Source organism: Astyanax mexicanus, chromosome 5 (assembly GCF_023375975.1).
Source record: "Astyanax mexicanus isolate ESR-SI-001 chromosome 5, AstMex3_surface, whole genome shotgun sequence".
NCBI lineage: Eukaryota > Metazoa > Chordata > Actinopteri > Characiformes > Acestrorhamphidae > Astyanax > Astyanax mexicanus.
The window spans coordinates 28011633-28082990 of record NC_064412.1 but is presented as its reverse complement, the minus strand read 5'-3'; the positions used below and the strand labels follow the sequence as shown (position 1 = coordinate 28082990).

General features: G+C 37.5%; 5 protein-coding genes across 9 annotated transcripts; 4 read left to right on the top strand and 1 right to left on the bottom strand.

The window, feature by feature from the left end:
* The first annotated feature begins 8811 nt into the window (after window positions 1–8811).
* Window positions 8812–29055, top strand: p4hb (prolyl 4-hydroxylase, beta polypeptide). Its single transcript, XM_007234422.4, has 11 exons — window positions 8812–9097; window positions 11747–11953; window positions 14029–14162; window positions 15218–15355; window positions 18692–18796; window positions 19276–19401; window positions 19576–19776; window positions 20137–20257; window positions 21300–21481; window positions 24587–24691; window positions 27461–29055. Exons 1-11 carry the CDS (start codon window positions 8959–8961, stop codon window positions 27530–27532), a joined length of 1530 nt encoding a protein of 509 aa, XP_007234484.1. The 5' UTR covers window positions 8812–8958; the 3' UTR covers window positions 27533–29055.
* Window positions 29056–32528: 3473 nt separating this feature from the next.
* ppp1r27b (protein phosphatase 1, regulatory subunit 27b) lies at window positions 32529–35273 on the top strand. Its single transcript, XM_015601609.3, has 3 exons — window positions 32529–33637; window positions 34128–34278; window positions 34598–35273. Exons 1-3 carry the CDS (start codon window positions 33406–33408, stop codon window positions 34716–34718), a joined length of 504 nt encoding a protein of 167 aa, XP_015457095.1. The 5' UTR covers window positions 32529–33405; the 3' UTR covers window positions 34719–35273.
* Window positions 35274–38697: 3424 nt separating this feature from the next.
* On the top strand, window positions 38698–44717 carry LOC103046605 (mapk-regulated corepressor-interacting protein 1). 2 transcript variants are annotated; one of them, XM_007234407.4, is made up of 4 exons: window positions 38698–38787; window positions 40809–40975; window positions 41378–41482; window positions 41971–44717. In XM_007234407.4, the coding sequence occupies exons 2-4, from the start codon at window positions 40822–40824 to the stop codon at window positions 42033–42035; spliced, it is 324 nt and encodes a 107-aa protein (XP_007234469.2). In that variant the 5' UTR covers window positions 38698–38787; window positions 40809–40821; the 3' UTR covers window positions 42036–44717. The 2 variants fall into 2 exon arrangements, with proteins under 2 accessions (XP_007234469.2, XP_049335298.1); XM_049479341.1 differs by lacking the exon at window positions 38698–38787 and adding an exon at window positions 38851–38868.
* On the bottom strand, window positions 44715–48257 carry anapc11 (APC11 anaphase promoting complex subunit 11 homolog (yeast)). 4 transcript variants are annotated; one of them, XM_022675225.2, is made up of 4 exons: window positions 48108–48257; window positions 46082–46199; window positions 44923–45064; window positions 44715–44758 (listed from the first exon to the last, which is right to left on the bottom strand). In XM_022675225.2, exons 2-4 carry the CDS (start codon window positions 46188–46190, stop codon window positions 44743–44745), a joined length of 267 nt encoding a protein of 88 aa, XP_022530946.1. In that variant the 5' UTR covers window positions 46191–46199; window positions 48108–48257; the 3' UTR covers window positions 44715–44742. The 4 variants fall into 4 exon arrangements, with proteins under 4 accessions (XP_022530946.1, XP_022530944.1, XP_022530945.1 ...); XM_022675223.2 differs by lacking the exon at window positions 48108–48257 and adding an exon at window positions 46809–46917; XM_022675224.2 differs by lacking the exon at window positions 48108–48257 and adding an exon at window positions 46799–46896.
* Window positions 48258–48310: 53 nt separating this feature from the next.
* ccdc40 (coiled-coil domain containing 40) lies at window positions 48311–71054 on the top strand. Its single transcript, XM_007234421.4, has 21 exons — window positions 48311–48463; window positions 49770–49851; window positions 50386–50461; window positions 51295–51362; window positions 51677–51784; window positions 53103–53186; window positions 53949–54168; window positions 55640–55797; window positions 56073–56195; window positions 56316–56437; window positions 58397–58640; window positions 58870–59052; window positions 59324–59569; window positions 60746–60959; window positions 62377–62546; window positions 62660–62751; window positions 63429–63549; window positions 65078–65266; window positions 67345–67503; window positions 68557–68694; window positions 70853–71054. Exons 2-21 carry the CDS (start codon window positions 49771–49773, stop codon window positions 70967–70969), a joined length of 2913 nt encoding a protein of 970 aa, XP_007234483.4. The 5' UTR covers window positions 48311–48463; window position 49770; the 3' UTR covers window positions 70970–71054.
* The last annotated feature ends 304 nt before the right edge of the window (window positions 71055–71358 follow it).

Below are 71358 nucleotides of genomic sequence, written 5' to 3'. Positions count from 1 at the left end.
ATGGGTGAAAAGACATCATATTTACAATATCTAATTTAGGTTGAAAGTGAAAGGTGAAAAGATATTGGTTTGAAGACATAAGACATATTGTTGAAAAGTTTTTTTTTAAATGTCCACGCTGTTCGTTAAAACTTCGATCCATTTAGGTGCAAAGTGAAAAGATGTCTTTTTCAAGTGGTTGAAAACACGTTGGTTTGAAGATGTATTTCCATCGTCTAATTTAGGTTGAATATGAAATGTGAAAAGATGTTGTTTTTTTTAAAAGGTCTTGGATTGAAGACTTATTTGCAACTTCTTATTTAGGTTGAAAGTGAAAAGTGAAACACACTGTTCTTTAAAACTTCAATCTATTAAGGTTGAAAGTAAAAAGACGTCTTTTTCTAGTAGTTAAAAAAACGTTGTTTTGAAGACGCATTTCTGATGTCTCATTTAGGTTGAATATTAAGGGTAAAAAGATGTTGGTTTGAAGACGTATTTACAATGTCTAACTTAAATTGAGAGTGAAAGGTGAAAAGATGTCTTTTTCAAGTGGTTGAAAAGACATTGGTTTGAAGAAGGCATTTCCAAGGTCTCATTTAGATTTAAAGTGAAATGTAAAAAGACGTAAGTGTCTAATTTAGGTTGAAAAGATTAATATAGACACACATTATGTTTTGGTTAAATTAACAGTAAAGAAAAATATTCCAGGTAGAAAAGTCAACTGTTTATTTCATATTAAGAGATCTTTAAAATGTATTTTAACGCCACACTAACATCACTACATTATTAGAACATTTCTCACATAAAATTCCCAAGTAGAGTATTTATCAAAACACACAATTGACTTTTAACCTATATTACCATAATGTTGAAACCTTTAAAGAAAAACGTTCTACGAACATTCAGAAAACTTGACAGATTGAATGTTCTAAGAACATTAACTGTAACATTTATAAAACATTAAACTAACCAAAAATTGTTAGCTGGAATGCTCAAACAAACAAACAAAAAACAAAAACGAATCTATGGTGGTCAAGAGCTAACCTCAACTGTCTTAACCAGTTGAGGTTAGCACCTCAGGCTGAATTGTTCAGCTGAAGAAAGCTTATAAATATTTTCACACCGCACACTAAACATACTTTATATTTGTCCTCCTGTTTCACACTTGCAGAACATACAGGAAGTACACACACTCATAACGCCCATCACACACCACAGCTGTGCTGTTCCACATGCATTAAACTTTATATTACTGATTGTATATACTGCATTAATACACATCTATTTTACCTCCTCCTAATTTCTTTCGAATATCTCTCTAGTGACAAATTTACAGGGTTCGTGTTGTGTGACGGCCATATTTGTTCAAATAAAGCCACTGGTGTCCAATGAAACGTATGTGTTCATCCATGTGTGAACCCTGTTGCTGTTCTGTATGCCGCTCTGTAAAAATAAAAAAATAAAAAACACTGAATTAATAGACCAATAGATCTGCTCTAAAACTATGTGGCAAAACCTCTGTTTTACATTAGCTTTCATTTCAACTTTGGAGCTTTTTGCCTTCTCCTGTAAAAACGCCATTTTTAAGATACCTGGTTTTCATTAGACATGAGATAACTCTTGAATATGGTTCCTTATGTATAATTTTCTCCTCTGTATCAGGGGTGCAGGTTTATTCTGGCAAGTGTAAGGGGACAAAACAGGCATTCATGTATAAAGCCAGAATATTCTTATAATACACAATGTCTTGTATGTAAAGCTTGTATTAAAGCTGAAATTCCAAAATTTAGACTGCAGTCAATACTGGCCAGGACTCTCCTATAAAGAAATGTTTCTTTTATTCACACTATATGTAAAAGGTCTGTCATTTTACAACAGTTTCTTGTGACGTAGTGACTGAGAAATGCAGCCTAGACCTTGGAAACTGCTCCTAATATACTTTTTCAGAATTTCTGAAGAATTTAGCATCACAGCACCATCTCACCCAAGCTAAATAGCGTTGTGTAGAACGTATGGGTTGAATAATCATGCCTTTAAATAGTAACAATGAACCACTACTTAGTCCGCCCATTCTTAGACTGCAAAACTAAGACCACATGTCCACATGTATCTCGGTTAAACACGATATATATTTATACGTTTGCTTGTTTGTCACATTTTAATGTTTCAGATCATCAAACTATTTTAAATATTAGTCAAAGACAACACAATTAAATACAAAATGCAGTTTTTAAATTAAGGTTTTTATTATTAAGAGAGAAAAAAAAAACTTCTTGACCCTGTGTGATGAAGTGTTTGCCCACTAAACTAAATAATCAGTTGTTTCACCCTTAGCAGCAAAAACTGCCATCAGGCATTTATGGTAACTTGCATTGAGTCTTTCACAGCACTGTAGAGGAATTTTGGTCCACTCTTCTTTACAGAATTGTTGTAATTCCACCACATTGGAGGGTTTTCGAGCATAAGCGGCCTGTTTAAGATCATGCCACAGCCTCTCAATCAGACTTTGACCAGGCCACTCCAAAACTTCCATTTTGTTTTTTTTTGTTTGTTTTTTAAGCCATTAAGAGGTGGACTTGTTTGTGTGTTTTGGATCATTGTCCTGCTGCAGAACCCAAGTACGCCTGAGCTTAAGGTCAGAAACAGATGGCTGGGCGGCAAGCACTTTTTCACAAAGGACTATTTTTTTTTTTTTTTTTTTTTTACAAATATTTTCATCCAGACTTGCACAAGCATGTTAGCCTTGTATGGGGTGATATTGCTTTATTAAAAAAGAGAAATCAACATAGATAGTCAAAAAGAAGGAAACAATAAAGAGGTTTAAGCCCAAACAAGCAAACAAAAAATCCCTAAATAGTGTACAATTCAAGTTACAAAATGGCAGTTTCTAAATCTAAATAAAGCACGATATATTTGTAATAGAATCATATTTACATTTATACATACGCCAAATGTGAAGTCTAGTAATAGCTGCGTCTAGATTTTACAGTTTTATGTCATATGTTATTCACTATATTAGAAATAAGGAGTAATGCAAGATTCAGCCAGAAGTGTGCATATGTTCTCATCAGCATTTTCTCATATGACAAAACTTCAATATTCTCCATATTAGAATACATTTTCACTGACCTGCATTTTCGTTTAGGCTGAATGCAAATATGCAAACAAAACCCTTAGTTTAAAAAAAAATCTGGATACATGTGGCAAATTTATTTGTCCCTGTTTGCACTAGCTATCAAATATATTTATTCTGAGTTCACATTTTACATCTTTACCAACTGTAATCTGATGTACTATACCTGCCTCTCTGTCTTCAGGTTTCCTGATACTCAAATCAGGATTGATTCATGCTGCTTACATTAATGCAAATCATTTTCATTCACTTTCTACATAAACCTTTTTTGTGGCTGGAGCACAATGTAACTTTTCCAGAGAAACCAGATAAGTGTATTTTAGCAATAAAACGAGTAAAGAGTAAATACTTTATTATTTGTTATCATATCATCTTAATATTATGACTCCTATATCACCTTGACATTCAGAATAACCCTGAACTTTAAACACTAGACACTACACAAGTAAAGCTAAAGTGATATATCTTGACTCAAGCTTCTGATTTACTGTAAGTATGTCTCTGTATAATGGTGTTAAATTCTGGCAGTTATGGGACCTACACTGCTGTTAGTGGTGCTCAGGATGCATTAGCTTTCTCTTCACTGCTCTGCTTTCATTCACATTGGTGAAAGCTATGATGCACCATATAAAATAAATAAACCTCAGCATTGATATTTCCTCGTCACACACGGCAGCAGGAATTCAAAGTCACAAAGTACAGCTCAGACTATGTTAAGCCCCTCCCTTGTATGTCATAATTCTATAGGGTAGAGGGGGTGTTGCTAAAACTGAAACCTTAAATGGATTCAATGAAATGATTGCAAGTTTACATTGAAATTGCAACCTTTCCCTCATTCCCACTTATGTAAAATATCTGTGTACATCAAGCATGGGACCACATTTTCTGTACTGGGTAGTGTACCGTTTGGGACACTGTCTAGTAAGGGTGGCATATAACGCCCCTTTAGTAGAGCAGAAGGGCAGATGGTCACTCATAAAGCCACACTTACAAACACACTTTTTTCACTCATTTAGGTTTTTTTCTCCACTTAAAGAGCAGCACTCTAAATGGCACTTTGGTGATGCATTTTCAAACATGGGGTTACCAAAGAGGGTTGTTGCCCCCCTCTGTTTCCACCAGTGTTTCTTTTATACTTTGACCATTTTTCTCTGTTGAGATGTTTGACTGTGTTCATGATGATTAGACAGATACTGGTTTCTCTGGTTCATGAGGAAATAAACCCTTCTTCCTCATTGGCTGTGTCTCTCTCTCATACGATGATGTGGCAAACTGTACACACTTTAACAGATCACTGTTAAAACAATCAGTTAAAGCAGGAAGAGCCATTGTACACGTTTCTAAATGTGTGGGCACTTTAAGTGGCATCATGCTCAATTGCACCGACCATTAATGGTGTATATCAAATGTATCTAAAAGAAAATCAAGTAAAGAGACCAATAGTTTACATTATTCTGAGAGTTAATAAAACAGAGCTAATAAAAATAAATAAATACATAAATAAATAAAGAATTCTATTGGCACCATGCATAATGACAGGCACATGCTAGATGGGTATAACTCTGTGGAACAGTGTTTTCTGGAATGATGGTGCTCCGTCTAACACTTAGGAGTAGGAGGAGATAGGGAGTTGGGGCTGAGGTGGTGTAGTGGTGTTCTTCCAACATAGTGCCTTTAGTAACTCTTGTTGATGAAGACCATTAAATTATCATAGCAATGTTCTAGTAGTGTGCCGTCTATGGACAGTAGAGACAGTAATTCCAACAAAAGCAGGATAAACTCTTGTTAATACACTTGATTTCAGAAGTGTTGGAATACTTTTGTTCTTAGTGTATGGGCAAATTTAATAACCTTAGCCCCTTTCAGCCAGAGCTTAAGTGCTGTGGGATGAACAGGCCAATATACAGCTCTGAAAAAAATATGAGACCACTTAAAAATGATGAGTTTGTATGATTTTACCAAATTGAAAACCTCTGGAATGTAATCAAGAGGAAGGGAAATAGATGATCACAACCATCAAACCAAGCTGAACTGTTATGAAATATTATGAATATGAATGTGTTTTCTTTGCATTATTTGAGGTCTGAAAGCTCTGCAATTTTTGTTATTTCAGCCATTTCTCATTTCCTGCTAATAAATGCTCTAAATGACAATTTATCTATTTGGAATTTGGAATGTTGTCTGTGGTTTATAGAATAAAACAACAATGTTCATTTTACTCAAACATTTACCTATAAATAGCAAAATCAGATAACTGATTCAGAAAGTCTCTTACTTTTTGCCAGAGCTGTGGGTCTATTCATTGGTTTCTGTAACATTACAAAAAAAAGTAGATGTCAGTTTGATGTTTTTCTACGGACAGACAATGTTTGGAGTGATTTGAAGTGCGCAAAAAAATAAAGCCTGCTTGTTTTACAATGTTTTAAAGCTATTCAAAAATTATTTCTGTGAAGAAATGTAAAAAAACAAACAAATAAGTTACCCTTATTTGCGTAAAGTATTTATACAGTATGACAGTCCTACAGAGGTCCCATCCTACTGCTACTGTGATGGAAATTGGTGATGTATGCACCATTTCTGCTTTTCAGATTTGGAAGAGTCATCATGATGTACTTTGTAATCTATGTTTCTACCAGTATTAGTAATTGTAATTGTAAGTTAAAAAAGCAAAATACAATTGCCTTAAACAAATGCATGTACTGGTTAAACTACCTGTTAGCTTGGTGTACTGGTGTTTGTGTGTACCCTCCTAGCTCTCTTTCTTTTTCCAAGATACTGCAGGTTTGAAGCAGAGTAACAGTTTGAAAAGATGTAATGGAATTTTATAGAAAAGTTGATTTGATGTGTTATTGGTACATTTAAAAGTACATAAGGCCTCATTTCAAATTCTCCTTCTTTCAAATGTATTTAGCCTTTGGTTTGTTTGCATACACACACTATCATTCTCTACTAACATGTAATTTTACACCTTTTAAATGTGTTGCTGTGAAGCAGTAGATGTGTGAACAGAGTGTGTGTGTGTGTGTGTGTGAGTGAGAGAGTGTGTGGGTGGGTGCCAGGGCTATTGTCTTGTCAGCAAACTACAATGTTGAGTTTAGCTAAAAAGGCAGCTTAGAAACCCGTTCTGCACTTCCACTCAACAGATAAAAGGCCACCCGGTCAAATTCTTTACAGTCTTTACAGATTTTTTTAAACCATCAAATCAGAAAAATGCAATAAAAATAGAGTTTCTTACATTTAGTTTGACTTTTATTGCATTGTCTATACTGTCTCAAAATGTAAGTTTAAAAGGTAAGGTTTAAGATATTAGGTCATGGTTCGGGTATAGAAAATGTCAGTAAATATATTAGATATTTATCAAATGTAAGCTATTAGTAAGTTAGGTATGAACAAAGCATTTATGGAAGAGTTTGTTAAACTGAATATTCCACTCTTGACAATGATAGTCCTACTTATTGATTTGATACATGTATGAACCTAAACATTACTGTTTTTGCTTATTTTAAACACAGTTTTTAAGCTAGTAAACACAATTTATCAAACTGGGAACAATAAAACATGTTTGTTAAAATTTGAATGTGCTACTACCTTACACATAAATTGTGTTCAGGATGTAACTGCTGCACCATTTAAGGTGGAATAGAAAAAGTAGCTCGCATTTTCACATTACTAAAAATACAGCAATCAATAAACTAGAGACACAAGTTTTATGCTGGACTCAATTCAGCAGGCCTAAATATAAGGTGTCGAGCTGCAATTCTCAGCAAACTGTCACAAACACACACACACAGAGGGAGAGAGATGCCCCTCTCACCACCCCCATAGCATAGACTGACTCAGCCTGTGAGGTTGATGGCTCGTCTTTGCTTTGTTGGTTGTTAGTTTTCCTGTACTCTGTTGTGTGACTCATTGTTACTCATTAGAAAGCTCGTCCTGCTCATCTGACCAATAAACGCCGTGCACATCAGCCTGATTATAAACCTTTCCACTGAAGACTTTCATTTAAAGGATGATGAGGTGTTTTATTCTGTTGTCTGTCAGCAAGTCGTTTTTTCTACATTTAATTTCAACATATTACTAATAATAAAAACACTCTGTCTGACGTTATATGGACTGGATTATGAAAAACTCTTTATTTACAGGGACAGTGTTCTTGGCACGAATCTGAGGGAAGAAACTGACACAATAGAACCAAAAGCACATATTTTATTAGTGTTGATAAACTACCTTTTGGTCAACGACAGAAAAACAAGTGAGATGGTCAAAAGAGTCATTTGAGTATGAAAGATCACTACCCACTGCTCATAAAGTCATTATTTTACAGTAGTTCCTCATGGAAAAATTGGTCATTTTTAAAAATATATATATAATAAAAGGTTTGTGAAAATGTGTGATTATATTAATGAAGTAAAGTATTTTTTTTCAATATTAAGGTTGGAGAAATGTACTCGTATCAGCATAAGAGTAATTCGAAACATATATGTCATATTTTAATGTTTTTGAAATTCAAGATTTGTAAAATGTTTTATTTCAACTTAGCAAATAAAACTGTAATGAAAAAAGTAATAAATTTAACTAGGGCTGTCGTTATATATCTTTCAGCATCAATATCGCAATGTACAACTGTGCAATAGTACTATTGCAGGAAGTGAAATGTTTTGTGCAATGTCAAATTACATGTTTTAAAACAAAAAGAAAAACTCATACTGTTCTCATTTTACATGGCAATAGCTACCAGATTAAATAATTCCTGTATTTGTTAATATCACAATATGTATAGCAGAACAACAAAGTATTGCTATCTTACTTTTCCCAATATAATGCAGCCCTAAATTTTAAGGAAAAATCCAATGTAAAATGGACTTGGCTTGTTGTGAAACAGGATAACGAGTACAAACTTTTGTTAAACAGCCCACCTCCGTTCACCACAGCATTCCCAAATACAGCACTTTTAGCTTACAATGCTAGTGATAGGGGCATAGCGTTGCCCATGCAAACAAATCACTATTTTTATAAGTGCAAAAAATACACTTTTAATACACACAGTAGCTTGAGGTAGTTCTCTAGGTGCCGCCATCGTGAAATTAAATCACAAATGTTCATATTTCAATGAAGTTTTTCAACATATTAATACAATATTTGAGAATATTGTCAACATTGTACGTCAAAACGTAAGAGAACTAACCACTATTTGAACATAAATAAGTCAACGTAATTTGACATAAGTAAAATATAAAAAAAGATATTTTAACACAATATGTAAAGATTTTGGTAAATTAGCCTATTATTTCGACATTGTAAGTCACATGTTAATATCCAGTTACTATTTAAACAGACTAAGTTGGCCAAAGTTCAAACTTAAATAAACAGATTGTATTTTAACATAGTAAGACAATATTTAAGAACACTGTCATTATGTCCTTTTTGACATAAATAAGCCAATTTTGAAGTCAGTTTTATATTTACTAATGCCCTCCTCTCTGTTATAATAGGAATGTAGTGAGCTCCGTGCATTCTTGTGCTCTGTGTGGTGCTCTTTGTCCACCGCTGTGAATTGAAACACCGCCACAACATGGCCGGTGCTCTAAGCAGTGCCCTACGTCTCTCAGCGTAGGGGAGCGATTTGAGACGCGCCCCTCTCCCCGCCTTTCACTTCCAGGTGCCGGCGCGCAGCGATCCACTCACAATTCAACACGAACAGCATCGGGCACATAAATGCGCCTCCCACTCCCAAAACTCCTCTTCCTGCGCGCACTGCCACGTTAGAGAAACCCTCCCGACAAACACACTTCACTCACCAGCCTTTTCGCTCTTTCCTCCCCGGGTGTTTCAGGGTCCCCCGCGTCATGCTGAAGTTGGTGCTGCTGTGCGCCTTGGCGGTGTTCGCCACCGCCGAGCTGTCGGAGGAGGAGGACGTGCTGGTGCTCAACAAGAGCAACTTCGAGGAGGCGCTCAAAGCGCACCCCAACATCCTCGTCGAGTTCTGTAAGTACACTTGGAGGATGTTTTGCATGGAAGGAGCCCTCCCTCGCTCACTTGGTGCTCCTGCCCTCCTCGGGCACTCTATTTAGCTAGCTTTATGTGGGCTGGGATTTGTGCTTTGTGCACTGGCACGTATGCAAAACATAGCCTAACTTTAGGTTAGCTAACCTATGAAAGTTTCTGTTGCTCTGAGCGAGTGAGTAAGCGGTTTGTTCCGCTTGGTTTAGGAGTAGCTAAGTAACACCAGGGGCGTGCATTTCTGTAGCTACAATAAGACACATTACCTAAAGCCAGCCTGAGGGCATACATTCGTGCACAGTGTTGAATTAATCAACGTTCGAACGCACTGTGGAAAATAGAGCGCTTAGATGCATAAATAGCTTTATTTTATGTATACACAGAAAATACTGTCATCTGCTGGATTTCGTTTCATGAAGTGATCGAATTTTAAAGTTCCACCTTAAATGGTGCAGCAGTTACATACTGGCGCCTCGGAGCTAGTTTGTAACTGCTGGACCATTTAAGGTGGAACTTAAAATTCGAACAAGTCATGTTTGTATTCTGTTTAAGTAAACAGAGCGTAGCTTAGCTAGCTTTACCACTGTATTAAACATATATTTAAAGCGTGTAATATACGTATTCACGTTGCCTACGGCTTTAAACTTAAACTACGTAAATTAAACTACACAACACGCGCTTATTTGAGTTTTTTTTTTTGGCCAGTTAGCTAGCGTTAGCCATCCTTAGTTATTTAGCTAGCTTGCCGGTTAGCATGGTAGATACGCTAGGTAACAGCTAGCATTAAACGTTAGCAAAACAATAAAAAAAGCTGAAACTAGTTACCGGTAAGCTAATACTTTGTTGTAATAGAAACCCTTTAAACTCCTTTTAAATCTGTTATAACCTGCCTGGAGTCGTAAAACGTCATTTTGTTGTCATTTTAGCAAGCTCAACGTGCTAGCTAGCTAGCGTTAGCCAACCAGGGCTCCTGTAGTTAACATACGCTAACCCTAAAGCTCAGGGAAAGTGAGCTGCCTAAGTAGAAGTTGCTGTGGTTTGCTTTCCACATTTTTTTATATATATATATCACCACATTATCATAACTTGTTGTGTAACTATTTTATAGCTTGTGTTTTTCTGGTCCTGTTAATCTCAAAAACTTTACATATTAAAGTAAAGTTAACGCAAACTTTGTCACAGATAAGAAGAGTAACTACTAACTTAGTTAAGTGTTAACTGACTATATAAACTAAGCCTCCGGTGCTAATATGGTTTGTATATTTTTATTTTTTAAGTTAGTTTTATCTGCCTTAATCATGTAAATATCTGTTTTGGTCACAGTAGAGTTTCTTTTCGAGCTTTAGGTCAAAGCAAAGTAGTTTTTGTTGCTACATATATATGCATATAATTAGTCCTAAAACATTAAACATTTAGGAGCCATACAGCACAGCACAAAACAGCACATTTAATTGTTCTTGCTAAAGTTGTGAATCACTACTTTTAAGTCTCCATTTTGGATTTTGCCCTCTCCAATAGAGGTGCGTTATCCAAGCTAAAAGTTTTCCAAGCGCTGCCCACTCACAGAGCTCCACAGCGTGTGATGGGCGTGGATAACGAAATGGGCGTGGTACGCGCTCCGCCCAGTCCCGCCCCCTTTCTCTTGTTAGGTTGACGTGTACATCAGCATGGGTTCACTCATGAGGCACGTCAGCACCAAGAAATAGCCCTTTATTATTGCTCAGCATATATAAAGGTACAGCAGAACCTTGAGCACAGTTTGGCAGGAAGTTCTGGAATTGCGTGCAACATTTGAAGAGTTGTGAGCGACTGATGTGGACATGAGCTATGGACTTTGGCCCTACAGCACAGCAGAGTTGATTTGGGCAGCAATGACTAATACATGTCTAATTCATGACTAATAAGTTCAGGTGATGAAATGAAAATGAAATCATGTGCTCCCAAATGTTCAGTTTCATTTGTCCAGAAATGCTTCGCACAAGTAGGTCAAAGGGAGAACCTGTAACAGAACATGGACAAAGTTTATGTAAAGATAATGGCAATAAGAACCTCTTGAGTGGAGCAAAGTGTCAAAAGCATATGAAAAGAACCACTAGGAGGAACCACACTCAAATGTATAAAACCTCAGAAGAGCAACCAGAGCTCATGAACATGAATGGAAAATGCAGGAGGCATGTTTGCACTCTTCACACATTGATCTTATCTGGATAAACTTTAACCAAAGGTTAAAAGTTAATATTAAATAAATTTCATTCAGACTTGAAAGTCACTCTGCATTTAATTAGTTTTAAAAACACCTTTATGTTAACAAAATATGTTTCTACCTCTCAGACATATAACGAATGCTTTTAGCCAAAGTAACTTCCACACGTTTGCTCAGGAAACATTCTTGATGCACAATGCTCACAATGCTACACTTGAATACCTGCGTGTCAAATTAATTAGTGCAGCAGTCTTTAATGAGTGCTAGCTTTTAATTGCACCTGAAAGATTTTTTTGGTTTTGCTATCTGTGTTTAGAAACAGCTCTAGTCTGCTGTAACACATACACACACACTATAAAACAATTAACAATGTGTATACGTGGTGTGTTTTATCATAATATATTAACATGTGGTGTTCTTGATGGTTCCAGATGCACCATGGTGCGGCCACTGCAAGGCCCTGGCACCAGAATATGCCAAAGCTGCAGGAATGCTCAAGGCAGAGGGTTCAGACATCCGCCTGGGCAAAGTGGATGCCACCGAAGAGGCAGACCTTGCACAGGAGTTTGGCGTGCGCGGATATCCCACCATCAAATTCTTCAAGGGAGGAGAGAAGTCCTCCCCCAAAGAGTACTCAGGTGAGTTTAGTAGTTGGGGATGTGGCTTAACTAACGCAAATGTAATTAGAGCCATTAGTCTATCAGTTATGTTAGTAATGCAGGCAGTGACAGTTGCAGCTTTAATTGTAGAAGTAAACTTGACCAAACAGACATCCAGAGAAAAGGGTGTAATATAAATAAAAAATAAAGTAATTTTCAAATACACTTTATTTATTTATTTATTTATTTTTTTTAAGATATAGGTGCAAAAGTGATTGTTTTTAAGAGTAGTGTCAATTTATGAAATCACCTTCATAAGAATCATTAAATATACAGCAGAAATCAATCAGTCTTGCTTTAGAGCATTTGAACTGTAGTAGAAATCTTTCCCAGCAGGTTTCGCTCAAGAGTGGACTGCAAGAAATCTTAGGCTGCGTTCACATTACAAGCCTAATAAATTAAAATTTCTATTTATGTTTAGTTCAAATCAGATTTGGCTGTCTTGGTGGTTTAGTCATATATCATTACAGTGACCTCTACCTGTCAGTAATGAGAAGAAATTTGTCTCTGAAACGATACATGCTGGCTGAAGACTGCAGCAATAAGCATATGCATGTAGGCAAGATGGTGCATGAAATCCATTCAAATACACATTACATGCCCACAAATTGGATACATATTTAGTTGAAGACCATGTATAAGTGGCTTAAATCTGATTAGAAAAGATCAGATTGAGCATCAGCCCTGAAAAATCAGATCTGTCACATTTTTAAGGCATTTAAGGCAAAACGTCTGACTTGTAACTGCAGGCTGGTAATTCTTAATTTCATCACAGGCCATAAATGTATTTGCAACAGTTGAAGTCCAAATACAGCATCTACATATGGCTTTATATAGACAGGTGAAATTTATTATATATACAAATTGAGTTGAGTCTAGCAGTCCTGACCGTTCTAATGATAGTTCCAGATAGATGATTAAGTAATTGGTCTGTGTGGCAGCTGTGCTTTATTAACCTCACTTGCTTTCTGTTGATTGAACTGAGATTATTTTACCCAACTGTTAAAGCTCGGTCCTCTAACTGCCCTCATTAAAGTGCTCAAAGTGGTCGCAGAATGGCATCTTAATGATCTGTCGCACGCCATCCTCTACTTTAGGGACCTTCTCATCCAGACTCAGGCTCTAATGGAAGCTCAAGCCGTGCTAATGGTGAGCTAAGCACTGTGAGTAACTGAGCTCAGGCTGATCATCCTGATGGCTTCAGCATAACTGCCACGACTCCGAAACGTGCAGCTCATTCTGTACGTGTGTTTGCATGTGTGTTTTCATGTGGCCCTTCCTCCGTCCCCCAAGATTCCTTCAGCCGGCTGAGCGACGATGTGCAGATCCTCACGTTGCCTGCGGTCTGCTCCTCCAGCGGGGGCGGAGCAAGAGGCTTTTCCCTCAGCTGTGTGGAGCTGGAAACCGGAGCTGCCAGGGTCAGCTGGGTCCAGACAAATCCACCCCCAACACTTTGGAAGCTCTAGAAACCTGTATGGGCTTCTGGAAGCAGGGTGAACATCTGGAAGTCCAAGACCAAGATTAGAGAAATTCACCTTATTCAATCTTATACCAGATGTTTTAAGAGCTACACTTTCCTGTGTGAAAGATAATCAGTGGATGGCAAAAAAAGAACAGAGAGAAAAGAACAGGTCAACTCCCACTCTTCAGTGGTAACATCATAAAGAGAGATCAAAATACATGAAAAATATAGGATATTGTTTTTTTTAAAGATTAAATGAGCTTTTCCTAAGTGCAAATGCTGTTTTTCATAGGTTTTCATTTTATTTGTAGTTTTTTTTTTTTTTTGCTTTTTTTATGTAATAAAATCTAGAACATTTTAATGTTTTCTATTATATGGCTTTCAAGTTCTGTTCCTAACCCATTTCAGTTAGGAGGTTAACCAAGATTGGAAGCTGCTGTGTCGTCAGAAATGTTCTACATTTTATATTTATTTACTGTCCTGACTGTTGGACTGTTTGCTCAGTGCCAGTCATACTCTTTCTCTTTGTAACTGTGCTAGTCACCGTACAGTCATGTGACCCCTTTTTTCTGTCTCGTCTGTGTGTGTGCAGCTGGAAGGCAGGCTGATGACATCGTGAACTGGCTGAAGAAGAGGACAGGACCAGCAGCCGCTGCTCTCACAGAGGTCACTCAGGCCGAGTCTCTCATTGCAGACAATGAGGTCGCAGTCATCGGTTTCTTCAAGGTGAGCTTTGTGTACAACAGTGGTAATGGTGTTGGTAAAGGCTGTGTCACCAGGAATTGCTGGATGAGGACCATTGGATGAAATCAGATCAGGTTCTTTAACAGATATATGCAGAAACAGCACATGTTCACTGCTGAAATTTATGCTAAGATGTTTTCTTCCTGTTGCGTTTGAGCAGTTTGAGAATTATGACCTAATGCTAATGCTGGGAGGCGATATGACTTCAAATCAAGACCACAAGATTACATAATCTGGAGTTCAAGATTACATCAGTTAGAGGTTCTGAATGAACTAGTGTTTCCTTCTTAACTTTTAATAATGAATATTTCAATGCCACATGTTTAATTGTATCATTTTACTTTGAATACAGATTGTCCTATTGTGAACTATGATCAAGTGCCAGTTTAATTTAACAAAAGTCACATCAATGTTTTTTTACTGGCTCTGTGAGGGGGAATATGAAAATCACATTCATTACCATGTGAACAAATACATCACTGATTAAATTTAAGTATGAATTTGAGGACTTAATACTCTGATTATGTAGCATAAAGGCAACATTAATACTGAGAGGACACTGCTGTCATGTTCTTTAGAATGTATGTATTAATTTACGTATTTGTGTAATTTTCATATTGATCTGTATTTAGCTTAGTGTATTGTCTGCGTGAGGTTGCTTCTAAAAAAAAAGTGATAAGTGTAAAATAGATCTGAAACTACTTTATCTTTTCATGAGTACTTACTTATGCTTAATTTACAATGTTTTGTTACTTCTATTTTGGTTTCTAATCACTTAAACGCCTCCCTGAATGCCTGTTTATTTATTAGCACTGTATACTTTACAAATCCAGGAGTCACATCTAAACACAGCCACAATTTCTAAAGTAACCTTGAGAAGTTCTACAGATAAATATATTTTGTTCCAGTTCCTGGAAGGTTCTCAGTGGGTCTGTCTGTGAACTGAGGTGTTCTGTCAGTGTCTGGGCTGACCATTTCTCAGAGGTGAACTAAAGCTGGCTTTGTTCCTTCCCATCCCCCTCCCCTTTTTCTTGTAGGACGTTGAGTCTGATGGTGCCAAGGCCTTTATCAAAGCAGCAGAAGCTGTCGACGACATTCCATTTGGCATCAGCTCTGACGATGCTGTTTTTTCCAAGTTCGAGGTCACCGAAGACTCCGTTGTGCTCTTTAAAAAGGTATTTTGTTGTACTCTGTTATCTTTAGCATCACTTCTTCTTAAAACTTCTTTTTAAGATTAAGGCTTTTTGCTACTTCTGTAAAGTATGTGTTAAGATAAAAGGTTTTTGCATGCAGCGTAATATATTGTTTGGAATTCAGTTAAATCACTATCACATTTTTTGTCATTTTAAATTATAATTTAAAATCTATTAAATTAATGATTTAATTTATTTTGTTTAAGTATGTACAGGCTTGTCATGCCAATGGTTAATACTGTCCAATAAGGACTTGCTCACTTTCCAAAAAAAAATTAGGGCATTAAACTAGACAGATGTTTGTTAGACCACCACCACTACTACTACCACCACCTGCACAGACAGTGTGTGCCTGAGAGATAACCCCCCCCCCCACCCCCCGTTAGATTACATTATGTTGTGTATGTAAAATTTGCTGAACCCTTTCCTTTTCCTCACTGCCGTCACGTCTCCACCGTAGCCAGGTAACCTGACCCAGACTGCCCTTCATACAAGTCTGTCTAGCCAAACTCCTCCTACACCATGCTTAAATTAGCCCCCAACCCAGCGGTCACCAGAACACACCGGTAACATCCAGTCTGCTACTGATGCCCTCTGTGTATACTGTCTTATAAATGATTTGAAATTTTCATTTTAATACCTTTTTTATAGGCAATTTATTGTCTTGATATGTAATAAATGTGTTATTTTATTAACAAGATTCTGGCATTGCAACTAAAAAATATTATACACACGCACACATACATTTAGCAAAACTTGGAGGTTATGCCCATATGTTTTACAAGATCAAGATATAATGACTCATAATTGTGCCAGTCCTACCTTTTGGGTTTGATTTTTGACCTTTAAGGTGCTATTACGTAAAAATCGACCATCATGCTGTTACGTAAAAATATCAGTTTTATATTCGTCATGACAGACGGGTGGATTACAGTTCCCTCATCAGGGTTTCTTGTTGCTTGGAGTGACGCCTGTATTTTTAATTGGGGTGGGGTGGAGTTGTTTGAGGGGTGTGATGTAATTTATCATGATAATAACAAGAATCATCAGGTTGCCCAGCCTAATTTGGAGCTTTACACAAGATTGGAAAGATGATCCAGTTGAGTTTATGACCCAGTTTCTTCATTTTAGAAATGCTTGTATAACTAAAAAGCCGTTGGATCTCCTGTGTCAATGTACTGTGTGTAACTTTAAATGCACTTTTTTCTAATGAAATCAAATGGTATTTTTTGTAATGCTGATCCAGCTGGTTTCAGACACTTTTTTACTTTTTTTTATGCAATTTTTACCATTCATAACCATTTTGCCATTAGCAGATATATAATCATCCTCCTCCTCCCCTCCCAGTGTGTGAAAATGTGCATTGAAACATGTAAGACATGACCAATAATTACACATCTGTCAACAATCCAAAAGTTTGTTGGTTTGGATTGGAAAATTATCACAGCCACAGTTTTATGTTGCCCAGCCGCTGGTGCCTCTCTACCAATAAGATTCCTTAAGTCCTTGGACCCAATGGGACCTGAACATAACATAATTCCTGCTTTAAATTAGCTGCTTATATTGACTTTAACAGTGCCAAACTCAAATTATATTAGAAACTGTTCTTAAAACTGTGTGTCTAATGAACCAGTACTTTTAAGCAGGTTCTTGTGTATCAAATGAGAAAACGTTGCAAAAATCTCTTCTACAATACAGCAGTGTTTCAGGCTGAGTTTCTAGCTGTAATAAGGTCCTTTGGTCAGAGCCTGTGAAGGAGTGTCACTGTTATGTAAGTGATGACCTTTTAGCTCTGAGATTATCTGGGTCAAGTGACCCCTGCTGAGATGATGCAAAGCGGGTTCATATTAGAGGCTGACTTTAATTACACAAGCACATACTGCAAGCAGGCTGAGAAACCCTGACACTTTCTTGACTTTGAGCTTAAATATTTATGCAGATGCAAGTTAATGTAAGTTCATCAATCATTTTCTGTGGAGCTCAATTAAAAAGGATTTGGGGAAGAACTGACCAATTTTAAAGCTTATAGAGCAGGATAATTCTCTATAGCTCTTAATCATAGATGAAGAAAAGTCACCTTTTCACCTGTGCTGTATTCACATTTACTAGTGACTCATTCTTTTAATTTAGCTTTATTCTGATTTCAGATGTTTCAAAGTGGTTTGGAAATACGAATGTGACCCTTTGTTTTAAGTTACTTTCATATCTGGATGGTTCTTTTGGAACAAATTATAATAATGTTCTGCTTGAGAATATCAGTAAGGTTTAATATGGGATCTTATGTATATGTGAGTGTGAGAGACTAAGATTAGCAGTGGTTTTGTACCCCTACCCCAAAGGACCACTGATAAGATTCCCATTGCGTTAACACTCCTTACAACAACTGCAGATCTCATGCACACACTCCCATTTCTTACTCAGTCATATTTCTTTCTTCTTTTCTTTTTATGTTCTCTCCATTAATCTATATTCTATACATTATACCTCACTCTCCTTTCTTTCCTTCTTCTTTTTTCTCCTTTACTTCATACATGGTTAGTTTTTACTCTCATCACTTTTCACTTCCTCTTTCTTTTTATCCTTCCTTAATCATCTTTCTCTTTTTGTTCCCTCACCTTTTTTCTGTAATTCTTCCTCTTTTACTTCTTTTGTTCTTTCTGTTTGTTTTTTTTCTTATCTGCTTTCTTTTTTCATTCAATATTTTTTTCCAGTATCAATTTCAATCTTCTCCTTTTCTTTCTTCTTCTTCTTTTCTTTCTTTTTTTTTTTTTTTTTTTTTTTAAATTAGCCCTCCTACTTTTCCCACCCCCAGATGTTGTCAGTCACCATGTATTATGCTAAGGCCCCCCACACCCCCACCTGTTTAACCTCTTTGTGGTTTGTCACTCACTGGTCACCAAGTAATGCTAATCCCATCCCTGGCTGCAGTGCATTTGTTTAGACACCTGATATGTCTTTCTCGCTCTCTCTCTCTATCTCTCTCTCTCTCCTGCACTTTTTTTTTCTTTCCCTTTCTCGCTCACTCTTAGCTGCCTCTTTTTCATTATTGCAGTGTTGTATTGTTTTCTCCTGCTGTCTACTGACAGACATGCACACACTATTCCTGTTGACAGATGTTTTCTGCTGTTCTTAACACTTAATTAGATTAAATATAGCCTACCAGGTAGGCTTATCATAACTTACCGTACAGCTTTAAGTGTGTTAAGTGTTGGTAATGCTATAAAAAGTTTTATGGAACTGCAAGGCTGTGGATAAGTCCTGCTGCGGCAAACTGCTGCGTATATTTAAAGCTAATACAGCCCTTCTGTGTTTGTTTAGTTTGACGAGGGCCGTAACACTTTTGATGGAGAACTCAGCAAAGAGGGCCTCCTGAGCTTCATCAAGGCCAACCAGCTGCCCCTGGTCATTGAGTTCACTGAGCAGGTATTGTATTTCAGCAACACTTTCACAAGTAGATGATAAAAAAATAGGTAGTCGATTTTTATTGGACATGGGTTTAATAAAAAAAAGTCCCCATTACTAATACATTTGAGAGCATACACGAGCTTCACCTAAATGTGCATTTTTAGTATTAACCATATGTATGCTATAGTACAGGTTCCACGCTTAACTGATTAATATTAATACAGTGTCCATACTTTAAATGTAGTTTAGTTTCCAACGATTGTCTATACTCTACCTATAGTATGGTTTCTGCTCTTTGCAGTTGGGTTGTGATCTAGTACCCACACTTTTTCGATGTTAGTTAGATTGTCATAAACTACCAACATTATCACTAGTACGGTTTTGTGCCTTTTCACTCCTGATTTTATGTATAATGCTAGTTAGTCTGTCAATCATTCAGCATGTGGGCTAAAGAAATGTATTCTAAAAATGTGTTTATTTTAATTTCCTCTCCTCAGACGGCCCCCAAAATCTTCGGAGGTGAGATCAAGTCACACATTTTGCTGTTTGTGCCCAAAGCAAGCAAAGACTTCCAGGACAAGATGGACAACTTCAGAAAAGCAGCTGAAGGCTTCAAAGGCAAGGTGAGTGAGGAGTAAACTGTAATGGATTTCCATTATAGAGAGGCAACTTTTTTATGCAACTATAATCAATGAGTTTTATGCATCAATAAGAGTTTTATGCAGCTTATAAACAATGACCCACTTGGAAGTAACACCACCCACTCAGTTATTAATTTTCTTATGATTGTTCCGTAGATCCTCTTCATCTTCATCGACAGCGATGTGGATGATAACCAGCGCATCCTGGAATTCTTCGGGCTGAAGAAAGAGGAGTGCCCCGCCCTGAGACTCATCACCCTGGAAGACGAAATGACCAAATACAAGCCAGAGGCGTCAGAGATCACAGCAGAAAACATCATTACCTTCTGCACAGCTTTTACAGAGGGCAAACTTAAGGTGTGTACACTTTACACCATAGCAATGATGGAGACTTAGAACACTTCCTTTTACAAAATCCAAAGTGTCTCTAATTGTGCATAATTTGACTTAAAATGTGTAAAGTTCGGTAGTTTGCTTTCCTGCTGTAAAAGGGTTAATGCTCTAGGCTAAAATGATGTGCTAACTAGGAAACTGTACCATATAAAAGTATTAAGAGATTGAATGTATATATTTTGAAGCAATCTCTTCAGTAAAAATGTGCTTATAGGAACGTCAGGCTAGCCTGGCTTTGTTGTGGAGAGTGCTGCACTGTAAGCTTGTATAGAGCTTTAATAAAATAAATACATTTGTTTAATTCTATTTTCCATTTGTCCACAGCCTCATCTTATGAGCCAGGACATTCCTGAAGATTGGGACAAAACCCCAGTCAAGACCCTGGTGGGCAAGAACTTTGAGGAAGTTGTCTTTGACCCCACCAAGAATGTCTTTGTTGAGTTCTGTAAGTGACATTTGAAATTGCAAATTTGATGCATTCTTACACAGTCTAAATGAATCATGCTTTAATTGGCTGCTTTGTCAGAACAAGTTCAGTAAGAACGCTTTCAGTAACTTGCAACAGCATGGATACGGTGTTCATTTGTCTCTATGCAAATTGTGCTCCGAATATTGAATTGAGAAACTTTTTTTTTTGTTATTTAAGCATAAGTTTATGGATTTAAGTGTATCATTACAGTGCAAGCAAATTGTATATTCTGTAGATTGTAAGATTCCAGGATTTTTCCTGTTTTTCCCAGTGAACTTATTTATTAATAATGCATGCATGCAAACATGCATTATGACGACGTATACTCATAAAACCTATTTATAAAAATAAGTTTCCTGTTTAAAAGCACATCATTGTTGTATAGAGGTTTTGTTTTAAGTTTGAGTTGGCAAGACTATTTTTACATGTTTCCAGCAGCTGGGGGATCTGGTTATCTTGCACTTTCCTCTAAAAATGTCCACTCCTCTATGAGTGGGAATTTCCCTGTGGAGGAGGGGATTTGCAGAGATGCTAACAGGCAGCACGTGCTCAGGGCTTTTTATGCTGTCCAGTACATTTGGCCTTGGCTGGAGCTGTATGTGGATTTGCTCAGCTGTTGGTGCCACACACTCAATAGACACTCGGTCAGTGATTTGTTCCATCTGATGATGGACCAGAGACCAGTTCCCTCATACTTTCCACTGTACTGGGTTTAGAATACAGCAGTAAAGTGTCATTCTCCAACTGCCTGGGGATGTTACCCCCTTAGTGAGTTTGCCCTGAGCTTCTGAAGCTGCACACTCTTGAACAAAGAGAGAGAGAGAGATTTAACTTAACCCAGACAAAGCAAAGACCCATATTCAGATTTCCTTACACTCCCATAAATAGTTACTGTTTAATTATTTGAATAATTTCAACATCTTAGTTAGCAAATATGTTTTGGTGTGGAGCAGTGTACACACAGTTGTATCAGAAATGCAAAAAAATCCTCTTTCGATTATGCCACCTTTTCTTTCAGATGCCCCCTGGTGCGGTCACTGTAAACAGCTGGCTCCTATCTGGGATCAGCTGGGAGAGAAGTATAAGGACAGCAAAGACGTTGTGATAGCCAAGATGGACTCCACAGCCAACGAGATCGAGGCTGTTAAAGTCCACAGCTTCCCAACACTAAAATTCTTCCCTGCTGGGGAGGAGCACAAGGTGAGACCCTCTTCATCAATCAGTTAGTTATCTAAAGGTTATAGGATGTGGTTTAGTTTTACAAAATGAGGTAGTAGCTGGTGCAGTTAATTTAGGACACTGGCTGACAGCTTTACCTAGAGTAAATCATTCTTCTCCAGAAGACATTCTCCAGAGTCATACTGGGTTCACAAAAACTGTTACTATTGGATGGCAGAATTATGCTAGATTGCAATAAAATCAAGAGATCACGATGTAAAACCTGCACATTAGATTCATACTAGTTTAAATTCATTTCAATCAATCTTTATTTTCACTCTGGTAACTTGAGTGTAACCCTCATTTTTAATGTGGCCGAGCATTGACAACTTTTAAAATGAAATTAAAATCAGGCATTTAATCACATTCAGCTGCTAACAATAAAAAATAAAATAAAGGGCTGAAGTTCAGAAATATTTTAAAAATGATTTTGAGATGCCAGCTTGGTAAGTTGTAATGATTCTGTCGTGAATTCTAGCTAATTAGTGAAGATGATGGATGGGACTATGTCACCAGTAATTAACTTTAGAGCAGAACGATGGCCTGAATCCAGTTGTTTGAGGATGCTGGCTGATGCTTGTTTATAAACTACATCAGCATATTCCAGGACTAAAAGTAGTGTTGCTTATGTTTGCCCGAGAAAGAGTCGTAGAGGCAACAAGATTTATATTTCGATAAAGAAATCAAAGCCTCTGTCTGCACTTAATGACTAAATTATTACTGAGTTTTAAATGAAAGTTTTTAATGGTTTTCAACTTCACACTTTTTAATCATCTTGTTCATAGTCATTTCAATTACAGATCTTCTACAAATAAAACTATTCTAGGTTCATCAACACCACCAAAGAGTTTTGCATGACTGTCAAGTTGCTTAGTCAGTGTAGTTCTTTAGTTTGTAGCCTGCAACTTGCTTACTTGTGTTTTTAAGTAGAGCATGGATTTGGATTCAGGTCTGCTTTCACATACATCAGATAAAATTTGGCTCATCATGATCAAAATGCATGACATATGATATTGAATATTAATCCAAATAAGAAAATAACCTATGCATGCTTGAAATGGAGAAGGCATGCCACATGATTAGTTTAGGGCCAAGATAAAAAGGCTAAGGTTGCTGATAATTGTGCTCCCCAAGCATGTGTGTATCATTGCCTCGCACTGCAGCAACATGCGTTGGTCAGCTCGATTTTTAGCATGTCTGACACGTTGCTCAATCTTGGGGCGCCACAACCTGACTTGAATCTGCTAGGAGCAAAAAATAAGTCTGTGGTTATTGGTTTTAAAGGAGTAGTTTGATGAAAGAGGATTTATTTGCCTCTTTCTGGAGTATTATACTTAATCTACTCCTACAGTGATAAAAATTCCAGTACTATACTACACACTGACCTAGATTTAAATGTGGTTCTAGCAAATGTATATCTGTACAATTCTCAGGATTCTGACTCGTTAAACAGGCTGAATGTCTGCCTTTTAAATGACTATAAAAGTTTCCACAAATTTTAAGCAACATTAGCACTGTAGCTGTGGTGTGAAACTAAAGGAAGAAGCTAAACTTCAGACCACCAAACATGCTTTAACTGACAGCACTTTGATGAATGAGGTAAAGTAGGAATTTGCTTTTTCACTGAAAAGTGCATTTTTGCAGCCTGCTTCCAGCAATATAGGCCAGTTGCAGTCTTTCTCCTGGAGACTAGTACTCTGGTACCAAGACATGCCACACCCCCGTCTCAGAAGCCCAGATCACTTTCCCTCTCATGGCTTTGCACCTTTAAGAAGAGGTGTTCGTGGTGGTGTTTATTTTTGGAAGTGGGGGTGATGGAAACCCACTCAAACTCCCCGTCTACAGTTTATTGACTGCCTGATTTAGAATCGAATTGTTTACAGAATTGGCAGCACGTGTGGATGAGAGGGAGACACGGCTGGCCTTGTAATTCTTATCTGCCCTCCTGTGTGCCAAGGAGATCCGGTCCAAACCGCCCCCAGTCAGACCTGCGATACTCTGCAGGGCAGCTTGATGCCAAGCCAAGCTAATGACCTTCCTTTGCTGCTGTCCTTAGTAATATCTGGAGGATTTTAGCTTCTGCTAGGTTGCTACCTAAAGCTACTGCAACTCATTTTAATCTGAAGCGGTCACAAAAGAATGCTTCGCTTACCAAAACTGTAACATTGTACTTTCCTGATTTTTCTATTAGTGCCATATGTTGTCAATACCTTAATGATATGTATCACAATATTATGATCCGAACACAAACTACTAGGGCAACTGTGATTTTATCAATGCTGTTTTCAGTGTTTAGGCCAAATAGACCTTTTGTAACTTTCCTAGGAGTGAAGAGATGCCCATTGCTGTGTAACATGCATATCCAGAATATCCAGGGAAAACCCAAGATTCAATAAGTCAAACTATCTCTTCTGCTATAAATGGACAGAAGTGATAATAGCTCTTGGCAGCAGACATAGGCTGTATTTTTGGGCATCACTTTAATATCCACATTTCTAAATCAAGACTTCTCACACTCACTAATTAGTCTCATATAGTTACTAAAAGGTGGTCTACTTTCAGTCTTTGGTTTACTGTGAGTTGGTATTGACTTGTAGTTCGTATTAGTTTATTACGACCATTACCAATTTCAAAATGCCCAATGTCTGGATTTCGTTTCAGTAAACAATTCTTTGCAAGCCATACTAAGCCTGTTTACCTGCAATGCCTAAATTCGCCCAGAGGGATCCCTGGTCGAGGCTAGCTATGCCTGTATCTGTGTGCGTGACTATTGAGAGGATGTTGTCTACAGAATTGTTGGCTCATGTCAGCTAACCCATGCTTGACATCTGTATTAAGTGTCTGTATTGAGTTGCTGCTCAAATCCCAGAGGTTCCTGAAGCCTGGCATTGCCAAGGCACCAAGTTTTTCCCAGCCAACATCATAAACACTCCTCTGGGAGTCATAGATTTAGTGTATGTGAAGGTGTCTCCTTATTTTACAGTGGTGGAACCTGGTTAAATGTCAAAGTTTTAATGTAAAATATATGCTACTTGTTGATCACTAACATATTTTTAATGTGCTTTCTCTTCTTTTTTTTGTGTTTAGATAATTGACTACAGTGGGGAGAGGACGTTGGACGGCTTTACAAAGTTTTTGGAGAGTGGTGGAAAGGAAGGAGGAGCACCAGCAGGAGAGGATGAGGATGAGGAGGTAGGTGTGAGTGTAATAACCAGGGTAACTCTTACCTGTTCATTGGACAACACTAGAAAAATGAATGGTCTTTACAGTTCCAGGAACCTTATTTTAAATGTGAAGCAGAAGTTATAGTTTGTCTTATTTTCACTATTAACTTGTGTATGGCTAAAAATACAAATACACTGGGTCCATTAATCATGAGATATTACAATTAATGATCGTTTTCAGCGTCTCTAGTGCTGCTAGACAACTGTAGTTATATTTGCCGCATAACTTGCGCTTTAGCTCGAAGCACACCTCCTTGGAAATGTAACTATGCGTCGCGAACAGACATCTGTGATTGGACGGTAACGCATGGCCTGTTGGACCACACATTCCCGCCTTTGCTGTTTAAAATGCTTATAACCGCACTGCATGAGCTATGGCATGGAGTATAAATTGGGCTTTAAGTGCCAATGACTCTTGCTGATTTCTGATTGACTTTTCATTGGAGTACCTTTTGTTATTTGGTGCTTGTTAAAGCATCTTAACAGCTCACTTTTGGCTTTTAAATTTTATATTAGCTACAACTGGTGTAGCTTAGTGTTTACTTAACTTTCTATAGGCTCTATACGACTCAACCATTTGAGTTTTATTTTGGTAACTGTAAACAAAGCCATACACAGTTGTTTACATGTGCAGTTGGTGCAGTGATCTAGAACTTAATTCTTACAGTTTATCGTCCCTGCACATGCCTTTTACACCAGCCTCTGATCTCAAAGGTGTTCTGGTTGCACCTTCAAACTGTCTCCCTTTTTTTATTGTTTGCAACAATTTAATACTTTCATGCATTCCAGTTTAGGGCTAGTGTCAGTATTACTCAGCATAAAGGATTTTGGATATTTTTCTTTTATGGCTTCCTGAGCGCCAGGTAAGTCATGGGACTGATGAAGGGTTAACTGATGTTTATTATCATGACCCCAAGTCAAGGCATCTGGTTTCCCCAATGAGGCTTCGTTTACAAGCTCTGATGCAAGTCCAGAGCACCTGCTTCTTGCATCTGACTCGTCTTGTAGCTCGCAGGTTGTAGATTTAAAATAAACGAGAATGCTAACTAGGAGCGCTAACATCATTAATTAAAATGCTTGCACTTAAACTTGAGCTAGATCACTGTCAGTCAGTCAAACCCCAGTGTTGGTTTGATTGTCTCCTGTTCCTGCAGCAGCTATTACTGACGGATTCAACACATTTTTACAAAAATCTTTTCCAATGGGTCAAGCCTTGATGTACAAAAGAAATGAGCATTGTGCGATGCCTCTCCTCTAATTCTTTGGGCATCGCGTCTAGTGTCCAGACTGGACAAGGTCCAAAACTTAGAAAGCCCATCCCAATCCCCTGGTTCCGATTCTAGGAAGTCTAATTCCAGTGCTTTACCGCGGTCACTAATGCCTAGCACAGCTGTTGGAGCTGTTTACCCTCTGCCCCACCACAGGGATGAGTTCTAACTGCCCACAGTTACTGACAGCAGTTCAGCATCAGTTCCTTCAACACCAGCTAGTTTGCGTGATGAAGACAAAAGGCCTTGGCAACACGAGCCAGAGGCTGATGGCTTATATGGTGCTTAATGTCAGGGTGCCCATTTCATTCCCTATACATTTTATTTACATTCTTTGTTCTTAATTTTGAGCGTTATTAGAGCTCTTAAAAATGTACATTTCTAAAGAGGGTCTTTTTGGAGCAGTTTCATAAATGGGTTCCAGTTATGGTCATGTGTTTATTGGTTGCCATGTATTGTTGCTTTTGTTTGTTGAAAAGGAGTCGAACCCAGTATTGATTTTTAATTAATTAGTTTACATGTAAATATTAGACGTTATTTGTGTTGTGTTTAAACCCCTACCACTAGACAATGTGTTGTTCTCTAGGGCTGGGCGATATGGGTCAAAACTAATCTCTATTTGTTTTAGCTGAAAGGTGATGGGCGATATGATATATCTCAATTTTTTTTCTTCCATTAACGTAATAATAAAAAGGCACATGTTCAAAGGCAATTTTGTTTAAATTTAGCTGTAGATGAACATGAGATATTCTAGAAAGATCTGTCGGCAATGTCGATCAACAAACTCTGAGGAGAAAAAGACAACTGTCAGCTAATTGGTCTGTTTTGATATAAACAATATTCTTATCGTATATTGTATGACCAATATATCGATACTTCAATATGTATCGTCCAGCCCTAATCGGTATCAACAAACTGAGAAGGGAAGGTGAACTGTCTGAGCTAATTAATGCACAGTATAATTCATATCGATTTAAATATTGTATCATCTTGTATCTCATATGAAAATATTGATAACTCCTAAACTCGACATATCGCCCAGCCCTAATTGATATCAATTAACTGGGAGGGGAAAAAAGGTAAACTGTCGGAGCCACTTTCTTTATGCTGTGATTTAATTTATCTAAAACTTTAAATTAAACAATTGCAAAGAACACCCTGCTTGTAGGATCACAATATCTCAGTATATTGAATCATAACCCCAGGTTCCTGCCAATACACAGCCCCAATGAAAATGTTGATGCTGACCAACATCACACCCTGATACTTGCATAACATTTACTGACTTTCCTAAATATACAAGTTGTTTACATTGCATAAGAATGCACTGGTCAACAGATCAATGGAAGTGTTCACATGTAACATGTAAAATAATGTATTTTAATAAACTTCTAAAACACTACAACTTCACAACTTATTTTCTATGATTGTAATATACATATTACCTCCCTTTTTTCCTCCTATTGTAGGATCTGGACCTGGATGATGTGGAGGATGATTCAGATGAAGGTCATGATGATGAAGGGCATGATGAGTTATAAAGGCGGAGGACAGCGAGAGATAGAGGAGGACACGAGGAGAGACAAAACCCCTTCACCACCACCACCACTTCCACTCTAAAACCCCTTCCCTGTCCCAGGAAACCTCAAGCTTCTCCCAGTAAACCCCCACAGCTGCTAGGGCATCTGCCCTTCTATCCAACCGCCACAGCAACTTGACTGGTCTCAAGCCTGGACTCTTACCCCTGGACCTCAAAGAAAAGAAAATTGAATACACATTTGGGTCATTTTTGGAAAGTTTCCCCTGGTGTTACCCCTGATGTGTGTTAGCGCTGAGGTTTGAGGGGTCCTAGTTGACTTCTGCGCCGGTTCATCACCTCTGTAATGATCCAAGAGATCAGTATTGCTTCACTGTTTAATTTGTTTAATTTAATATCGCAGGGTACAGAGTGAGGGGGGAAGGCCAGTTTTTTGTTGTTTATTGTTCCACAAACTCTCTCCCTGAGTGAGTGGACAAGTGTACAGTGGCTGGAATGGACTGATTTCTCAGGGCCCTGGGGGCCATACACCCAATAGGAGGTTGCTCAAGTCAATACATTCTGTGTAGAGCGGGCCATTGCGATACAAATGCAGATGTAGCTGAGACCAAGCTGAGAATTTCCCTTTTTTGTTCCGCTTTGCATTTTTTCCCTATTACAGTCCTAATGTGCTTCTTTTCTCTGTTTTTCCCCTCAAACTGTTAAAGGAACAGCTCATCCATGCATGCTGACTTGATTGAAGGTGGCAGAAATCCTGTAGCTGCTGATGTAGTCATGGTTTTTGTAGGCCTTAGCGACTACTGGATTTTATTCATCCTTGGTGACGTTAGCGTTACGGACTGGACCATTCCTTTAATATGTGGCTACTGAATTGTTTTTTAAAGGTGTTAAAGCTGTTTTATTTAATTCTATTTTTCCAGTTTTTATTTGAGTGGGTTTTTGTGTAAGGGCATGTGGCCCTCTCAGTCTCAGAGGATATCAAATAAAGTTCTGTAGCACTTCTTGTTCTTTTGTGACGCCAGCAGAGATTTCATATCAGTTACTGAAACCACAATTCCATTAATGTTCAGGAGAAGTTTTTCTGCCCATCATCCCCTTTTGTTTTGTTTCATTCTTACGGTGGTCCGGTTTGCACCGAGGCGGTTCTGTCTGTGTGGTCAGTATGTCTGGGAGGGAGAAAATAATGCAGCTCATGCTAACCTGGTCAGCGTTTTGTTTTCGTTTGGTCTTACACGTGTCCAGGGACAGGGTTGTGAATTAATTCTATTTTTTTTTTTTTTTTTTTCTTCACCCCAGCTGTTATTACTTTTCTAGAAGGGTGGATATCGGGGTGATGTAAATGGGGGAAGGGAATGGGGGTTTGTACATGGAAAGACTTCTGTAAGAGGTTTTGTTTTGTTTTTTTATTAAAAGCTGTATTTGAGAGAAAGGTGAGAAGTTGTTCAGAGAACGAAGCATTCCATCACATTTTCAGATCGATGTGGAAAAGATAACTGGTGGCCAAATAAACAACAAAATGGTGACAAACTGGGTGCTGGTGTGTTTGATTTATTTATTTATTTATTTATTTATTTATTTCTTAAATTTATTTTATTTTAATTCAGTACTTACTCATTTTTAATAGCTACAACTAATTTTATGGATATTTGTTGTGGGAATGCTTTCTTTAATTTAAATGATTGGATTTACTCTTGCATATATCAACGCAGGAAAAGGTCAGTGTGTAGAAACTACATGTAGGACATGTAGGAAATAGTCAGCCTTCAGCCTCTTTCCAAAACTTTTCTGCAAAATGCATGAACGTACAGGACATTAAATGTCAAACAGTGCACAAGAGAGATTAACACAGAGAAGGAGGCCTTTTGTTTTAATTCTTTGTGTTGTCTGGTTTTTACATAGTTTGTGGAACATATGCTGCAAAATGTAAAAAAGTGTTTAATTTGGTGTAACGGACTGAGGTTCGGTTTCCTGACTGCCCTATCCCAACACCTCTCTACACCTATAAGAGTGGGGAAGACTCCTACTCCTACTTTTCTTCTATCTATGGGTAATTTACATGTAATCCAAAAATGACTGGGTTGTAACATGGAGTTGAAGTAAAAGGTGCCCAGAGCTGTACAGACCAAACTTCTTGCACACTTTACTTTTTAAATACATGTGTAAATTTTGTGTTGCAAAGATTTAACCTGAAATGAAAATACATTATTGCAATAATAAAGTAGTCTTCTTTAAAACCTTTTTTTCTGTAAATTAGATCTAGCTAACAAAATCATCCTGCTTGTATGTTTATTTTATTAGAAATGTTCAAGTGTGTACAAAAAAAATCTTTTGCAAAATTACTTTTTTAGTAATTCATTTCAAAATGGGAAACTTATTGTATAAATGAATTACACACAGTGATCTATTGAAAGTGTTTAATTTATTCAATGGTTGATGATTATGGCTAACAGCCAATAGAAACCCAAAAATCAGTGTACTGTATTTAAAATATTATATTGGCAGTGTGCCAGGTCCTGCTGGAAAATGAAATCTGCATCTCCATAAAAGTTGTCAGCAGAGGGAAGCATGAAGTGCTGTAAGATTTTGTGGGGAAAACACTGCACTGACTTTAGACTAGATAGAACACAGTGGATCAACACCAGCAGATGACGTGTCTCTCCAAACCATCACTGATCATCAGTAAATTTTGCATTTCATTTTGGAAATCGAGAGACCAGAGTCTGGAGGAAGAGTGGAGAGGCACACAGTACAAGCTGCTTGAGGTCTAGTGTGAAGTTTCCACAATCAGTGATGGTTTGGAGAGACATGTCATCTGCTGGTGTTGATCCACTGTGTTCTATCAAGTCTAAAGTCAGTGTAGTGTTTTCCTGGAAAATCTTACAGCACTTCATGCCTCCCTCTGCTGACAACTTTAACGAAGATGCAGATTTCATTTTCGAGGGGGACCTGGCACAGTGCCCACACTCTTATGGATTCTAATATTCTTATATAATTTTCTGAGACACTGATTTTTGGGTTTTCATAATCGTCAACAATTAAATAAATTCACTTAAAAACAATTAAAATAGATCACCCTGTGTGTAATACATCTATATGAAGTTCACATTTTGAACTAAATGACTGAAATAAAGTAACTTTTCAATTATATTCTATTTTTGAGATGCACCTGTAGCTTGTTTGGTATTAAGAAATTGCAGTAGGCCTAGACTTACTTTCTGAGGGAAAAAAAACAGCCTGGTCTGCTTAGCCTTAAATCTGTTCAGATCTGTTGATTAATATCTTGACCCTCTTCAGACATTGTTTTCTTGTTTGATTATATATCCGGGATTTAATGCTTTTTAAACTGAAATCTTTCAGTGTGTTGTATATGTGAGTGTGTGTGTCAGATAAAAAGAAAGAGAGGGGGAGTTATCTGAGATATTTGATATGAATCAAATCTAATCTAGTTACCCTCTCAGTAGCAATGCTGTGTTACATCGCTAAATAAAACCACTGATATTTTATCAGGCTTTGCAAACTTGGTTACATAATTAATCTGTGATAAAATTAACATGTTAAACGTTTCCAAATCAATCGCATGATTTAATGTTGAAAGCACCAATCATAAAGTGAATTACTAAGCAGTTTTTAAAGTGTTAAGTTGGGAGTCTCTGAGCACTTTGGGGAAAGTCCAAGTGAGCGCTGCTTGCAATGCTTTGCTGGTGACGGGTGTATAAATTTAATCCCTGGCTGCTCACTGCACTGACCCTGGAAACACCAGTATCTAAACTTACTGAACGAATCTTTATATATAAACCTGTATAACCTTACTGCTGCTTTTACATTTTAGTAGAAGATTTAGTAGAAGAGTTTATTGTCACCCAGTTTTGGCTGTGGTGAGAAAACTTGATGAAATAACATAAAATAATATAGAGTTAAGAAAAAAAACAGACATCGACTGTTTGGTAATAAAGAAAAAGTGTTGCTGAAGTGAAGAGTTACTCTGATTTTATGTACCTGCTTAGAGCTACTCTGATGTAATGTACCTAAATATAAACATTTAGTCTTAGTCAAATTAACATTTCAGGTCTCCTGGTTTCAGGTTTCCTGGACAGAGTCTGAGGCTAGACCTAGACTGTATTTTCCTTCCAATAGAAAATGCTAGACTTAAACCCTGTCTAAGGAACCCCTTATGTTTAATGGGCCGATTCAAAATCTTCTAGTTTTTCAAATTAGCCAGAAAAATATCTGATTACATTATGGGCCACGTAATGCTAGACTAAAAAAGTGTTAATCACTATTAACATTACAGTTTAATCCTAGACTAGACTAAAAAGTTGTGTATTTGGCTCAGAGTGGTCCAGCAAGCTAAGAGCTGCCACTATGATTGGGAGGTCGCTGGTTCGAATCCTGTTTATGTAGCTTGCCATCGGCTACCAGAGCCCTGACAGAGCACAATTGGCCTTTCTCTCTCTGGGTGGGTAGATGACGATCTCTCCACACATCACTCTGAAGGGTGATGTCCCCGGCACGAGGCGTCTGTGAGCTGATGTGTCAGAACTGAGTCACTGCGCTTTCCTCCGAGCATCCTGTGATGCTACTCGGAAATGCTGCATCAGTAGCAGTTGGAAAAGAGATGGTGACTGCCTTCAAATGTGTCGGAGGAGGCATGTGCTAGTCTTCACCCTCCTTGAGTTGGTGCATTACTAGTGATAGGGGGAGTCCCAATGAGTGGGGTGGGTAATTGCCCATGTAAATTGGGGAGAAAATAAAAGGGATCACACAGGGTTCTGTTTTACGGTTACTGAAGCTTACTAATTGTGTCAGTAATTTAGTGTAAATGTAAATGGAGAGAACTGTAGAACTGAAGAATTGTTTGTAAAGCTCCACAATGGAACAGAAAAGTTAACCGAAGTATTGAATTTTAACGGCCTGGCTTTATATTTCAAGTCATTGGTAAATTAATTAAACCAACTGCGAAGGCTCTAGAAGTCTAGAACTTTCACAGTTGCGGAGGTGAGGTTATTTATTAACACTAAGCTCATGCTAAATATCTGGTAAGACTAAATCTAGAAGACACCATCATCTGCTCTGAGGCTTCAGCATGGTAATACCATAAACCAAGGAACCAAAATAGCCTTTATAGCTGGCAAACAATCCTTTTTTTGGTTGGCCACAGGTCAAACGCTATTTGTGAAGGGGCAGTAATGGCTGTTGACCCCCTCTTGGCCTGGTGTTTGGCGTGTTTCACCCATAAAGCATCTTTATGCCCCCTCGGCTGTTTACTAGAAGTTACTCCCCACTTGTGAAGTGCGTGACCGACGAGCTTGAAGTGACTGGGAATGTGTATGTGGGCGTGTATCCCAGCGAAAACAGGCTGAGGTTACAGCTCCCATCAGTTGAGAGGGCATGAGTGAGTGGAGTGGGCGGAGCCAATGGTCACTCATCTTCCAGTTCGGCCACTGGAGCTGTGAGGTGACGGCACCAAAAATAGTCAGAGAGAGGGTATATAGGGCCTGGAGCCACCCAGAACCATTCAGACTCGCACTACTGACCGCACTACTGAACTTTCCAGGAAGGAGCTCCACAGCCAGACATCCAGCCACAACACCAGTGGAAGAGCAGACCCAACAACAAGCTTGAAGAACTGAGAGAACCAAAGAACATTTGCAGCTTCAAGACTATCTGAGAACATCTGAGTGAACATCTTTCACAAGAACAGAGAACCTCAAGAAAAGCAGATTAAGCAGATTAAGAAGATTTGAAGCCATTCTAAAGTAAACTTTCAACAGGAACATTCAAGAACTTAAAAAAGAACCCAACAGCTCCTTCACACCCATATCTGCTGATAAACCAGATTTGATTCACTGAAAGACAAGAAGAGCTTCTTAGAGGAAGATGAAGTACTACCAGTGCCCCGTGACCCCAACTGTGACCTACGAAGGCTGCGGCACTAAAATCCTAAGCCCAGCATCCTGCTTGCGCCCAAACAAGTCCCTCAAACCTGTCCGCAGCGTCCACTTCCCCAATGATGTTCTCTTCCAGGATTACGTCCGCCAAGGCGAGCTGGAGAGGATCGGACGCTTCATTAGAACCAGGAGGGTGACCCTGGACACCATTTACCATTCAGGTGAGGGGGGAGACCAGTTAAACTTAGTTGATTTTGATTTAAATGGTGTTTGAACAGCATGGAATATACAAATACAGGGTAGATGAACCAACTAAGCATTATCTATTAATATTATTGCATCTTTTTTCTTGATATCAGACTGAATTTTGACACTGTCCAATAATATACAGGATTAGTAAGATTAGTATTAGTATAGAAGTTTATGCATTGATCTGTAACAAGCCTGGTTTTATGCTGTTAAGTTAAAATGTTAAGTCCAAGCATCTAAGTGATGCACTAAAAACGAAAAAAAAAATTAATAAATAACCACCAGAGCCCCTGTTAAGTCTCATTGCCCAGCTATCGCTCCATCACTGTCTCTTTGTTTATCAGACATAAACAGACTGTGTCTCTAATAGGATAATCCTCTGAGTGCTGAACAGTCATGGAGGTGGTAATTGACTTGTCTGAGCAGGATATTTAAGTTGTGATCCCTCTGGTGATTGTGCAGGCATGGCAGCCATCCACGAGGCCGTGCTCTCTGGAAACCTGGAGTGCGTGAAGCTGCTGGTGAATCTTGGGGCTGACATCATGCAGAGAGATGAAGAGGGATGGACGCCACTCCACATGGCCTGCAGTGATGGATTTCCAGAAATTGCCAAGTTAGTTTCTTTTTTGGTTGAATGCTTTATGTTTAAAGTTTACAGTACTGACTAGCATTTCTTTACAGTGGTGCATGACTAAAACACAAATGTAGCCATATAATGAATCATCCAATCTCACCTAATTTTTGCCTTTTAAGACTTTAGTTATTTATCTATATTAGTTGTGCATCCCTAATATAGAGTGGATGGTGATGTGATAAATTTTGCATGTAGCCCAACTTGAGACATTTACTCATGTGAACAATTCTGACTCATGTGGACATAGCGTTTTTATTACCATTTTTTAAACATCAAAACCTCTCTTGTGCTCTTTCAGGTACCTGCTGTCTTTGGGTGCTGATCCTGATGCAGAGAATGAATGTGGAGAGAAACCTGCTGACCTTATCGATCCCGACTGCAAGGAGCTGGTGGAGTTATTCGGGGTAGAAGGAGACTGAGGTTTCTCTACCAAGATTCTCCAGAATTCTAATCAGTTTTAAACATAACAGACCGTACAGTCCTGTTAGGACAGCCACTGTCACGGTTTAAGTCCTGAAAAAGGCCCTTTGGACACATTCTTGGCCTGAGGTCACTGGAAGAGGGTGACAGTGGTTATGTGAATGGAGCACTCTGTTCTCGAACTGAAGGATCCCACCTTCATTGACTGCACAGCTGCTTTAGTCCCGCTGAAGAACGACACCAAAAGCAGATAGTCAGTACCAGTTTAGTGTGTTTAGCGCTGCTGTGCTAATTATATAGACAGCTGTAAAAAGATAAAGTTTGAGTGGTGATTTTCTACTAACTTGATTTTATACACTTGTAGTTTTTGGTAATTGTGTAAACCACAACTGTGTTTTTTTACTTCTGTAAGTCTGTTTTAAGTACATCTTTTGTAAGCTTGAAATGTATTTTTCACTAGTTCTAAGTGCTGTTTTTATTCCAGTCTTGCACTGCAAATTATAGTCTTAATTTTTATACTTACACTGTTATTCAATAAAGTTTTCATAAGTAAATTACTGAAGTGTTTTTTGTTCTTTTAATTTTTAAGAAAAATTACACTGCACAAAAAAGAGGTTGTTTTTCCTTGGCTTGCAATAAGTGCATCATGTCTGTGACCCATTGACATCACTACACTTTTGCATTCTTTTTTTGTGATTGCTATTTTATTCAACAATTGCCCAAGAATAATTAAAATTAGAAAAAAATGTTTGTAAAGGACAACATATTTAAAACATAACTGTTTAAACAGGCACTAAACACTAATCCATATTTTTTTCATTATTAGCTGAAATGTGTTTCTTTGAGGTTGTGAAACATACTCTCCCTCCTGCCCCTCTCCTAGACCCACACAGCACCCAAAGCACCTCCCAAACTACTCTTCTATTTTTTTCAAGTTTGAGTTGAGGGTTTATTCAGTTAAAACAGGGGGTTTAGTTACCCTTTAATGTTTTTTTAATCAATTAAGGATTCCCACAGTAATATTTGTCATGCAGATATAATGCTTAATGAATTGAATAATGCAATCAATCACCTACACATGAACAAATGCCCAAGCTTTAATGGTCTAGCGGCAAATTTCTACAAACTATTTTTGGTCTGAAATTAGGAAGTTTTGATAAGGTGTTGGGTGAGGCCCTTAATGAACATGAGCTTTAACAAATATGAAACAATGGGTTGTAGTGTTCCAAACCAGGTAAAGATCCCACAATAATTGACAATTTAAGACCTTTCACATTATTAAACAATGGCTATACCATATAATTAAGTCTATACCATGTTGTTTGACAGCCTGGATGGAACTCAGGGAAGATAATTCAGCACCCTCACAGTCTAATGGACAAAGCTATTGGTGAGTCTAGTAGTGCAGGAACCGAGGCTTCTATACCTCTTCCAAGAGGGGAGGATGCTAAACATCTTCTGTGCAGGGTGGTTTGCATCACGCACAATTGTAATCCCTTTCAAATGAGGCGGGTGGTGTAAATGACCTGCAGGGAGGGTAGTGTTGTGTTGCGATGTTGGCGATCTCAAAAATGTATTTCTCAAATTGTCAGTTAAACTCAGTCTAGATATGTTGGGTGATAGTAAAAAAGAATTTGGACTTTAAAAGGCTTTTGATATGATCGAACACCCTTCATGTTTCAATAGTGCAACAGATGGCAGAAGCTGCAGCATTAAAGGAGGAAAGGAAAAAATAATTAAAATTAAAGCTAATAAAAGCTAATTTTTGCTCCTCATCAAAGAGGAAATAAGGAATGGACAATAATGAGTAATTGCTGCAGCACCTGCTCCTCTTCTTAAGACATATGTAGGGTTGCAACGGTATGAGATTTTCACGGTATGATAACCGTCTCAGAAAATACCGCGGTATCACGGTTATCACGGTATCACAGTTTGTTACATATATTATTAAACTGACCCTTAAATAAATTACAACAAAGGTTTTTTGTTTAATTAACTATTTATTGTAGAAACCTGGAACAATTATAATTTTAATGTCTCCTTAAAAAAATAAGCTGTACACCATCAGGTGAAGGAAACCAGGTTTTTCCACTACTCTTAAGGGCATTAAGAGTGTATATAAATATATATACTGTATATATATACGTATATATATATATATACGTATATATATATATATATATATATATACGTATATATATATATATATATACGTATATATATATAACATACACACACACAGGTTACACACATTACATGTACTCTAAAAAGGAAAGATCCTGTATTTAAAATATTCAGTACAATTATTTAAGTTTAAATTATTTAATATCTGATAAACTGAGCCTGGGTCAGTGTCTGACCAACAACTGTTGTAAACTGTTGTAAACTGCCAAGTTGGTATATAACCAGATACTGCAGAAAGAGGGGATTTATTTCTGACATGATCCTCACAATAGAGATTTCTATTTTAATGCTTTCACACAGAGTCTGGTTTTAACATATTGTGGCGTGGAAGAGGAAGGAAGACCCAACCCAGAGCCATTTACACGGACACGTGAATCCATCCTTCACGCCTGTACCTGCGTGCCCAAATTTCGGATAACTCAGCGCTTTTGCGGGCGCTTACCGCATGGGATGTGCACGACTACAAAGAGGTTTTATTTAGGTTCAGATTAAAACTAAACACATACTTTGCGCTGCACAGCGGGGTGGTGTTCTCGGAGATGGGAGTACAGGTTTGCCGTATGTCCACCTTTAGCTGTGACTTTACGGCCACATTGATTACAAATCGGATAACCAGCCTCGGGTGTGTTCGGCGGGTATCCGAAGTAGTCCCTCACTGCTGATTTTAGTTTAGCCTTTTTTTTAGGCGGACGGAGATTTGTTTAGTTTGATGCACTTTCTGCTGTTCTCACCGCTGTGTGCTGAGGAGCTGAAGCGGAGCAGAGTTGCGCATGCGCGTGAGTTTCTCCGCTGGCTTGCCTTTTACCGGTAATAAGCAAACACAGACGGTATGATAACCGTGCATTTTAATACCATGGTATACCGTGAAACCGGTTACCGCTGCAACCCTAGACATATGATGCCCTAAAGCTTACAAGTAAACTAGCAGCTAGGTTGCTGAATTTTAGCACTTCACTGCCACAGCTATATCTGTATCAGGTGCTTGAAGGCTATACATTCACATTACAAGCCACACTGCTTAAATCAGATTTTTTGCTCAGATCGGGTTTGGCTATTTTGATGGTTCTCATTTACAATTGTAGCTGTATCTATAATGTGTAATGTGATCGAATCTGTGCCTGAAATGCCTCACATGCAAACACTGATACATGATATATAATACTGATACTTCGCCTTCTTCACCAACAACAAAAAAAATCATATTTGAGAGATGACTCGTAGTTTTACAAAAGATAAAAAGGATGCATTACCAGCTCATATGTAGAGAGAAGCACGTAGCGCATGCACAAGAGCAAAAAGGCACATGAATTACAATTTGACCGTTCACATTTATATCACATATCCATGGATTGACTACGTGTCCCATATAGGAACACATATGGAAGTGGCTCAGATCTGATTTGAAAAGCACATTCACACAGCCATGAAAAAAAAAATCACAATGCGCAATAAGTCAGATTTCAGAGTCACTTCAGCCTGGAAATGTGAACGAAGCTTCGGTTCCATGCGGAAGGGGAACTAAAGAAAAATGGGATTGGGCCTAAAAATGCTTCTGACGTCTCTGCCCTTTCTGCCAGTTTTCCCTAAGACTACCTTCTTTTAGTAATGGCGGCCTTTAACACGCCTCGCTCTGGCTACACAGGCATTTCACACAAACCTTTTCGACAAAAATGTTCTCTACAACATCCAATTTTAATCATAATGGGTTTTAATAGGCTCATGACCATACACCCCTTTGCCTATTCTGGGCTTTAACCCGCCCCTTTTCACCATGCCGGGCTTTGATACGCCCCCTTTAGGTCGCGCGCTGCACTGCAGTGTTGACCACGCCCCTTCAGCCGTGTTTTGAAGCTGCAGCACAAAAGGCTTCTCTGGGCAGTTTCTGTAAGTAAGCGTTTTTATTATCACAGCTGAGAATCACACAGAGACTGGGAGAAATATAGAGCTGGCGAGCTAGCATCCTTCGTACGTTGCTGTTTTATTTGGATAACTTAGCTAGGAGGCTGAATAGCTACGCTAACATATGTTAAATATCTGGAGCTTGTTGTGGTTCGGTAAGGGCTAAGCTAACAGCTAACGTTAGTTAGCTTAATGATCTAACGTTAGTCCGTCGCTTAAATAACGTTATAGAACAGACAGTGAGGACAAACTGAGGCTTTATGTTTGAAAAAAAATGTTTAGAGCGACTTTAGTTGATATAATATGGGCAGCTAATAAGTGATAAACTGAGCTTTTGTTTCTCATTTGCTCGCTAACTAGCTTTAGCATGCTAGCTTAACGTTGATGGAAGTAATCAGATTGTTAGATGTTTTAATTCATGAGAAAAGAGCTCATTCATGCAGCGACGGATATCAGTAACCTTAATGTAGATCTAGTTTTTGTTAGCTAGTTAATCAGTCAGTACTGGGAGGTTGTAGTTAGAAGCAGTAGGTTAGCTGCTTTAACAGCCTTTGTCCTGCAAATGCTGAGACTTCCAGCTGTTTTCTACATAGCACTTAAAATATAAAGATATACAAATATATGTTATTTATAGCTAGATAAATAAAGTGTCCTCATGCTTTATACATATTAAATATTCCCTCGACTTTGAAAAGACTTAACAGACTAAAGTCTGACACCCTCTCACATCTAAAGACTAGTCACATACTTTTTAGTCACAGGCTAAGATTTTACACAGACTGGGGATCACTATTTGCAAGATTTCAACTAGACTCTTTCTGAGATTTTTTCCCCATCATGCTTTTGGTGGAGTTTATATACAATACAAATTACATTATAAATTAACTGTATATCAATACTATAATTTATCAGAGACTCACAACCTTTGTCCCCTTCAGAAGTTTATTTCTCTGCCACAATGTTCTTGATATTTATTTTACAGAATACATTTTGTGTTTAACTCTGCCTATAAGTCCCCCCTCCCCTTTTTTGCTACAGCCTTGTATATTTGCATTTGTTTTAGATAGAATTGCATTAATTAATTAATTATTCTTGAAAAATGTGTATTTATTAAACTTGTTTGTATCAAAAATAACACTGCACAATAAGACGAAGTAGTGCAAAATAAAATAACTTTAAACATAATGACATTAAAGTGCTAAACATGTTTAAAATATTGTGCATATTTAAGTATGAGCCATATAAGGCATATTAACTGCAAAATTTATTATTTTTTTAGATACTTTGTAAACATTCATGTGAAAAATATTCTTGCCTTGCAGCTTCCCATAGCTCTCCTTCTAGTTGTTGACTTTGTTCACATCACTATTTAGGTGAGCCAAGTCTCAAGACTTTCTTCAAGATTTTCTCTGCGACAGTGGAATCGCTTGAAAATCGTTAGGTGTAAGGTCGGCATTAGTATTTAACTCCCTCCATTTAAAGCTGCAGCCCTTCAGATTTTTTTCTTTAAAAAGCAATGGTGTTTCTAAGGGGAAGAGGGCAAAATCTTATAATAAATGGCATCAGTGTGCTTCCAGATTAATTTACTTTTAATAGAGACTGCGCCACAATGCATGTTTTAAAAGTGCTATTGTGCATGTTCAATTTAATTATGTTTTCTCCAAAAACAGGCTGTCACATAATACACCATTCCCTTACAAAAATGTATCATGAAATCACTGTGTTTCCTTCGTGCAATAATTGTCTCTGATTTAAGAAACAATTCCATTAATTTAATAAATCGTTCCCTTGATTTAATAACTCATTACATCTGTTTGATAAATTGCTCCAATGTTTTTTATTCATCATTTCCTAAATATGATTAACTCTTATGTCAATTTAACCATTTACAGACTTTTCTCCATCACTGTATTCCCAATTTTACTGGGTGTGTTTCGTAGTAATGCAGCTGCTCAGCATTTCTTTTAGAGATACACTGCCTAAATTTTCTGGTTTAAAAATTGCAGATATTCTCTACTAATGGTACAATTTGGTGAAATCTCCCTAATCATCAGCTCACCAGCCCCAAAGATGGTGCAGAACTACAAGCAGACCTCCGGTGCCTGCTCGCCAACCAACACAGAAGAACTGCTCACTCCAGCACATGAGGAGAATGTGCGCTTCATTCACTACAGTAAGCAGTTAGGTGTTTGTAACACTGTCAATAAATCAGAGTAACATTCATAACATAACCATGCCAACATATGTGGATATTCATTTAATTCTATGTGGGCATTGCAAGAAAAATGGACGCAAAGAACCAAATACAGTTAGATTTCCTGCTGATATCAGACATACTGTCATAATAAAGAATTGTTGCCATAGTTTCTTTTCAACATAATAAGTTATGCCTAAATCGGGCACCAGTTGAAATCAAATCTGTTTACAGTTTATCTGTAGTCGACTTAAATTGTCTACGCATTCAAATGTATAAAATATGAAATATGCAAAATGAATCTTTGCAGATTTGTAGTGAACTTGAGCAAGTGTGAAGTGTGGCACTACCCGCTTACGGACTAATCTGTTGTTTTTACAGCCTGGCAGTGTGTGATGAGAGAGATGCAGTCCTTCCAGGGAAGTGAAAACAGCAATAAAGGACCCCAGAAATATGTGGAGAGGACACCAAACCCCAACCTCAGCTGTATGTAGATAAATGTTATATATTTTTTATTAATTTACATATTTTAACATTTCTTTTGCTCTAGCTGGACTTTTAAAATGATGCTGTATGAATAAAATAATGTCCATTAATGGTGTAATTGCTTTACATAGTTAACATGTATTGTAAAGTAAGTGTAAAGTAAAACTTTGTGCTTAGGACAAAATTCGATTTCCGTACAATTTTGCCAATACTGCAAAATACCATATTAAAATACCATAAGTATCTTAATACCATAAATATGTAATGCTGATCAGTAATAATGATTATCACTTAAATAAACTAAACACAGATTTTACATACTACTTTACTGTAATTGTTTGTGCTAATTTAACATCATTAAGCACAGTACTGATGTGTGTGAATAAAAATGTATCTTGTATTAGATACATGGCCACATATGTAGAACTAAATTATGAACAGATCCTCAATATGTTATGATTTTTTAATGTTTTAAAACTGTCTTGCAGCTTTCACACCAGTGGACCTAAATGACGTCAGGCGGCGGAACACACAGGATTCCAAAAAGTCTTAGTTAAAGCGGTGAAGGTCCAGTTCTGCTTACGCATGTCTCCAGCAAGCGCATTTTTATTTTTGAATCGACTTTGTACAAGGTTTCTACTTTCCTGATTTTTTTGCCCATTTCATAGAGGCTTCAGCCATGAAAGCTATTTTTTTCATCAGCTGTTCTGTTCTTAGATGCTTTATGATTACAATTTATATCTTTCTATGTAGTTAAATTCACTAGGATGCTAAATACAAAGAGTTGCACTTTATTAGTTGTACATGCATTTTGTGCCTGCATTTACTGGCCATTGTATCAGAAACGCCTGTTATTTAAGTCCATTGTATACATATACAGTTACATAATGCATCTTATCCTATTATATTTATAACTGGTAGGGTTCTGATTGAGGTTCTGTGGTCAGAAACTGATTACTGATTAAGTTCTCATTACTTATCCACGAACAGATTTACAGAGCAATATCTCTAACCAAACACCAGTAAAGTGGGAATACAAGGTAGGGTTTTTTGATCAAGTGGGCATAGAGAGACACTTTCACTTTGGAGTCCACCACCTGATCAGCTGTTGTATATTGGTAGGTGTTTCTGATAAGATGACTAGTGTAGCTACAGTGTAGATGGAACTAATGAATGGCAGTTCTGTGTAAATGTATGCATCTGTAGAAAATGTAAAACAAAAATCTATATTTAAGACCATCACTCCCTGACAAGCCCTGGATTTTTCTCCAGAGCCAGCAGAGTTGGCTCTGCTTCTTCCGTCCTTTACCTCAGCTTGGGGCAGCTAAACCTACGCACAAGCCCAGCTGCATACTGACTACTCTTCCAGGCCTATTCCAGAGAGCCCCTTTAGGCTCTTCATGCTATCAGATTATGCACTGAATGAAATCACAATGACTTCCAATCATTTTGAATTAATTAATGCATCCATGAACTATCGTGTCAGAAAGTACGCTGGGCCATTCTGTCAAAAATCTTATCAGAATTTTTTTTTAATTTGTATCTGCAAATGGTTTGCATAGCAGCGAGAATTTGTGGCCACATTTATAAAAAGGCTGTTGTAGTCTTAGAGTTGTAGATTATAGCATCTGTGCAGGACATTTATCTACATTCAAAACCTCAAATAACCTGTCAGCATGCCTGCTTGAAACATATGGCATTGCTCTCCTGACACAGATAAACAGTCTGTAAATGGATAAAGCCATTGTTTTTGTTACCAGCCCAATGCTGATTCTGAAGGCACGATTCCTGGCCAGTATATACACTTGTCATTTACATAAAGGTTACCAGGAACAATAATTTATACAAATGCCAGACCTCTCAGCATGGAGTTGTAGAGGTTCCTAATGGTTTCCAACGATAATTCACTCTCCACTTAAATCTTAAATATTACTGCAGATTTTGCGGTGGAATTTTATACGGTCATCATTTATGGACACCTTTACAGTCCAAAGTTACGTTAATAAAAAATAAATAAATAGGTCTTAAAACCAGTGGCCCTACCTTTGTCCTACTGCTGCCATCTCAAGACCTGTCCTTGAAGACACTGGAACAAGAAAAATGCCCTGAAATTTATTCTGTTTAAAATCTGTTTTACTTTTGTTTCCTTTTCCTGTAATGTTGCCATTTTGGAGATACAATGTTATCGTATGACCATGACCAACTATATATGTTTTAATTTTGTTTACCATATGTTAATAAAATGCTGATATTTAACTTCTAAATGCAGAGTGGAGCTTTAAGCTCATGTAACCCCTAGAACAGGCACAACAATTATTGTATTGGATGTTACTGGGCCCATACATAATGATAGCATTAGTGTCCCTGTTAGTATACCAGATTTGTTTTTCCCCCTAAGAATATAGTTCCAGGCATTTTCTGCACATTTTAAACACAATTTGTTTATTTACTGGTTTTAATAGACTGGAAATGTAACTATGTAAAAAGGAATCAGGTCAATAAAGTACTAAAGTATCAACATAAACTAGGGTTGTGTTATGGTAAAAAAAAATAGATAAATATTCTTCACAACTATGAGCAATTTAACATAAAATGTGCCATAATCTTTGTACAGGCAGCATTTTATGTTTCCACCAAACTATTAAGTTCAGCAAATAAACAGTAATTGTGTATAAAAGTGTGTCTGTACTGAATTGTTTACTTGTCAATTTTATTATGACTGTTTATTTAACTCAATCCAGCTCATATAATCTACTAGTTAATTAGAACGGGCCCTTACCACGTGCTGCAAAAATATATATTTTTAATTAACACAAGCTATAATTGATCAAATATTCACATCACCAAGAAACATTAGGTTGCATTGACAATACTGAAAGCAAAACGATAAACTGTGTTTTTTTTATTACAGTTGCAGCGCTGCATATCATAATTGGTAATTTGTCCTTTGCACACACGATTACAGATTATACACAGTTCTCACCTATCAAAAATAAATTATGTGGTTCTTGGTGCCTGTTTAGGGGTTAAAGAATTTTCCACAATGACCAACCGCACAAAAATGTTAAAAACTGACATTTACTGTTTTACTTTAAAACATGATTAATGTTGCTCTCCTTTCTGTCATTCAAGGAATAAAATGTAAGTGTATATGCACATATAGTCATTGAAGTATATAATTTTTGGTTGAAATGTGTATTTAATGGTCTTGAAAGAAATAAAAGCACCAGTATGATATTGTAATAGTTTATTTAATCACCTCATGATGTTTCTCCCCTGGATGAAAAAAGGAAAAGCTATTACTTTGGGTGAAAAACACTAATAAAACACTTGTTTAAAATATATATATATACATTTAAAGGAAAGCTGTGTGTGTAGAGAAGATATAGAAAGCTATGTGCATGGGCTTCACAGTGAGAAAATCCAAGTGAAATTCTCACTCTTTGAACTTCCACTCCTGGCGACACATCGGGCACTGCTGCTGGACCTGTTGCGAGTTCAACCACTTCAGAATGCAGTGCATGTGGAAGCAGTGTGAGCACTGACCCCAGACCAGTGGGCAGTCATCACCAGGGACTTTACCTGCACACAGAAAGAATGGGCAGATTCTCAACATAAAAACACACTGGGTTTATTCTGAAACAGACATTCAGTGTTATTTTATACCCAAAAAAAACATGATGCTGTTAATCGTTATATTAATCAAATATTGTTTTTTTAATATTGTCTTTACTAGCTGTGATGTAAACAGTCATTTAGAGAGGGTTATGTGTGGGAAACACTCCATTCATCCCAGATCAATACATTGCTTAGAAACCAGAAACACAGTTTGCCTTAGTTTTACCAATGCACAAATATACAATAGAAAACTAAATTTGTTAATATTTGGCACAATTGTACCATTTACCAATACCATAATTTCCTACCTTTTATACAGACATTTCTCCTTTATATGGAAGCCCATTTCCGCCACTATGCAACAGTCCTCCACTAAGTTATAATTACAAGAAATACTAAGTCATTATTACAAAAAGCTGAGTCATAATGATGAGATACTAAGTCATTATTTTTGAGATGAAATACTAGGTCATTATTACGAGCTGTTAATGAATTATTATGAGATGCTAAGCCATTATTATTATTATTATAAGGAGATACTAAGTCATAATTCTGAGATGGCAAGTCATTATTATTGAGATGAAATACTAAGTCATTATTATGAGATGATATGTCATAATTATTAAGATAAGATGCCAAGTCATTAATACAAGATACTAAGCCATAATTGTTGAGAGGAGATACTAAGTCATTAATACGAGATACTAAGTCATAATTACAATATATTTCGTCATAATGATGAGATGTTAAGTAATAATTTAGATACAAAGCATTTTTATTGAAATAGTAAGGCATAATTATAAGATACCAAGTCATTATTATGAAATAATAACCGCAGACTAAGTATATCATAATTATTATGCCTTACCATCTTATAATTATGACTTGGTGGAGGACCCTTATTTTTTCCCTCGAATGGCGGAAATGGATTTCAATACCTTGAAGTGTCTACATTTAGAGTTGTGTAAAAAGATTACTTACAGTCTGGACAGCAGCCATTAAACGGGGCTCTACAGATGCCACAGTTCTCGTCATTGGCCACCCACAGCCAGGATGCCACGCCGTTCCACTGCTTTATCTTCACCTTCATTTCTCACTTCTGAAATTGTGGGGATATGTCCAGTCAATACAAAAAGCTAGCTGAAGAGGTGAAAGCTGTGTGAAAGTAACTTAGCTACCTGCATGGACGCCGTTTAGATAACTAAGCTAGCTAGTTATATAATACATATTATATAGAGTTATGTTACACGGGTTGCAGAACGCAGTGTTAAGAGTTTGTTATGCACTAAAATAAACTCATAACATTTCCTGAGTGTATTGTGGCACCATCTGAAAAACCTCCCATTGTCCAGCAAATCGATATATGGTAGGTTCAGTAGGCGTTTTATCACCACTGGAGCCTGAAACCTGGTGAACAAACCTTAACTTGCTAACCAAAATGGTTTAACCTACACAACAACTTACATTTCAGGAATATTGCAATCAAACGTGAGTGACAAAACATACAAATCAGAAACCTGTCGATGTCTAAATGCAGCAGCTGGGGTCAGGTTATAACTACACACATACTGTAGCTAGCTTGCTAACTAACGAAGCAGCACCATTTAAAGTGGGACCAAACATTCTAAAAATGCTGTGGTGAGAACATAAAACTACGGTTAATATTTTAAGAAAAGTAACAGTAAGAAAAGAAAATACCCAGCCATACAGATAAAGCTCCGCTTCCCTCCCGCTTTCCATTTTATTTACAGCGCCGCCATGAAGCTCCTGTTCAACACTAACAGCTCCATCTCGCCCCCTACTGCCCGGGAGCTCTTTCGGAGTTATGGCTAATATTATGGCGGTTGGCAGACCAACTACAGGTGCACTGCAGCCAATGAGCTGAATGACTTTTGAAAAGTGAATTGCAGAATTTTTTTATTATGAATTAGTTAATTATCCAATTAAATGATAGATCCCAATACACTTAAAACACTGCTTAAGCACTAAGCCAATCACAGGGGCTGGCTGCACCAGCTGTAAGTTAAACATAGGCTAGCTGTAAAAAAAGGCTAAACTAAATCAAATCGTGTTGTCCTACACCAACTAGTATATACGTAGGAACGTATAAATACTAAGTATTTACACAAATCTGAGCAGGCATATGTTTGTAACTACACCAGTGTAGCACATATGTAGACTTTGGATTTGATATAACACCGGCAGATGAAGGCTCTCCAAACCATCACTGACCATCAGTAAATTTTGCATCTCATTTGGAAATCTAGGATCCAGGGTCTGGAGGAAGAATGGAGAGGAACATAGTCCAAATTGCTTGAGGTCTAGTGTGAAGTTTCCACAATCATTGATGGTTTGGAGAGCCATGACATCTGCTGGAGTTGGTCCACTGTTTTATATCAAGTCCAAAGTCAGTGCAGTATTTTCCTTATGTTTCTCTCTACTGATAACTTTTATAGAGATGCGGGTTTTATATTTCAGCAGGATTTGGCACACTGTCCACACTGCAAAAAGCACCTATTGTTTGAGACACTGATTATTGGGTTTCATTGGCTTTTAGGCATAATCATCAACAATAAAAGAAATAAACACTTAAAATAGATCACTGCGTATAATTCATCTAACGTTATATGATATACGAGTTTCGCATTTTGAACAGAATTACTGAAATAAAGTAACTTTTCAATGATATTCTAATCTTTTGAGATGCACTATATAAGTATGAAATAATACCGCTTATAATATATTACCCATAACATTATAGCTACATTATCCACTAACACATGCTGTTAAACCGCGTTTCCATGGCAACACGTTGATTACCAACATGTTATATATTTGTTTTCGTCATGTAAAAGCGTCAATCAGTAACTCTGCGCATGAGTTAGTTGTTACTAGTTAGGACATGCCACACAGATTAGTGGTGCACCCAGATTCAGTAAAATGATAGTTTGAAACTAATAACTAGTAACGTTAGAGACTTTGCACACAAACATAAGAAGAAACTTACGCAAAATTGGTGCAGCCCAGCCCATATCTGTACGACAGTGAAATATAACAAGCAGTGGGTGTCACTTCATAACTCCACAGAATAAACTGGATGTATGAACTGTTTTAAACAGACTCTTAATTTTAAGCACGACACTGCAGCTCGAGTTTGGCGACACCGGAAGTGTGCGGTCTCCTAGCAACGGGTCAAACAGTGCAGGCGGTGGAAGAAGGCAGACCCAGCTTAATCTATCCAAGCTAAGATATTTATTAAAACGATTTTAACTGGAAATGTCCATGATTATTCATATTAATCATTTGAAGGCAGTCTGGTTCAGTTTATCTTAGTGTTTACTGGCCACAAGAGTTTCAGTTTAGGTAAGAAAAAGAACCACTTGGTTCTCTTCTCTTCTCTTCTCTTCTCTTCTCTTCTCTTCTCTTCTCTTCTCTTCTCTTCTCTTCTCTTCTCTTCTCTTCTCTCTTTAGTTTTATCTGTCCTGTTTATTTTATAACTACTTAACTTGTCCATTTTCTTATTTGATTTGCAGTTTGTTATATTGGTGGGAGGTTACTCGAATTTATTCGATTAACTACACTGTTGTTTTTAATGGCATTTTCAAAATGGGATAAGCGAGACTGTACATCTTTGCACAGAGACACTTTCCTAAAATTCTCCCTAACTCATTTTTTAAGATTTTCAGGAAACAAAATAACATGTGACAGTTGTTATGGCTATTAAAAATTAGTAATGGTTATGAAGATAGTTTATCATACATTCAAGCAGTAGAACCAACCAGAAACAATCCTAATTTAAAATTATTTATTAAAAAGACAGAAAACGGAGCCTTTTTATTTAGCTTTATAAATTAATTTTTTTTGCTGACTAAAATGCAGACTAACAACCTCATTAAAACTCAGTGATAAATAAGGCTTGCAATATTTTCAGCCTATAGTCTTTATTAATAAGAAGTAAACTTTAGACTATTGTACTAAGTATGTGTGTATGTAAGATAACTTACCAGCTATGAATTGTATAAATTAGTTCAGTGAAGGCAGCCACAATCTTGGAAAGCTATTAAAATAGCCTCACATTTTATTCTGCTAGGCGTGATAAATTAGCCACAAGATATATAAATGATAATAAATAAATAATTTAATTGAATACCATTTGCAGTGCACACACCTTCGTAATTGAATAAAGGCATTTTTAATAAAGTCAATAGGGTTGGACCACTGTCGAATAGTGGCTGCCCTTACATCACGATGCAGCCTGGCAGTGATTCATTCAGGTATATGTCTTTTAAGATTTTAAGTTTTTTTTGTTGGCTGCTTTACTAGCAGCCATTAACACCCTTTTTCCTGGATGTTTGTATTAATAGCAGAATCATCTACAAGCAGAAATAAAGCTGGAGAAAATGGAAGGTTCTGGTCCAACAGGGAAGATAACATATAACTTACAAAACATCACAATTGTTTGACTGGAGGTCTACATGTTTAAATGTACCACTAAAACCAATTGCTAATTTGTAAAATAAATTGTAAAATTTTATGTGTCCTTTTTCACACATCTCTAGTTTGTTTCACACATCTCTAGTTTGTTATAATGATCATTTTCATTTACCTGTTCTGGACAGTTTTTTTTTTTGTAACTCCACACAGGCCATTTTTTCTTATCTGTTCTTAGGATGGAGAATGGTGGGGAAGATGGAGGAAAGCAGGAGAGGGAGACGGAGGGTCTTCCAGTGGAAGCAGAGGGGGCTGCAGAGGTCAGAAATTGCTTATGGTCACAGCAAGGTTTTCATTCCTATCCTCCCGAATAGGCAGACATTTATTTTATACTAGCAATAAGGATTTAAACATTTAACAATACACTACTATTACATGACTTGTGTTTTTGTTTTAAATTGTTTTGAACTGAAGACTTCTGTGTGCACACTTATACGCAAGAAATTTTAATTTTGATGCTGTGTAGTATTTCTATTTTTGAGTTTGCTGGCATGTCTACAGCCGTGGAAGAGCTACTATTTCAAGTACTTATTTCTATGGATGGGTTGTGAAAACCCAAATCTGAATATGGAGTGTGTAAGATGTTATCTTGGGAGTAAGATTACCTATACAGAGTGTACCAAGAATACTTTATAGAAGTCATTATTACCCACAATGGACATCGCAGAGGATGGTAATAATCATGACCATAAGAGCCTTACTAGAATTGTCTACAGTAAGATTATAGGAGCAGTAGCCTGCACATGGTGGTTTGGTTGTTTAAATGCTCTGATGTGTTGTTGCTTTCTGTGCAGGGTTCAGGCCCAGTTTCACAAACTCACACTGAAGCCAGCGGTTCAGAGACATCTCCCCTCACACACACTCACTCAGGTCTGTATAAGTCTGCCTACGTCAAGAACAGCACAGGCAAACATCAGGAGGAAAATGTATTTTCCACTGTATGGATGCATGGAACACTTTTTGATTAGAAACTTTAACCTATAAAAGCCAATTCACATAAATTCAGTGAGTAACATATGACTAATTATATTTTTTAATATATCTCTTAAAATACGTTTATAACTTGTATTTTAACAGTGTGCTCTAGCAATTGTATCAGAACTAGTTAAATGGAGAGTAAAACATTTATTTAGGGCATTGGAATTGTTAAACTGGTTGGAACAGACCAGTAAAAGCAAAAAGTACAGCTTTAAAGGAGCCACATTTATCTAAAGGACTAACTGAGAGGACTCAAACACACTAAACACACATTCATACACTGTCCTGTGATGCTCTCAGGCTGTTCAGTGTATGTGACTTTATGAAGGACAGAGTTCTGTAACAAATTTTCCATCTCTTTTAAAGGGTCTGTGACATACATCATCATCATGGGCTCTTTTGGGTTAAGATAAAAAAAAGAAACTGAAATTTCTGTAATTGACCAAAGCATACTCCTCAAAATTTAGTAAAAGCTCTTTCAAAAGCAATAGTTTGTTTAGAAGTCACAGTAACACCAATTTAGCAAAAATATAGTTTATCTGCTGAGATTTTACACTGGTGTGAACGAGTGTTATATAACTAACATAGCCTAGAAGCCTATGTTCACTAATCAGCATGTTGATTTGAGGCTTGTTCCTTTACAGTAACGTGAAGGGTGTTTGTGTATGTGTGTGTGTGTGTGTGTGTGTGTGTGTGTGTGTGTGTGTGTGTGATGTGCTTTCCAGCGCAGGACAGCAGTACCCTGCCTGATCCTCCACCGTCATCTCTGCACCTCACATTGGCCAATTCCACAGTAATGAAGCCAAATATTTTTTTCTTTCAGGCTTATATCCTGTTATGATGCATTTATCTAACAATCGAAAAAAAAAAAACAGTTTATAATGCTAGAGATTGTTAACAGAATCCATGTTATCATTTTTTAAATGAAGAGATCAAATTAAATGTTTTTTATTTCAGTTATTGTTTTTTTTCTGGGGCGACTTCAGCTTTAACTCATTGTGATATTTAATTTATCTTAAGATTTGATGAACAGTCTGCAGTACATTCTGAGTGTACTTTTCACCTTGTATGCAAATGGAATCAATAATGATGACTCTACCAATCCAGACGGCTCTCATAAGTGGCGAGAGAGACGAGAGAAGCATGATGATGCAGAGTGAGGATGAAGAAGAAGAAGATGACGATAAAGATCTTATCGTATTGGACCCTGAGCATGTGGGTAACTTTAATTCTTTGTTTTTCACTACTATTTGTAGTTAAGGCACCAACATACAGGTTAAAACCATGTTATATATTGTGCTTAAATCAGACAGTATTGTGTCTGATATGTGCTGACAAATAACTTATTTAACTTATTTATTTTTTGTTCACATATTTACACTTAGAACATCAGCACCCAACACCTAACAGCTAGGTTGCTCTGACCATTTTTGATTCGATCAGCAATATCTCGAACAATATCTCGATCTCAATAACTCAAACTATCACAAATGGACTAATTATACACGACACCACAAGCTCTTTACAGGGGTTCACAGTTAGGCACCTCCCTTCATTAGTATTTGGCTGAATTAAGCTCACAAGACCTCCAGAAGGCTCAACTTCCCCTCCAAGCTCACTACATAGGAAATTACAAGATTTTGCCCACAACCTTGATACCACTATTTGAACATTACACGTACCAAACAGCCTATGTCTACACTCTAAAACACACTATTGCCTTCCCCAACTCACCTCACTCCTTCTCATCCACAACCACTGACTAGATCTCTCAGCTACTTCTGACAGTTCCTTCATGACGGCCCTCAGAACACAGCCACTGAACGCAAATTCCACCAACACAGACGTGATTGACTTTGCTGCAAATCACCTAACACCTATTGCCGTGCATATATCAGAAAGCCTGTCTGATTTTAAGAAAATATTAATAACATTAATAAAATAGATGTCAGGGCGCCGAGTGGTCCAGCGGTCTAAAGCGCTGCCACTATGAGCGGGAGGTCGCAGGTTCGAACCCCAGTTCATGCAGCTTTGCTATCAAGCTGCCGGGAGCAAAATTGGCCCTGCTTCCTCTGGGTGGGTATATGGCGCTCTCTCCCCACATCACTCCTACGGTGATGTCTGCAGCACAAGGCATCTGTGAGCTGATGTATTGGAGCCGAGCTGCTGCGCTTTCCTCCGAGCGTGCTGGCTGCTCGGCAATGCTGCAGCAGCTTGAAAAGAAGTGGTGGCTGGCTTGACCCTAGGTTTGTTTGGTGCATTACTAGTGATAGGGGAAGTCCTAATGAGTGGGTTGGGTAATTGGGGAGAAAATGAGAAATAAAATTATATATATATATATATATATATATATATATATATATATATATATAAATTAGACGTTAATATATGCCATTTTTGATGCCATATGTACATTGTACAATGTATGTAAATATATAATATATGACATGACATGCGACCTTGTGTGTCATTTTCTTGTATACATAATATGATAATTGATTTCATTTATTAATTATCTCATATTTTCTTGCAGCCACTGATGAAGAGATTCCAGTCTGCCCTGGAAAAACACCTCACAGACCAGCTGAAGAGACTTGATCACGAGTTCCGGGAGAAGGTTAGATAGGTCCATTAACTCTGTGTCAGATAACGTATTTTTAAGGCTACACATATTTTCCTCTGAATAGACGTCTTCAGGAGAAGATCTGTCACTTACCCATTCCTAAATGAGGCGTTAATTGATACACTTTAGCCCTATACAGACAGCATTAGTGTCTCAGGGGGTCCTGGGGTCATTTTCTTTTTTATGGGGGGGGTCCTCTGTGATTTTATTCCTGTCCAAAAGGACCACGTATTTTTCCACGTGTTTTTCTGAGACGTTCTCTGAGAAAATGACAGGCTGAATTACCTACTGTTTTTTGCTGAACTCCGTGGTCCTCCAGTAATTTTAGTCTTGTCTGGGCGGCCATCTTTTAGTTTCATCACCTTGCATTTAATAAAATAGCTATTTGTCCACTGCACTGTATTTACACTTGGGGGCTACTGAACGCGATGTCATGTGACAGAGGAAGCCAAAAAACTTACTGGTCCTCCATTTCTTTCAACTGCAGTCTGGATGCAGGAGTTTTATCACTGAGTAGAAATGTGTGGAATATTTTTTACAGAGGTCACCCTGAGAAACTAATCACATCCTGATAGGGCTTTGGTTGAGCCCTGAAGCTGACCAAGAATGATACATTTTGAACCCAGTTAAAAATATATATGTATAATAATATAATCATTATATGTTAATCAAATAAGACAAATTATAGTCAAACGTAGTATTAAAGCCAAATATTATTTCAATGTTACTACATTATGTCCCATCTTTTCCCACCAGGAGGCGCAGGAGAAAGCAAAGCGTAGCCAGAAAGAGAGTCTGGCTGTAGAGCTGCACTCTGCGCAGCAGGGACTGGCTAAAATGCAGGCAGCTCTGGAAGTCCGTCGTGATGCCAGTGCCCAGGCCAGTGCCTGGAGGAGAGATGCCCAGGAGCAGCTGGAGGATACCAGGAACCAGTACAGTACAGTAGCAGAACAAACCAGCAAACAGCGCGCAGAGGGTGAGAGTGTGCATTACAGTGTAAAGCTGAGTAGCATTTCCAATAGTGTGTGAACACCTGCTCCTCCAGAATTTCATCTATAATCCATAGTATGTATAAGTAGCTAAATGTGATAGTTGGTATGATGTGTGTATACTTATGAACATATAGTATTTTATTTTTCATTAAATAATTTAAAAAGTTTCAGTACTTATTATGTTATTATATTATGTTCTATAAGCATCTCAAGGTTAGAGAAAACTGCTTTCAAAAATACACAAATTACCTCAATAGAATAAGGGAAGATACTTATTAAGGGGGAGAGGAAGAGGAAGTCAGGAGAAGGAAGAAAAAGGGGAAGGGAAGAAAAAAGAAAAAAGGGGAAATACTAAATTATGTGTTGCGTCCTTTTATTTATTATATGTTGTACATTATTTTTCCATCTATTATTTCTGTGCTTTTAATATCAAATAAAATAAAATAAAATTTTATCAAAATTTTAAAAAATTGTCTGAAAAATATTTTTTTTTCAGGTAAAGCATAGATAACCAAAATTTCTAATTAAGTAAGGAATTAAAGTATTTGTACATAATTACTATCACCTCTGCATTTCAATTATTGTACTTGTTTTCTACTAAATTATAAATAAAAATAATAAATAAATAATTTTTCTGCTCATAAATGTAGTTTATTAACTAAGAACATATTATTTTTTAATTAACAGCATTCCAATAATTTTAATGCAACCATTTACAACTATTTACATTTTATAAATGGAAATATGTTTTGTATTCCTTTTTACTCATTTACACTCTTTAGCAAAATAAGTTTTAAATAGTATTTTAAGTTTAAGTTTTTTTTTTTAACTTGATCATGTGTTAAAGCACCTATAAAAGGTTTTCCATCAATCTGAAGGACACTTTAATAATGTGCAGAAACATTTAAGCATCCATACGATTCTCTGACACATCCTGCTTCTATATTAAAGTATTGTCTTCACTAAAGGAAACCCTTAAAACCCTTTAACTAAGCAGATCATTGCTACCCCTTTACCAGGCAGAGAACCATTTCTAAAACTGTCAAACAGAACCGATTTTAAATCCTTTAACCAGATAGATAATCCTTTCTTACACCCTTAAACCAAAACAGAGCCCTTTTTAAATACTTTAGCGATGTTCAGAACCTGTTTTAAACCCTTGAACCAGGACAGAGCTTCTTTAAACCCTTTAATGATGTTCAGAGCAGATTTTGTAAACCCTTTAACCAGAATAGAACCCTTTTCAGCCCTTAAACCAGGAGGATAAACCTTTTTATGCTCTTTATCATGGACATAACCCTTTTAAAACATTTAGCTTTTAGTTTTTAAATCCATTATCATGCAAAGAACATTACAACCAGATAGATAATCCATTTTTGAAACCCTTTTTAAGTGTATTATTTTAAGACTTGATCAAATAACATGTGCATGTTATGTTTGTGCATTGTGCCTCAGTATCAGAGCTGCAGTCGGAGGAAGACAAGCTGGCTCAAAATCTGCTGTACATGCAGGACGTGACGTCTGATCTTCGGTCTGATATTACTGTCATGAAGAACGCAACCCGCAAAGCACAGTCAGAGAAACTGCAAGCTGAACAGCAAAAGCAAAAGCAGGTGACATTCTGACTACATCGTTTGACTTTCAGCTTAGGCTACGTTCACATTACGAGGCTGAAGTGACTCAAATTAAATTTTTTATATATTCTTATGGCTGTGTGAATGTGCCAAATTCTTTTTTTTTATCAGGTTTGAGTTACTTTGGCTACGTTCACAAATCAGATTTTTTTCCCAGATCAGATCTTGAGGGTTCACGTTCACAAATGTAAGTGACCTGTATCTGTGTGTAATGTAAGGAGTTAAATCTGTAGGATGTTGATTGGCTGTTCTAGGACCTGTATGTGGAGCGTTTGGTGAAGCAGGAGGAGAAGCTAAAGGAGCAGATCAATCTGTATGAGGTCCAGACACTCGCACAGGCTGAGGAGACGCAGGCGGCTAAAGACGCCCTAGCTGAGGTCAGGATCTAACACACACACACACATACAAACATACATACAAACATACATACATATATATGATATGCCAATGTGATAAATGTTATAACTGTTGTGTTGGGCTGTGTGTGTGTACTCCAGGCTCAGTTGGGCATGGACTCTCTGGCAGTGGAGCGTAAGCAGTTGCTGCAGCAGTGGAACAGCAGCCTGATGGAAACGAACAAGAGAGACGAGGCTTTCACTGCCATGCAGGAGGCACTGAGGTGTGTGTGTGTGTGTGTGTGTGTGTGTGTGTGTGTGTGTGTGTGTGTGTGTACTAGGGGTGTCACGATTCTCTAAATCCTCGATTCGATTTCATTTTCGATTTGAGGGTCACGATTCGATTCGATTCTCGATTTTCTTGTTTTTTTTTTCTTGTTATTATTTTATGCCTCATAAAATTTAAATAATATATTTATTATTATTATTATTATTATAAATATTATAAATATTATTATTATTATTTATTAAGATATATATGGTAATGCCATCTAGTGACTTTTTTTGGTAGCAACAGTGTGCACTATTAAAACAAGCAGTTTATCAGAGCTGTGTGTGGATGGCTGGTGAAACTGCTCATTACATGAAGCTGCAGTTCTTCATCCAACCACTAGTCGGAGCTGCAGCAGCAGCACAAGCCCCGCTCTCTTCACTCAGTCACTACTTCAGTACAGCCCAGCCACGGGCTACAGAGCTCAGCCAGTCCGTTTTTACTGTTTCTGTAAACAAATAAAGGTTTTAACCCCACTAACCGGATAATACAGCTCACTACAGTTCATCTTTCAGCCCAAGCAGCTAACAGCAGCAGGTTAGAACAGCCGACACGGAGGCACTGCTCGGATTACATTATAAACAGGTCAGTTAGCGCGCTGCTAACCTCAGGATGTTTATAACTACGGAGTTTAGTGGACACACCACGGCCGCCAGGTAAGTCTTTTAAAGGCTACTGAAGACTATTAAAGGCTATTAGAGTGTAACCCCTGGCTCCCAGGGGTTACAAGAGGTTATTGAAAGCATTATTGGGGGGCAGAAATCAGTACAGGCTGGTTAGATAAGTGATGTGGGTATTGTCTTATAAATATTTACACATAACTTATATCTCTCCTGAAAAGCTTTTATTTTAGTCAGAAACACGCTTGTGTTTACTTTATCTGAGAGAAAGATGTTTTTTAATTCAATGGAAAGCAACAGGTGTAGTCAATTATAAGTTTAAGATTTTTAATCCACCTCACTGTGATCTATAGTCAGTGTTCTCAAGTCACACTGACACACGCATTTCAGCGAGTTCACACGCTCTCACCTGCGCGCACCCACCCCTCCGTTAGATACAGATACAAAACCTGCGCGCTATTTGCGTAGCGCGCGCGGGAGGGATCGTCGATCCTCTTTTTGACTTCGATACTCGAGATCGTGACCTCATTTCGATTCGATTTCGATAAAATATCGAGATCGTGACACCCCTAGTGTGTACACGTGTATGTGTATGTCTGCAGTGACTGGATTTTACCAAATTTTAAACCTCTAGAATATAATCAAGAGGAAGATAAAAGATCACAAGCCATTAAATCAAGCTGAACTGCTTGAATTTTTGCACCAGGAGTGGCATAAAGTTATCCAAAAGCAGTGTGTAAGACTGGTGGAGGAGAACATGCTAAGATGCATGAAAACTGTTATTAAAAATAAGGATATTCCACCACATATTGATTTCTGAACTTTTTTTTTTTTTTTCTGCAAATAAAGGCTCTAAATTACAATATTTTTATCTGGAATTTGGAAAAATGTTGTCTGTAGTTAACATTTAGAATAAAACAACAATGTTAATTTTACTTAAACATATACATATAAATAGCAACATTAGAGAAACTGATTCAGAAACTGAAGTGGTCTCTTTATTTTCTCCAGAGCTGTGTATGCTCATTGTGATAGACTGTAATGCACTACTGGAAGAGTAGGGGGTGCTCTTTAATGCCCTATAATATTCATTTTAATCACACACTTATTTTGACAAACTGTAATATGCCACATGAAGTGTGGGTGGTATTTTATAAAGATATTATATGTTCAAGTGATCCACATGCTCATTCCGATAGACTGACATTTTTGAAGTGCAGCCAAATACTTCTCAGTCTTCTCAGTTGCAGAAATCCCTGCTTGTTTTTGTTTGGTTGCCATTCCTCTCCCAGACAAGCCAATCTGCAGATGCGTGCCCTGGATACGGAGGCAGAGGGCTATAAGCGGTTGATCGTGAAAGAGCAAGAGCAGAACGAGCTGTTGACCATCCGGCTAAACCGTGCACAGCTCAACAGTGCCACGTGCCGCAAACTCATCACGCATTCAAGCAGCCAACAGGAGGCTCTGCAGGTCATGTACAGCACATGCTCACGCACACTGCAGGAGACCGAGAAGAGCCTGAACAGAGTGACTGCGGTGAGTGACATACAAAAACACACACAGAGTAAGACTTCTTTCTACTTTAAGAATTGTCTTAAAATTCCCTTTTAACAATATTATGCCTTGCATACAGTATTGGTTTAATATATTACGTTATATTTTATCGTATCCCCTGTATTTTGATTCATGTCAAATCGTCAAGTTCTTGTCAATACACAGCTCCTTCTCTTGCTCTTTCTCTCTGTTTCTCTCTCTCTCTTTACAGGAGTACAGCACATGTCAGTCTGAGTTGGCTGTTCTGAGGAAGCGGTTGGCGGAGGCATTGTCAGTGCGTTTGGATCTGGAAGAGAAGATTATGAAGAAGATGCAGGAGCAGCTCACTCATGATAATGCAGCAAAATACTCAAAACAGCTCAGCAACAAGACAGCCTCTCACCAGAGAGAGAGGGTGAGGTTCTCAGTCTCTCTCGTTCTCTTTCTCTCACATGCTCACACATTCCTAAAGGGTGTAAAATGCAGATGCAAAATGGAACAGTGGTGGCTCAGCGGTTAGAGCATTGTGGTTGTTGGGCCCTTGAGCGAGGCCCTGATTACACAGTTCCAATTGAACTACTAAGAACAAATGGAAATAAGTGAATACAGGTCAATATGTTACAGATTTTTAAGGTATTTTACCTCAGTTTACAACCAGTGTGTCTGTTTTATTGTTTTCCATTTAGGAGGCCCAACATTCTAAGCTGGAAAGTGAACTGGCGGCAGTAACACTGGAGGTCAACCAATTGACACTGCGTTTGGAGGCATTGGCCGGCCTGCAGGCTGATTTGGAAAAGGAAATATGTCATCGGCATCAACTGCTGACCGCCAGAGAGGCTGAGGCGGCCAAATATGTCATCGCCATTGAGCGCAAGCAGGCCACAATCAATGAGTACAACAAGAAGATCCAGCAGATTGTAGCAAGCACTGGGGTCAGAAAACAAACAGAACAAAACACACATTACATTCATTGTGGGCACTATCTTAACCTTGTGAAAAGGAGGTATACTTAAGAGCCTTAAATGTATGTTAAATTAGATAAAGAATATTAAAGTGCATTTTCTATTTAATATACTCAATGAAAATACACATAAAATGCATATTAGTGTTTTTTTCCCAGTGTCATTAAGGTGTACACAATATTTGCATTAATACACAATATAGTACATTCACAATATACTTCAAGTGTAAAAATTATGTTTAAAAAAGATATACAAAAAAGCACTCAAAAGCACTACCTAATACTTTTATGTTGTATTTAAATAAAAAAAAAGCTTAATTACAGTTGAAATATACTTAAGTTGCCATAAGTTGTTCCAAAATAGCATATTTGGTATGGATTTAAGTGTGTATTCATTTTAATGCTAAAATTATGTACTTTTCAATATTAAGTATATTTAAAAAAATTTACTTTCAATGCACTCTTCATTTACAAGTGTAAACCCAAAGGCCCAACAATGCTTACAAATATATCTACGCCGATGGGTGTAGTTGTCTGGAAGTGAGGTGTGTTCAGGTAAATTTCTGGCGTATTGCTATCTTGCCAATGGAAAACACAGGTGCACCCCTGACTGATTTGAACCCTGACAGCAGTCAGCCACCAGACGTTTATTGCAACGCAATAAACAGAACACAAAATAAAATAACATTGCCGTTCCTGTAAATGACCTGCTCGCTCACCTTCATAGCATAAACATTGCAGATCAGTTTTCTGTGCTAACAAGATTAGAAGTTCTGCATCATTAAAATTGCAAAACGCCAAAGTCAGAGTGCACCTGGCTCTTAAAGGAAATGGCAGGTATCACCCTGATTGGTTTATTTCACATTATGCCCAAAACACACCCATGATTATTACATGTGTGTGTGAAAATTAGTACATACATTTTGCTAATTTCAAGCCACGCAAGTGGTACTTTTTTTGTCCTCACAATATCAAACACACACAGTTCACCTATAGATCACTATAATAGGGCCCTATGTTTCTAAACATATCTAGACAACTTTCATGACAATGAATTATCTTCATAAACTCATTCTTAATGTTAGAAGCCTTGCCCACGTGTAAGAATTGTTCTTGACACATTATTGATCTGCTTATGTGTGAACAGCTTGAAGACCTGAGCCCTCTGGAGATTCAGGTCAGCAACCTGAACGAGCAGCTGAAGGAGGTGGGAGCGGAGACTAAAGAGAAGCAGCGGATCCTTCTGTGGCAACAAGGGGAGCTAGTGAAACTAAGTCAGGAAAGACAAGCCCAGAACAGTGCAGTACTTACCTTGCACACACAACTCACTATACTACAGCAGAAGAAGATCAAGATAGAGAGTGAGTATGAGCAGAATGTAAATATTTTAAATATTTAAGTAATAGTATGGTCGTAATATATACAGTAAATTCCCATATGTCTCTGGTAACTGTAATTCAGCTACTTTAGGTTGCATCCTTTGGCTGAAACAGATGAGCAAATGCACACACTGGTCTACTCCCTCTAGAGAAGTACTGCCAATAAGATATGACAATTTAGATCAGATAAACATGAGAATATTGTCAACTTTTGGGATACTGATCATCTAGCATCCTGGCCTTAGTCTTGTTCCTCATGTTGTTAAATTAGATCGCAGAAATACTCCAAAGTCTAGTAGAGAGCCCTACTTATACTTTGTCAGATAGTTCAACAAAAGCTAAATTAACAAAAATGAAAGTAAGTTATTGGCCAGGTATCCCAATAATTTTGTCTATGAGGAAAGAGGTTAGTTTAAAGTCCATGTCTCCCCTGATTCAGTTGTTTCCATTCAGTAGGAGGAGCTTTCAGCAAGTTAAATGGCATTACCTTTAGGCCACCACACTGTTCTGTATTTGCTCCATATAAATTAGGGGTGTAACAATGCATCTGTGGGAACAGACAATTCCACGCTCTGTTTGAACAGCAGAGGACAGAATTCCACTACTGTATTCCAGAGAACCAGTGGGTGTAAGCAAAGGGCGGGGGATGTGTCAATCATTTTAGACAGAAATTTTTATAGACCAATCAGCAGCGTCAGGCAAGAGGGTGAAAGGCGCACAGGGTAGCCTCACTGCAAGGTGCAGTTTTTGACATCAGCCACGCAGCCTTCACAAGCCAAGAGGAGCAATAGATTTTGGATAATGTAGTGTAGTGAGAAATAAGATATTTTAATTTAAAATGCAGCTGAATTAAAGTGAATAAAAATCACAACAAAAAGGTAATACTTCAGTAAAGATACAAGACAAATTTATTTAAATAGAGTATTTACATTTACTTAAATACTGTTCACCACTGTTCTGCTCAGACATCTTAAACAATACTTTTACTTATACTTTTACTCTATATCACTTAAAAATAAGTGATTAATTAAGAAATCTAACAGCACAGTAGGATTTTTAAACTTAAAACAGTATGTTTAATACTTAATATGAAAAAAAGCACTTTTTACAGGGAGCATTTTTATAAGACGCATTTGACATTGTTTACACATGTGTTCCAAATTTCAGGGAAATTCGAATTGGGAACCCAGAATTGTAAATCAAATCAAATTGTGAGCAGAGCAGCATTGTTACACTACAAATATAAATTTAAATATGTAAAAGATATAATAATGCTATAATAATAATAGTGCATACATACAGCATCCCTACCGTATATGTAATGATATGCACAGTTTCATAGTGTACATTTTTGACAGCTCATTTGTGTGTGTGTGTGTGTGTGTGTGTGTGTATGTAGGTAAGGTTAAGCAGGAGCAGCGTGGTTTAGCTGAGTTGGAGCGATTCTCTAAATCTTTGAGGCTGGACATGCAGAAACTGCAGTCGCTGGTGAATCAAAACTCACAGCTGAGCCAAGAATTGCAGCAGAGCCTCATCCTTACGGAGAAAAGCTTTATACACGAGCTAAAGGTACGTGTTTACACACACACACACACACATACACACACACGTTAAAGAACATATAGTAAACCATGAGTTCAAATACTGTATGTCCCTGTGTGTGTATCTGTGTGTGTGTGTAGGACGCAGAGAGAGAGTCTGTGGGGATGCAGCTACATTGGGAGAAGCTCCAGGAGGAGAAGGAGAGACTGCTTAACAGCCTGATGGAGGCAGAGTGAGCGCAATACACACTCACACTATTAACACACAACCAACTCACACTCTCTAATAATAGCACACAACCAGTACACCCAAATTAAAGTATGGATAAGAGTATTAATGGAAAGTGTGCCCTTCTTTACAGTTACCTAATGAGAAATATTAGATGTGCTGATGCTATTTAAGATGATTTGGCATGCTAATATTTTGCTACAACACACATTCATTAAATCCCACACTAATAATTCCACCCTGTAAATCCCACACTAATAACCCATCCCCAGTAAATCTGCTATTGTGATAACACACAATAATACTGATATTGTTTTGGTTTCTGCTCAGAAGCTGTGTCAAGCACAACCCTGAAATTATCTTTAAAAACACACACACAAAGCCAAAACATGCCTTAGTGTGCAGCCAGTGTGACGAAAGATAATGTGTGTTCTTGAAAAAGGTCAGGATTAAATATGTATAGGGTATGAATACAAAAGTATTTATCTATTCTGTTCTTAATGAAATGCATTAAAGCATATTTTTTGATGTTGTTGCAGTACGAATAACCAAATGGGCAAAAAAAACCCACATACTTTCACAGTTATATCATGCACATAAATATTGATATCTTTCTCCTTCCCTTACTTTCCTGCCCTACAATCCTAGTCACCCACTGTGTATGTGTGTGCGTTGTTGTAGGCGTCAGATTTTGCTGTGGGAGAAGAAAATTCAGCTGGTTCGTGAGACCCGCTCCACTGTGGACACGGAGGTTGGGAAGGGAGACATTTGCACCATGAAGGCGGAGATACACCGCATGGAGGTGTGTGTGTGTGTGTGTGTTCCTGAGGTTAACATGAGATTTGATTGCATTCAGCAACAAGAGCATTAGTAAGGCCACCCCACCTCATCCCCAACCTAAACACCCTTTGAGCACCTGTGGCAAGACATGAAAATTGCTGTTCACAGACGCTATCAATTAAACCTGGCTGAGCTGAGCTATTTTGCAAAGAAAGAATGGGCAAAAATCTCAATCTCTAGATGCACAAAGCTGGTAGAGACATACTCCAAAACATACTTCAAGACTTGTAGCTGCAGCGAAAGTTGGTTCTACAAAGTATTGGGGACATTCCAGGATTTTGGTACATTTCAGGGGTGGTCACTTCTGAAAATTTGATCTTCAATTTGATCATTTTTAGTCATATATTTATTAAATACAGGTAATAGACTATCAAAAAGTTTGATTCGTCAAGCTCAGGTATCAAAGCAGTTTTTTTAAATTAGATTATGCAACATATTTGGTAACTTACAGTAACAGGGTTGCGAGAAACAGGGTTGCAAATCTAGGCTAAGTTGAGGTTTACCCCAGGAACAGATGCTAACTGTAAAATTTAGCTATGTATACAAGATCAAGGACAAACATGGTTATATAAGTATATAAAGTAAATTTTGACTCTACTCATTATTAGTCTTAAAATATGAGTAACAGGGTTGCGTTCACTGAGTGACACACACAACTTTAACAAACATGTTTAAACAAACATATTTGGAAAAAAAACTTGAAAATTGTTAGAGCACTTACTCTTGGTCTTGCTATGTGGGCAGAAAATGCCCTTGTGATGTCACTTCCTGTGTGCCAGTAGACTAATATTTTTAACTCTTTCTCTGCCAGGTAAAATTGCTTATGGTAAAAGGGTTGCGCGCATGTTGTGGGACACAACTTAATAGCATAAAAACTGTAACATGCAATACAATGTAGACCAAAGAAATTGTTTTCATAAGTAAAGGAGATGCATATCAACAATATACAAGAGGAAGTAATTTATTTAGAGCTTATTTTAATTGTTAAATTTGCCAAAGGAGTTGGTCACCCAATGTGTGGGACAAGAGAAAACGGGAATGTTTTGAGGTGGTCCAAAGGTATTCGGTCTTTTGAATAATATCTAAGGAGCTTATTTTTCCACCATATTTTACAGTTTGTCTTATAACAAGTACATTTTTCACAAAAATAGTCATTTAGATATTTTGGAGATGTACATTTGAAATTTAAGTGGTGGGACAGGAAAAATGTACCAAAATCCTGGAAAGTCCCATTGATATGCTAAATACTGAATACTCTTGTACGTCATTTTTATATAATTAAAAATTTCAATTATAATTTTCGCGTATACATTTGTGTTTGTCTATCACTTAAAATCTCACTATAATACAAGTTACAATATAAGTTTGTGGTGTGAGGTAACAAATTTTGAAGGTCAAGGTCAATGCTTTCATAATTAAGCTCTGTCCACAAACATTTGGACACCTGAATATTAGTGTTTGTATGAATGTATGTCTTGTGTGTGTTTCAGTTGCGTTATGGAAAGCTGTCAAAGCAGAAGGAACAGCTGATGAGGGAGATGGAGGCGGCGGTGGCCAGACGGGAGAGTATCGTCGTTCGCATTGAGGCTCAGGGCCGCAGTGACCGAAAACAACCCACACACTCCAGCCTCCATCACACGCTGCAGGGCCTGCGCCGCAGCATCCTGCACACACACAAGGTGGGCGTGACTTTCACTTTAACTGTTTACGTGTATCTTTCTACTGATGTTTGTCTCGCTGCTGGGTGGTGGTGGTGGGGTGGGGGGTAACTGAAAGCTACGTTAAGTAAACAAAACTGTAATTATTAAAAAAGCAGTGCTAGCCGTGGTTAGCAGCAGGCCACAGGCCGATAATATTCACCTCTGAACGGCCAGAGTTAGCGCTTAGCAAGCTAAGAGGCTAATGCTAATGCTGCTCCAGCAGTGCTAGCCGGGGTTAGCAGCAGGCTATAGGCAGATAATACTCAAACGGGCAACGAGCAAACGAGCTAGTGCTTAGCGGCTAATGCTAATACTGCTGCAGCCTCAGTGCTGGAGAACTAAACTGAAACTTTTTTATAAAGCTGCACTTCAGCGGAGTGGCTTTAATGCTCCTTACATGGTTTTACCTGACTGGTAAAATTCATACACAAGTCGATTTTTGGAAAAATTTAAGGATTTTAAGTGTGTCTTATAGTGTGAATACTACAGTAAATAGAAATTAAATGCCAAAGAATCAGTATGTAGATAATGAAAAAAAAACTTTAAATCGACTTATATTGAAAATATTGCTCATAACATTGAAAAAAGTTTATAAACAGCTTGAAAGCTGTGAAAGTATATCTAAAACACCAAATGACTTGAACTATGGCTACCTTATGGCTACCTTAAATCCAGTGCGATCTTAATTTTACTGTCACCTTAAATTAATAATTAGTCATAGTTCGTAAATTTAGAACAAGTGGTTAAAGTGGTGTAGAGTTCACAAATGTTGGCAAAATAGTGCAATGCAAATTTATAAGCTAATAAACCAGTGTCCAAAAACATTTGGCTATATAGTATAAAGTATATACTTACATATAAAAAAGCTGCCTCCAAAATTTTTTGGCAAAACAGTGGAATGCAGATACTTACGGTTGGTAGAGCTATGTCCAAAAACATTTGGCTTAATAGCATAACATAAGCTGGTTTGTCAACAAGCTCCTCAATACACAGACAGTACTGGAGAGTAATGGAGAGGAAGGTTAATGTGCATGTTCTCTAGTGTGTATGGGATAGAATGTGGTTGCTGAATTTGGTTCAAAACTTATCATGTGAAACTACTCTCTATGTCCTACATGTGAACAGAGTTTTGAGGTTTCAGCTTATAAAATGCAACCTGTAGAGCTGTAGAGTTTAAAGTTCTTGACAAAGGTTTATGAACAGTTTTAAATAGAGTCCTGTGGAAAAAAAAGAGAAGAAAAATAATTGCTGTATGAAAACTGTACCTTGTATCACTCCAAAAGGCACAGGCCACGTTATTTAGTAAAGGTCCCACAATCCTGGAATAGTTTTGTAGTTGTAGTTTGAAATTTGTGGAAGAAGAGTTGTTTAAAATCACACAAATAGATAATAATAAAATTACAAAGAATAGTAAGTAGGCTTTTCCATGCCAACTTAATGATGCTGCTTTGTGTCTGCTGCCTGTAGATAAAATTCTGTTTTGCACAAATAAATGATTACTTTTTGTAGTTATTAGTACATATTATTATTTATCATTGTTAGTTCTATGAGATTGTATGGATTGTGTATGGGCAAGAATTTGGTTATATGAAACATATCACAATACAGGGGTTACAGTTCAATATATCCAAAAATATTGTGATACTGTAAGCAAGGCAATATTGTTTAAATCAAATATCATAGTAAAAAAATATCATAGTAAACGAAAACATACTATTCCATCTATAAAATCTGTGTAAAAGAAAGAAAGATACTTTTACGTAAACTTTTTATCCAATCAGAACAGTGGGATATAACTACAGAGTACAACACTGCACTCTAGTGGTCGAAGTTTAAACAGAACACAAAATGAACTTTACATGTCTTTACATGTAAAATAATAATTAAAAATCTATACTGTATCTATATTTTTAAAAATCTGTACAGTATTGCAACACAGCATCACAATACAAATCACAAAATCCCAATACACCCCTAATATGAGATCAGGTGACCCCGTAACTGTGGTAAAATAATTTACTTACCATTTTACATTTTACTTTACTGTGTGTATGTAGCAAGCGGAGGAGTGTGATGGTGTGATTCCGGAGCTGCAGTATGAGAAGAATTCTCTGATTGAGAGTCTGAGGGAGAAACAGCTACACATCAGTGCCATTCACAACACCTGCACTTCCCTCAGCACTAAGCTACAGGACCTACAGGAGACCAGAGAAGGCGTCAGTACACACAAACATGCACACTTTTTTGCTCATTTTGCTGTCACTATTTGGTTTAGTACTGTTTACAACTATAGAACCTTACAAATATTCACATTTCTTAGATTTTTTGCTTCGTCTTATTCTCTCTTTTGTTTTAAACCTTTCTGACAGCTTTTCTATGCCATTCTACTGTACTGCTCTATAGGGCTGCAACGATTATATAGTCAATTATAAAAAAAATGTTCAAATGTTCATTCGTGACTAGGAATGCAATGGTACAGTGTGGCCACAGTTCAGTTCGTATCGCAGTTCTTGGGCAAAGGTATCAGTTCAGTTTCGATATATCAATATTAGAGCTTAGATTCTCTGCCTGAACCCGAACCCGAGATTTTCCACCACATTTCTCAGCCTCCAGAAAATAGTCTGTGACATAGGCATCTGTTTTTTAATGCTATTTTTATTTTATATAAAGCTTTGGCATGGTATCACAATATAGCCAAGTAACCAAGTATTATCATTAATGAAAACAAACAAAATAACAAAAACTGAAAGTAAAAAAATGTTTTCGTTAACTGAAACTAATAAAAACGGTAATTAAAAGAAAAAAATGTAACTAACTGGAACTGTATAAAGCTAAAAACTAGAATAAACTGAAATTACTGATTGAATACACCTAGTTTTTGTGTTTGTTAATTTATTTATAAGTGCCGTTTCCACTCCAGAAGGACGGTGTTGTGCCAATTCGGCTCGCAAAGCGAAGCCAGATTCTGCGAGGAGTCAGATTTGGCACAACAGCCGCGGCACGGTGGCACCTCGCAGTCCGTGGTGTTAGTTCTTGTTTATAGCTTTTGCGTTAGCTGCAAAATAACGACAGAAAATCCTGAGGGAGCTGCAGAATGGAATTAGAATCTGAGCGCGAAGGAGATAAAAGCATGTGTTTTTTAGTGAAACAGGAGAGACAGTATGTGGAACAAACACAACACAGATATAAGAGGGTTGTGGCGTGGAGAAGGAGGAGCACTGCAACCACCAACTGCACTTTACTAAGCCTCCTGTTGTTCTGTCTTCTAGAACCTGACTCGGCTTCTGGCTCTGCAGTCCCGGGCAAAGCATCTGCAGGCGGTAAAGGAGGGTCGCTATAGTGCCACAGCGAGCGGAGAGGCTGCGCTGGAACAGGCTATGCAGAAACAGCATGAACGACTGCATTCGGTCAGTCAATCACCACATGCTCTTTTCTGTAGAACACACACATTCTAAAAGACCAATGATTCTCGCACTTTTAGCATCTGATTATTATGTTTACATCCAGAAGCAATCCATACTGAAAGCTGGTCATTTTGTGAACTTCCCTGTTGTTTCTGCTGTTGACATATCAACAACCACTTTAACAGATCAAGTGTACCGGAAATTAAGACATTTTGATGAAAGAAAAAAAGATTATACTCTTTTTGCGCAGTTTTGAAAGCACTTAAAGTTTTATTTCCTCAATGAAGTGGTGAAACACTCTGTTCTCATTTCAGTTTTTCAGAATGAACATAGCCTCTCCAGTGATGCCAATTCTGTTTGCCCTCTTTGTGAGGAGAAAAAATATATTTTTGCATCTAAAGATATTCAGCCTATTTTTTTTCCTGTGCAAAAACAATAAAACTTGTATCGTCTTATTCCCCATTCTTGTAAACCTGTGTATTGTGTCTTGTCACACCCCTACTGATGTGATATACTAGTGGGTTCAGATTTAGAAATGTATGTCATCTGAATAAAAAAAAAACAGGTCTGGCAGAACACGTCAGAATGTGCAGATGTCTCTTAGTAACTGCATTAAAGTTTAGCTAATAGAATCTAAATCTTTAACCACAATCCAGCTGTATTGCGATTGTCCCTTTGCTGATTAACCCTGACATCATTGTTAAAGGAGGAATGTAAAGAATCCTGCCCTCGTGTTGTTTTATCTTTTGCAGATAAGCAAAGTGTATAAACACCTTTTTTGTTCAACACTCCTGCATTATTTTCACAGTTTTTACCAATAATTCCAATAATATATGATATGTATGATGTAACAAACCTGTTCTTCTGTGTTCTGTGCTGCAGACACTATATGCACATGCTGGAGGTTTTAAATGAGATTAAATTGTCATGGCCGGACAGAACTCAGACACGATTACATTCAGTACTTTATTTAAAAAAAAAGGATCCTAGGGTTCTAAACATGATCAAGCTCTGTGTATCTCTTGATCCTAGTCTACAAACTAGCTTTGGATATTTGAAGTAACATCGAAGCACTGTTGTAAGTCGCTCTGGATAAGGGCGTCTGCTAAATACCTTAAATGTAAATGTACATTAAGTGGATGGCAAGAGAGAGGGAGTAGTCAAAACAAGCGGGACAGCAAGCATGCCACTTACGTGATGCAGCCTAGAGGTCATACACAGGCAGGAGATATCAGAGGAAAGGCAGAAAACGAGGTTGGAAAAGCAAAACAAGGTCACACATAAGCGGATAACACAAGCAAGGAGATAAACACTTCATATAGTGTGGAGTGAGGGACCAACAAAAACTCTGTGTGGTGTGCCGGTGTATATACGGTGGAAAACAGGTGTTCAATATTCTGGTGATTGACTTCCTTAAGGTGCTGTGTGCAGTGATATGTAATCGAGTGAGGGAGTGACGGCAGTGTGTGGTGCATTCTGGGTACTGTACTCTGGAGTGAAGTGTGGGGAAAGAGAGGAGGGCTTTCAGTGCCAGGTGTGTCAGAATTATTAAACATTGAATAAATAAACTGACAAAAGCAGGTCAAAAAAAGTAACAGCCTGTTTTTTAATAATGCTATTTTAAGAAAAAATAGAAGTTAAACTGCACTTTCCGGAACAACAGCAGCTTACCCAAAAAAAAATTTGTGCTGAATTTTATTCCTGCATTTAGAGCTGCAAAATAGGGAACAAACACCATATTAATGCATATGTTTTTAGCAGGGGATGTCATAAAAGCTTCTGTATGTTTAATGTGTGGGTGTTCTAATAGTTTTTCCACAGAGTGTATATAGAGTGTTATTCATGTTGTGGTGGTGGTGGTGGACAAATTCTCATTCATTCTACCATTCCATCATCGTTCTGTACTCAGTTCACTTTTGTAAACGCTGTGTAGTGAATAAGTGAATCATTCTGAACACAATGTGAGTTGATTTTAGTTGAGTTATTTTCTGAAACTTGATAGAAACTTTATGTGCAGCTGTGGACTTTCCAGAGTTTTGCATCATGTTCTGTATGACGCCTATGTAAGATTCTTTAGCTGCCTGTGTCTATGTATGACCTGTGCGCATGTTTGTGTGTGTGTGTGTGTGTGTGTGTGTGTGTGTGGGTGTTGTACCCTCAGGTTAGTGGCATTCTGCGGCGTGCTATGCAGGACTTTCCACAACAGAGGAGCACCCTCCAAAAGATACACCTGGTTCTGTCTTCCCGCAGGCAAAGAGAAGACTCTTCCTCAACCTAAATCTTCTTCAGCTCTAATTGCTTTAACTTACAACACAATTGTGATTAATATGCTGTGTATTATGACTGTGGAATGTAATATATATATATATATATATATTATATTTCTCACATTAAAGGATTCACAATCAGGACAAATGTATTTTCATTTTACCTGCATAGTGTACGAGAATGATAATATTGTACTGTCCTCTCTGTCCACTCCTCTACAGTCCATATGTGGAAATGGAGCCATGCAAACAGCTTGATTTGTATAAATTATTTTATAAAGTGTTTATTACCTTTGAATGTTTTTCACATTTTGTATTTTATTGAGAGTTTAAGTGATAAACTAACATAAAGTAGCACATTGTTGTAAATTGAAACAAAAATGATTCATTGTTTTTCAAA

Coding starts and splice junctions, on each gene's coding strand:
- p4hb (XM_007234422.4), top strand. CDS start 8,959: ATGCTGAAGTTGGTGCTGCTGTGCGCCTTGGCGGTGTTCGCCACCGCC. Junction 9,098..11,746: donor CAACATCCTCGTCGAGTTCT/GTAAGTACACTT, acceptor TGATGGTTCCAG/ATGCACCATGGTGCGGCCAC. Junction 21,482..24,586: donor CTGCTGGGGAGGAGCACAAG/GTGAGACCCTCT, acceptor TTTTGTGTTTAG/ATAATTGACTACAGTGGGGA.
- ppp1r27b (XM_015601609.3), top strand. CDS start 33,406: ATGAAGTACTACCAGTGCCCCGTGACCCCAACTGTGACCTACGAAGGC. Junction 33,638..34,127: donor GGACACCATTTACCATTCAG/GTGAGGGGGGAG, acceptor GTGATTGTGCAG/GCATGGCAGCCATCCACGAG. Junction 34,279..34,597: donor GGATTTCCAGAAATTGCCAA/GTTAGTTTCTTT, acceptor GTGCTCTTTCAG/GTACCTGCTGTCTTTGGGTG.
- LOC103046605 (XM_007234407.4), top strand. CDS start 40,822: ATGGTACAATTTGGTGAAATCTCCCTAATCATCAGCTCACCAGCCCCA. Junction 40,976..41,377: donor TGTGCGCTTCATTCACTACA/GTAAGCAGTTAG, acceptor TTGTTTTTACAG/CCTGGCAGTGTGTGATGAGA. Junction 41,483..41,970: donor ACCAAACCCCAACCTCAGCT/GTATGTAGATAA, acceptor ACTGTCTTGCAG/CTTTCACACCAGTGGACCTA.
- anapc11 (XM_022675225.2), bottom strand. CDS start 46,190: ATGAAGGTGAAGATAAAGCAGTGGAACGGCGTGGCATCCTGGCTGTGG. Junction 45,065..46,081: donor TAATGGCTGCTGTCCAGACT/GTAAGTAATCTT, acceptor TTCTGTGTGCAG/GTAAAGTCCCTGGTGATGAC.
- ccdc40 (XM_007234421.4), top strand. CDS start 49,771: ATGGAGAATGGTGGGGAAGATGGAGGAAAGCAGGAGAGGGAGACGGAG. Junction 49,852..50,385: donor AAGCAGAGGGGGCTGCAGAG/GTCAGAAATTGC, acceptor CTTTCTGTGCAG/GGTTCAGGCCCAGTTTCACA. Junction 65,267..67,344: donor GCATCCTGCACACACACAAG/GTGGGCGTGACT, acceptor GTGTGTATGTAG/CAAGCGGAGGAGTGTGATGG.